General features: G+C 37.6%; 1 protein-coding gene across 1 annotated transcript, besides 7 other annotated features; it reads right to left on the bottom strand.

Annotated features, from left to right (window-relative positions):
• Nucleotides 1–11,954: 11,954 nt before the first annotated feature.
• Nucleotides 11,955–20,914, bottom strand: TRIM48 (tripartite motif containing 48). Its single transcript, NM_024114.5, has 6 exons — nucleotides 20,758–20,914; nucleotides 17,755–18,169; nucleotides 17,374–17,469; nucleotides 14,697–14,719; nucleotides 13,730–13,827; nucleotides 11,955–12,632 (listed from the first exon to the last, which is right to left on the bottom strand). Exons 1-5 carry the CDS (start codon nucleotides 20,799–20,801, stop codon nucleotides 13,731–13,733), a joined length of 675 nt encoding a protein of 224 aa, NP_077019.2. The 5' UTR covers nucleotides 20,802–20,914; the 3' UTR covers nucleotides 11,955–12,632; nucleotide 13,730.
• Nucleotides 23,296–23,837: an enhancer, noted in NCBI's record as "OCT4-NANOG hESC enhancer chr11:55026708-55027249 (GRCh37/hg19 assembly coordinates)". NCBI's record gives its function as "activates a minimal SCP1, AML or CMV promoter by ChIP-STARR-seq in primed H9 embryonic stem cells {active_cell/tissue: H9 hESC(primed)}" and the evidence as "EXISTENCE:reporter gene assay evidence [ECO:0000049][PMID:30033119]".
• Nucleotides 23,898–24,473: an enhancer, noted in NCBI's record as "OCT4-NANOG hESC enhancer chr11:55026072-55026647 (GRCh37/hg19 assembly coordinates)". NCBI's record gives its function as "activates a minimal SCP1, AML or CMV promoter by ChIP-STARR-seq in primed H9 embryonic stem cells {active_cell/tissue: H9 hESC(primed)}" and the evidence as "EXISTENCE:reporter gene assay evidence [ECO:0000049][PMID:30033119]".
• Nucleotides 24,492–25,108: an enhancer, noted in NCBI's record as "OCT4-NANOG hESC enhancer chr11:55025437-55026053 (GRCh37/hg19 assembly coordinates)". NCBI's record gives its function as "activates a minimal SCP1, AML or CMV promoter by ChIP-STARR-seq in primed H9 embryonic stem cells {active_cell/tissue: H9 hESC(primed)}" and the evidence as "EXISTENCE:reporter gene assay evidence [ECO:0000049][PMID:30033119]".
• Nucleotides 30,764–31,265: an enhancer, noted in NCBI's record as "NANOG hESC enhancer chr11:55019280-55019781 (GRCh37/hg19 assembly coordinates)". NCBI's record gives its function as "activates a minimal SCP1, AML or CMV promoter by ChIP-STARR-seq in naive H9 embryonic stem cells {active_cell/tissue: H9 hESC(naive)}" and the evidence as "EXISTENCE:reporter gene assay evidence [ECO:0000049][PMID:30033119]".
• Nucleotides 41,516–42,055: an enhancer, noted in NCBI's record as "OCT4-NANOG hESC enhancer chr11:55008490-55009029 (GRCh37/hg19 assembly coordinates)". NCBI's record gives its function as "activates a minimal SCP1, AML or CMV promoter by ChIP-STARR-seq in primed H9 embryonic stem cells {active_cell/tissue: H9 hESC(primed)}" and the evidence as "EXISTENCE:reporter gene assay evidence [ECO:0000049][PMID:30033119]".
• Nucleotides 42,936–43,437: an enhancer, noted in NCBI's record as "NANOG hESC enhancer chr11:55007108-55007609 (GRCh37/hg19 assembly coordinates)". NCBI's record gives its function as "activates a minimal SCP1, AML or CMV promoter by ChIP-STARR-seq in primed H9 embryonic stem cells {active_cell/tissue: H9 hESC(primed)}" and the evidence as "EXISTENCE:reporter gene assay evidence [ECO:0000049][PMID:30033119]".
• Nucleotides 59,933–60,445: an enhancer, noted in NCBI's record as "OCT4-NANOG hESC enhancer chr11:54990100-54990612 (GRCh37/hg19 assembly coordinates)". NCBI's record gives its function as "activates a minimal SCP1, AML or CMV promoter by ChIP-STARR-seq in naive H9 embryonic stem cells {active_cell/tissue: H9 hESC(naive)}" and the evidence as "EXISTENCE:reporter gene assay evidence [ECO:0000049][PMID:30033119]".

The raw sequence follows: 71,927 nt of genomic DNA, 5'->3' as shown, positions 1-71,927 counted from the left end.
ATTACCCACCATGAGAGCCAGAGGGACCTGCGCCAATCCCTGGGGAGTGTGTTAGGATTTCCCCAAATACTGTAAAAGAGAAAAGTTCTCAAACTTTATCACGTGAAAGATTAATGATGTCTAGGAGCTGACACAGAACAGGAGGACTCTGACCACCGCAGGACCAGCGAGATGTGTCAGGACAGAAATGAGCAAGCTTGAGTCTCTGGGCACACCTGGGGAAAGAGTAATGCAAGGCACACATCAGGGCTGTGACTCACTCCTCAAAGCAGGCTTGGTTCCCCAGGGTAAGAGTGAAGAGACAGACTCCCCACATCATGTAGTGTGGATGGCAGGGCTGCAGGGGATGTAGTCCTCTTGCAGGTGGGCTGCCAGAGACCTGGCAGCCAGACCCACTTCTTAGTGAGGGCACATTTATTTCCTCTCTGGGATGCATTTCATCATATTCACTTTGTACCCACGATTCTTCCTGACAGCCTGAAACAGCAGGCTTTGCACCTTTTCAGGCCTGGGGTCTGGCCTTACACCAGGGGCTTCTGTTTCACCCACAATAGACTCGCCTCCACACCAGAGACCTGGTCACTGCTGACAGCAGGGAGAGAAGAAGGCAGAGGGGTCCAGCACGGCCCTCCTGCATTCATAAATCCTCTTTTCCAATGAACATCATGAACTCCCTGTCTCCTGCTCCCAGGAGAAGCCTCGGGTCTCAGGAGTGGTCAATGCAGAGATGACAAATGTATTGAAATTCTGATCTCCATAGTCTTGAGGTGTCTAGTGTTGCCAGGAGACTGTCAGGAGGAGCTCCAGAAGAAAGAGGCACAGAATGTTTCACACTGCTTTCCCCAAGTGCAGCCAATGGACAGCCTCTGCACACTGAGGTAATTCTAGATGATTGGCTCCACACTTTTCCCTCCTCCTTTCTAGTGAGATTAGTGCTGGCTGACTGTAGAACACTTTATTCACAGAAGCAAGTAGAAAATATTGTCACTCTTAATTCACATGCCCCAACGTCAGACCAGGAGTGCCCGGTTCTGGAGGGAAGTGCCAGGACTGGCTCCTTTGTGTTCTCATCAGCCACCTCCACGCACATGGAGGTGAATTTCACTGGTGTTGATACATGCTTTCATATCCACGAGAGGCTCTCCGAGGGACAGACTTCACACACACCGCAAAGCCATTTCTGCTGCCAGAGTCCCCAATCTCCAATCACCAAAAAAATTCTCCACCAAGGGACGAGCTCCACTCATCTCACTTGTAACCAGTAGCATCGACATTGTCTGAGAAATATTTATTCTGTCCAGTTTAAGCTTAATTTTCACAAACACGAAAAAGTAGTAAAATAGACTTTAGCTTTTCCTTTAACTCTATTTGTATATAAATCCCCGAGAAGGTAGCTGTCAACTTGAAATTCACTATCTACAGTTAATTAACATCAGGATGCAGGGAGGGACCCTGAGCCCCATCCCTGTGCACAGCAGGGGCTGGGCTGTCATTGCAAGAGAGCAAACCTGGTCTCCCTTCTGAGCAAAGAGGAGGGGGTGGGAGGGGCACGGTGGTGTATGAATTCTTAGCCATCAGCACAGATGCTGGCAGGCCTGCTGTTCACTCACTCTGGGGGCCTGGAGGTCCCACCATGATAACACCACATTGCCTCACAGAGGCCCCTGCTTTTCTGTCCTTGGTAGACCTCAGGGTAGGTGGTGCCAGGGATGATAAAGAACTTCACCAACTGGGAGAAGAAAACAGGCAAAGGAAGGAAGGGTGAATGAGGAAGAAGAGATGAGGCAACAGGGGTGGGAGAATGTGGTGATAAAGCCAGTGGGGATAGTGTGGTGGCAACTGACAGGAGAGGAGAAGGGTGCCCATGCTCATCAGTCCCTTCCTTCCTGAACAACATGAGGGGTGTAGGGAGGGCGAGCCCTCAGTGAGTGAATGCAGCAGTTCAAAGAAACAAAAGTAGACAAAAATAATCAATGTTCTCCTAGGACACCAGGTTTTTAGAGAGGCCACTGTGAGACCTCTGAATGCCCGATGCCCAATAGTGCCGAGTGGGTAAGTGACAAGAATCCTGCATCCCCCCCAGCCCTGTGCACCTCCTGAGACCGAGGAGCCTGTGTCACCAGTACCTGCGGCTAGAAGAAAGGGCTTCCAAATGGCTCAGAAAGATGAGTGGGCATTTCACTCCACCTCTGGGACCAGATGACCACACCTCCCCTGAGGAATCCCTTACCCAAAATAATTGAACATAATAATGTTGCTTAAGTATAAAGTGTCTCATCTGATTACCCCGACACTGACCCCAGGACACCCCCCTCAAGGTGGCTCCAGTTCCCCATCATCTAGACTTTTCTCCCTGCCCTGCCACACTCCCTGAGCCTGGCTGCAGGCCTGCTTGTCCCCTCTGCTGCCCACTCCAAAGAGAATAAGAAACCAAGAGCATGGGCTTGCCACAGGTCAAGGAAAGAGGCTTGGTGACACTTCCTTTGACTTAGAAATTTCCTCTACCAGCAAATCTGCTTCCACATGGCAAAAATGAGAAGTGCTGGGCCAGTAGCCAGGCACATAGCTGCAGAAGCCACCTGGACCTGCCTCATGGGCCAAAGGGAACGGCTGCCCACAGGCAAGCCACGTCTAGAGTGAGTCCAGAGAGACCAAGGAGAGTCTGGGATCCAATCAGGGATGACCTTTCTTTCAGTTGGGTCTGGTGGGTTTTCAAAATCCAGTCTTTCCACTGGGGCCATACCAAAGCTCCGGGGGAGGTCAGGCTTCCCAGTCCCACCAGAACCCCCCTGTGAAGTTGTCATTTTCTCTCAAGTTGCATACACTGGCCAGGTAAAGGCAGCTTCTACTCACCAGGCAAGTGGCCAGCTCACCTTCAGATTTGCCAAAGCAATCTGGGTCCTGCCCCATACTTGCTGGCTAGGCAGGCTTTTCAAAATGCAGGTATCTCTGGAGCTGTTTTGTGGACACCAGGAGCATTACTTGACAAGCCCTGTGCTGGTCCCAGGGTACTCTGTGCACCTGGGTAAGGCTGGAACACATTGGGGACAGGGACCCAACATGCCCACTCTGGAACAGCTTGGGACCTGGGGAAATCGCCAGTTGTTTTCTGTCCTGCCATTGCTGTTCAACACATCCCTGGAGACTATGAGCATCGGTTACAGTGTGATAGTGGCTGGTCAGGACCAGAAATTTCCTTTTTTGACCTGGAAGCAGCAGACACCCAAGGCTTAGGGTAGAAGTGGGGGCTCCATACCGTTACCAGTGCCAACTTCCCATGGCGGAAACAGGAAGGAATGTCTGGCAACCCACCAAGGGTCAGATGCCACATCAGCCCGACCGAAGCTGCCAGACACTGGCTGTTCCGATGACAATTAGACATTCTTGGGAAGGTGGAGCCATTTGTGAGAGCTCAGGATGGGTGTCCTGGAAGTGCCACTTCAAGGCGACTGAGGCCTCTCAAAATCCCTGTGTTAGAGTTGCAGCTCTCCATGTGGGCTGCAGTGCAGTCACCTGTGGAGCTTTAGGACAGGCCCAGGGCTCAGCTCCCTGGACCAGTGCCTTCAGAACTTTCACAGCAGGGATAGCCGGCTTGGAAAGGCATGCCTGGGAGACCATGTGACATTGCCTGGCTGGGTCCTGGGCTGACAGAGGTGAGCATGGAGCTCGTGGTGGCTTGGTAATGCTGTGAATTATGTACGTGTGGCAGGAAGGTGCCACAATGCCAAGGCCCCACGTCTTGGAAATTCCATGAGGTCCGCATGAGGTTGAACTAAACACCAAGTGCAGTTCTCAAAGGAAAAATAAAAGAAATACCCACATGAGGGATACTTTGGAACTGAGAGTGGAAGAGAGGGCTGTCTGGTCCACTCCAGGAGAATTTGCCTAAAATAATTTTGCTTCCCATTGCATTCTCTTTGCTTGTTATAAACATCACCTCCCCCAATTCCTTTAATTTGCATCATTCTGGGCTCCTTACTCTTGTTGCATCCTTTTTTTACATTTGAAGGACGTCTGGATTTGATTTACTTAAGAGCATATACGGCTTAATTTTGTATTTCTGGTAATCATCTATTACATTTCCCCCATTTTATCAAATGACACTTTTCCCTCATATCTATTTTTACTATGTAAACGATTTTCTATCCAGTTTATCTAAAACTCCTTGATTAAACAGAGTTTAATTCTAGCAATACATACATGCTTATCTCTGCATTGTTTTATAATTTGATGAGAAATGTTTTTCCCCAATATATGACTGTATGGATAATACTTTTTAAAAAGATACAATAAAATATGATATCTCTTTCTCACTTGATCATGTGGCTGAATGAGTCAATCCCTCCATCAAACAGAAATATCCGGCATCACTTAATCTAATTAATAAAAACATCCAGTGTGCATGTGCACCCACAATGAGAAGAAAAGACCAAAACAAACAGCCAAAAAGGAGAGAATCCCATGATTTCTGTGTATACTATCACAGGGTGTACACACACGATGTACACCCACTGTGATTTTTAAAGTAATATCTCCTTAGGATATTACAAATAGTATCAATAGGTGTACACACCCTATGACATTAAGATAACATCCCTTTAGGATATTCCAAATAATATCCCAGGGTGTAGACCCCATGTGACATTAGGAGTAACATCTTCCTTGGATATTACGAATGAGATCACAGGGTTGACACTCCATGTGATTTTAAAATTAAAATCCCTCAGGAATATTACTAATAATATCACAGGGTGTACACCCTTGTGACTTTAGGAGTAACATCCTCCCAGGATATTATGAATAATATCAGAAGGTGTACACACATTGTGACATTAGTAGTAATATCGCACGAGTAAAGTGTGAATAATATCACAGGGTATACACACCTGTGACATTAGGAGTAACATCCCCCTGGAATATTCTGAATAATATCACAGGGTTTACACCTCCTGTGACTTTAGGAGTATCATCCCGCCAAAATATTACGTGAATAATTGTAAAATTACGAGCATCTCCCTAAGATATTATGAATAATATCACAGAATGTGTACACTCATGGCGTATACCCCATGTGATATGAGGAGTTACATCCTTCTAGTATGTTAGGAATAATACCACAAAGGTGTTCACACATAGTTAACAGCATATGTAATATTAGGATTAACATCCCTCGAGAATTTCACAAAGAACATCACAGGGGCTGTGCACACATGATGTACATGCCCTTTGACATTACGAGTACATTTCCCTGACACATTTCCAGTAATATCACAGCATTTACACCTTCTGTGACATTTGGAGTAACGTCCCCTAGGATAGTACGAATAATATCACTGGGTGTACATCCCCTGTGACCTGAGGAGTAATATCTTTCTAGATTACATGAATAGTATCACAATGTGTACACCCCGTGTGTCATTAAAAGTAAAATTCCCCTAGGATATTATGAAAAATAACACAGGGAGTACACCCCGTGTGACGTTAGAAGTAACATCCCCCAAGGATATAACGAATAATATCAGAGAATGTACATGCATTGGGACATCAGTAGTAATATCTCTTTCCGATAATACGAATAATATCAAAGGGCGTACATGCATTGTGAAATTAGTAGTGAACTCCCGCTAGGATATTACGAATTTCATGACAGGGTGTATATGCCCTGTGACATTCAGAGTAACGTTTTCCTAGAAAATTATGAGGAATATTAAAGTGTGTACAGGACCTGTGATTTACGAGTAACATTTCCGTAGAATATTACACTGTGTGTACACCCCGTGTGACATTAGGAGTAACATCCCACAAAACTATAACGAATAATTTCACAAGGTGTACACCCTCTGCAACATTAAAAGTAACATTTCCCTAGAATATTACGATAATATCACAGAGTGTACACCCCCTGTGATATAGGGAGTAACATCTTGTAAGGATTATACAAGTAATTTGATAAGGTGGACAAACCCTGTGACACAAGGAGAAACATCCCTCTGGGACATTACAAATAATATCAAAGGGAACACACCCCGTGTGACAATAAAGGTAACCTCCCCTTAGGATATTACGAATAATACCACAAGGTGTACACACACTGTGACATTATTATTAATGTCCCACTAGGGTATTGTGAATAATATCACAGTGTGTACAGTCCTGTGACATCAGGATGAACATTCCCCTACAATATTACGAATAATATAGCAGGGTATACACCCCCTGTGATTTTGGTATTGCCATCCTCCTAGAATATGGAAAATAATGTCCCAGGGTGTTAACGAAGAGTGGCAGTAGAGGTAAAATCCTAGTAGTGGAGTAAATCACCCCGCCTCTCCCCCAAGGATATTACGATCCACGGTGGACACACAGCGTGTTTATGTTATTGTGAGTAATATCTTCTCCGCCTCTGGAGATTACCAGCTATGTCATAGACGGGTGTACATCCTCTGCACTATTTGCAGTAACGGCATCCTCTTGCCCCTGGATATTAACAACAATGTCACAGGAGTATTTCTACCCCCAGTGGCATTGGGTGTAGTATCATCCTCTCCCACTCTGAAATTAGGAACGATATCACTGTGGGCGTGTACACACCCTGTGATATTGAAAGTAATATCATCCTCTTTTCTCCTGGATCATGGGACCAATATCAATGGGAAGCGTACACTTTCTGCAATATTGGGAGTAATGTCATCCTCTCCGCCTTTGAATATTAAGGGCAATGTCACAGGGCGGGTGTACATTCTCTGCGATATTGGCAATATTATCCTCTCCCCAACCTGCATATTAGGAAAAATATCACAGAGTGGGTGTACACCTTCTGTGATATGAGTAGTAATATCATCTTCTCCCCTTCTGGATATTAGGAACAATATCACTCTGGAGTGTACACTTTCTTCGAGATTGAGAGTAATATCATCCTCTCCGCCTTTGAATATTAAGAGAAATATCACAGGGGGGATGTACAGCCCCTGAGATTTTGGGAGTAATATCGGGCTCTTTCCCTCCATGGATATTAGGAACAATATCTCAGGGTGGGTTTACACCTCCTGCTATATGGGGAGTCGTATCATTTCTTTTCCTGGATATTAGGGACAATATCATAGGGTGGGTGTACACAGCCTGCGATATTGCTGTAATATCATCCTCTCGCCCTCCAGATGTTAGGAACAATATCACAGAAGGGGCGTACACTCCCTGTGATATTGGGAGTAATATCATTTTCTCCTTCCATGAATATTAGGAGCAATATCCCTGGGTGGATGTACACCCACTGTTACACTGGGAGTAATGTCATACTCTACCCCCTGGATATTAGGAGCAATATCACAGGGTGGGTGTACACCCATAGCGATATTGGGAGTTATTAATATCATGCTCTCCCTCCCTGGATATTAGAAAAAATATCACAAGGGGGGTGTACACCTCGGCACTATTGTGAGTAATATCATTCTCTCTTATTCTGGATAGTAGGAATAATATCACAAGCGGGGTGTACACCTTCTGTGATATTTGGAGTAATATCATCCTCTCCCAACGTGGATATTAGGAACAATATCACAAGGGGGCTGTACACGTCTTTGATATTGGTAGTAATATCATCCTCTCCCCACTGCATATAAGAAACAGTGTGACAGGCGGGGTGGACACCCCCTGCGATATGGGGAGTAATATCACCCTCCTCTCCATCCCTGGATATCATGACCCACGGTGGACACACAGCGTGTTTACGATATTGTGAGTAATATCATCCCCCCTCTAGAAATTATGAACAATATCACAGATTGGTGTACACCCTCTGCAATATAGGGACTGATAACATCCTCTCCACCCCTGAATATTAGGAACAATATCAAAGAAGTGTTTATACCCCCTGTGATATTGGGAGTAATACCATCCTCTCCCAAGTTGAAATTCAAAACAGTGTCACTGGGGGCGTGTCCACCCCATGTGATTCTGAAAGTAATATCATCCTCTTCTCTACTGGATCATGGGAACAATATCACTGGGGTGGTGTACACTTTCTGTGATATTGGCAGTAATATCCTCTTCGCCTTGGAATATTAAGGACAATATCACCGGGGGCTGTACACATCCTGCGCTATTAACAATAATATTATCCTCTCGCGCCCTGCATATTAGGAAAAATATCACAGAATGGGTGTACACCTCTTGCGATATGGGGAGTAATATCATCTTCTCTTCTTCTGGAAGTAGGAATAATATCACACAGGTTTGTACACTTTCTGTGATATTGGGAGTAATATCAACTTCTCCTCCTTTGAATATTAAAAACAGTATCACAGAATGGATGTACACCCCCTGTGATTTTGGGAGTAATATCAGCCTCTACCTTCCATGGATATTAGGAATACTATCCCAGAGTGGGTGTTCAGCTGCTGCTGTATGGGGAATCATATCATCCTCTCCCTTCCTGGATATTATTAGCAACAATATCACAGGGTGGGTGTGCATAGCCTGCGACATTGGGAGTAATATCACCCTCTCCCCCTCCGGATATTAGGAACAATATCACAGAACGGGTGTACACTCCCTGCGATACTGGGAGTAATATCATTCTCTTCTTCCGCGAACATTAGGAGCAATATCACCGGGTGGATGTACACCCACTGCTATATTGGGAGTAACGTCATACTCCACCCTCTGGATATTCGGATCAATATCACCGGGTGGGTGTACACCTACGGCAATATTGAAAGTAATACCATGCTCTCTCCCTCCATGGACATTGGGAACAATATCATAGGTGGGTGTACACGCACTGTGGTATTAGGAGTAATATTATTATTAATTATTACTTATTTATTATTAACATTAATATTAATTACCAATATCAATATTGAGAAATAATTGCTAATAAAAAGTTTTCATGTTATTAACATTAATATTAATTGTTGGTACCTAATATTATTGTTTTCTAATTAATAAGATCAGTATCAATTGTTAATATCAGTTATTATTAATAATTAATATTAATAATTTTATTGTTATCATTAATATAACTATTTAATAATAATTATCATTATTATCAGTATTGATTTTAAATCACTCATTTAACAAAACCTCAGGCCACATACAACTATGCAAAGGGGCTAACATTGTAAGCCCTTAAGGACGGCTTCAACCATTCACTGACACAATAACACTTTTCAGCAAAGAACCCCTATGGCCCTCAACATCTACTATTAACTTTTATATTATTGCTCCAACCCTGGCGCTTTCTTTCGCTCTCCTATTGTGAACCCCCATCCCTATACCAGATCCTCTAATTAATTTTGATATAGGCCTCCTATTTTTACTAACCGTATCAAGCCTAGCCGTCTGCTCTATTCTATGATCAGGGAGAGCAATTAAATTCAAATTATGCACTAATTGGCGCATTACAAACTGTAGCCCAAACAATTTCATATGAAGTAACCCTAGCCGTTATCCTGCTATCAATTCTACTGATAAGTGCCTCGTTTAACTTATATGCACTCATCACAATGCAAGAAATCCTCTGACTGCTCCTATCATCATGGCCCCTAGACATGATATGACTTGTCTTCACACTAGCAGAAACTAATAGAGTCCCAATATTATACATATATATAATTTTTATATATATATAATATATATATAATTTTTATATATATATAATATATATATAATTTTTATATATATATTATATATATATAATTTTTATATATATAATATATATATAATTTTTATATATATATAATATATAATTTTTATATATATAATATATATATAATTTTTATATATATAATATATATATAATTTTTATATATATAATATATATATAATTTATATATATATAATATATATATAATTTTTATATATATATTATATATATAATTTATATATATAATATATATTATGTAAAATATAAATATATAAATGTTTGTATATTATATATTTTATATATTTTATATATAATATATATAAATATGTACCTATAATACAAAATACATAATATATATAATATATATGATGATATATAATTTTTATACCCTCTGTAGAGGGAATTCTTTTTGTTTCTATATCCATCCATAATAAAATACTGTGTCTGTCCATAATAAAAATACTAGTGAAAAATAGGAATTATAGTCACATAAGAGATAAAAGAAAATCTGTTAGTATCAATATATTAACACATATAGATGGTGTTGGTTTTTACAGGGTTTAGTAAAATGCATTCTAATTTTCTAAACAATTTCCACATTACAGTATATTTATTTTTCTCTCTTTCATGATTGGAAAGAGTGCAACAATATACATCCTTATACAATCATCCTTGATTACATCTAAGGGAGCTTCGGCAGTAGTAAAATTACAGGGTTAATATATTCAGATAGGTATTACAGGGTAACCAAACAACATTCCGAATTCTTTCATCAGCAAAGCCCAGTGTAATCCTAATCCAGGTAGCCACGCTAATTAATGCAATTAACTCAGATACATAAATATATACATATACATGTATATGTCTGCATGTGTGTGGATGCACTTAAATGGTTGCAAACACCATCGACTTTTCCTCTCAAACAGCATTTTTGTTGAGAATGAGGTATATTCACTAGTTCATCAAAAATCTTTTTTAAATTCTTAGATGATCACATTTGTTACAGTGACCAGCTGGATTAGAATCAGATTAGGTTTAAAATGATGAAGGAATCTGGGAAAGGGGACAGAGTGTTGGTTGTTAATTAGCACATGGATCAAAGAAGAGCACTGATGTGTTTAGAAACCACAACATTGACAGGATAAAAGCCAGAACTAACAATCCAGTTGTAAATCTCTTTACTGTGGTATTTTTTTTGCCATTTGTGCTCCATAAGACACACTTTAACCACTTTGTCGTGGTATCTGCTGTATTCTATCTTAGTCTAAATAGCATTTTCTCTCAAATGCATTCTGTTTCTCTCTCCTTCATCTTCCCTCCCTTCTTCCTTCCAGCTGTATTTTCTCACTAGAGAACACTACTAGAATGTTCTCCTAAATTTCAGATTTCAGATATGCATCTGTAAAATGATCTTATGGAGACACATTTTAGTTGCTACTGAATACTTGGTTGTTTTCATAAGTTCGCAGCATTACTACTGTCCTCCAAAAAACGGTTTCCCATTTCCACAGCTAATCTCATCATTGACTCTGCCATCCAAGTTTATTCTATGCCACTCTGGAAGAATCTGGAAAAATACTTAAAATACATTTTAAGTATTCATCATGCACATGTATTGTATTTTCTTTTATATATGTTCGGGTGGATATCTTTCTCCACTAATGGTTTGCATTTCAATTCTTGTATCATGTTTTTTGAAACACAGAAGTCATCATTAATATAAACCAACTAATTTTATTAATTGTTAATTTTTGTCCTGGTTAAGAAATCCTTATGAGAATATTGTGTCATGTTCCCCTTACCTTCAGGACTTGAATCTATTTGGAAATGACTGTGTGTGTTTTGAGGTAGGAGTCAATATTTAGTTACTTTTTAAAAAAAAAATTCAATTAATCCAGCATTGTTCTGATCACCTTGTGTATTTCAATGTAGAAGAGCACACTAATAATGCGGGGTTATTTATCTATGTGGTGAGAATTCCAAAATGAAGCCCACCATGGAAGGTCAAATTATATTAACTCAAAGGATAGATTAGTACAATGAAACATGATGGATAAGAGCAATATAGTTAGATAAAGAGAAAGAAAAACAACATTTCCCAGTTATCATTAAGACTTCACTCCAAGTTTTTGCATGAAGCAAAAGATCCCAACTCTCTTCCACTGATTTTAACTCCATTCAGACATGTCTGTCATCTATTATTTCACTCAGTGGCAGTCAAAAATAAAAAAAAACCAGATAATATATTTCATGCCATGATCATGAATAATGATTTTTCAAAAATTAATTAATAAAGAACCAATATATATACTTTTAGTGTTTTTACTACATTTAATAGTAACACAATAAATGAGTTTTAATAACATTAGAATGCAATTCAAGACATAAAACCGAACCTATTTGTCCTGTTTGATAAGGCACAAGGAAGAGGGCTTTCTGGGATAAAGGGGTTCCCACAGCAGATGAACACATTTCTGATTTGTCTCTGGTCAGAGGAGAATACAGAAAAAGATAGGTCTGAGAGGAAGTGAGAAGGAGCAATTAGGGATGGTGTATATAGGGGAGCTTTGACTAACATCAACGAAGCTCACAGTTCTAGCTTCACAATCCAGGAATAATTCTACATGGTTGGTAGGTCTTGGGACATACTGCAGTGTAATTGGGGAGGTGGTAAAGAGACTGCACTGAATGTCGTTCTTAACACACCCAAGACTAAAGAGTCCCTCCTCTCCATATATATTGCCATTCTGATTCTTCCCTTTCCAATACTTATTACAGACACCAAAAGCCCAATTCCAAGAGTCCCCCACATGGACCTCCCAGTAATATTTGCCAGAGGTGAAAGTCTGAGCACCCCATGCAAGAAAACTTGTAGGTGTTGCAGTGATATGGGGCGGATTTTGACGGTCACATCCAATACAAATGCTTCTCAAATCTCCACATCGGAAGATATGACTGTTGGCTTCATTGTGATGCAGAGTAATATCCACTGCAAAATAAATAAATAAATAAATAGAAAGAAAGAAAGAAAGAAAACATGCATAGGCATGTGTAAATAAGCAAAAATCGTTCTATCAAAAAGTTAATTTACCAGGAAACGTAAAGTCACAAGGACACTTTTGCTTGTAACTTCTAATAAAGTATAGAGATGATTAATATTATCTACAAGACAAACAAAATGCTAACCACAGATATTAAAAATGTTTTGAAAACTTACATACTGACAGCCAAATGTAAGACCAACTTCTTTCAATCCAATTTTCAAAGCAAAATTTGCACATTATACGCCCTAAATGCTATGCTGTTATCAAGATCTTTATTTAGAAATGTTTCTTATTCTTAAAAACTAGTGCCATCATTTTGGAAAGCATGTGAAGATTTTCAGTTACTCAAGAACTGCTCTAGATAACTGGATAAAAATCCATAAGTACATGTCATAAGTGATCATTTGAAGCAGATTTCTGCAAAATCTTTTACCAGTCTCTCTGTGGCCCTCCATGTTAGCTTGGGGCTGAAGCTGGATTTTAGACTTAACATGTAGCTTTTCATATTGCAATTAAACTGAACTTCTTTTTGTTTGATGTTTTACTTGTATTCACAAAATGATTTCTTTTTATTTTTACCCATTAACTAATTTTCTTGGAAATACATAATATATATCCATTTAAAAAATTAAAAAACCCCAAGAATCTCCAGCGAACTATATTCCCCAAAAGAACAGTTCTTAACTGTTCAAATGAATACACCAAAGAAATGTAAAATTTTGTATTTAACATTAAATAACTCACCTTCATTCTGAGCATTGTTCCATTTGCTCCTTTTTTAGATTTGCTACACTACTCCTTTTTTCCCATTACATTACTCAGTACATATGAGGCCATAATGTATTTGTTTTTCACTATCTTTCAATCTTAATGCTATAAATCTGACTATACAGACACAGATACAAAAGGGTTGCATGATTATATTGTTCTCTTATGCTTATAAAGTAGTAAAATATTTGATAAAGGATGAAATATTACCTATGTGATCCTAACAATAATAATATTTAGATAGTGGGGGTGCTGCCTGTGGGTGGAGACTTACCTCAGAATTGGTTGAGCCTGTCCCTCAGTCCAGTGATGGGCCCTGCCCTGAGCGCTAGATTCAGAGGCTGGGGCATGTGCAGCAGCACGGACTCACTCCTGCAAGGAAAAACCTGCAGTTACAACATCTACAGCCATAAAATAAATAAAAATCACTACTTGTGTTTAAAAGACATTTCATGAGAATCCTTTGAACCCACAAATTTGATAATTCAAAAATTATTCCTTCCTTTTTGGAATTAATTTCTATTTACAGTTTCCAAATTTTAAAGCATAGTGGGAGAGTCTGAGTCAGAATTCAGTCTGATGTTTCTTATTTTTTGCCCCAAATGTGTAAAGTTCCTTAGCCTTATGGCCTTGAGAATATTTAGAAACGAAATTCTGAGTTCCACTTCTTGGCAGACTCCCCTGACATCTTTGTCTGAAATAGAGGGGTTCTGGGGAGACTGCTGCATCTGCTGCTTCCTTTTCAAGATAAAGAATGTGAAACTTGTCCTAGGCAGCTAGACCTGCCTTTTAGAAACAAGCTTCCCTAGAGACTTATACAGTTCTAACACTCCATAGTTTTTTCAATCTATTTTTCGGAACTGTTAACTGATATGTGTATAGGTATGAACAACAAATCATCAACTTTTTCACTGCTAAAATACTTCCCCCACTTCTCTCCTGCTTCCTCTGGTGACTTTCTCACCATCCACAAAACAAAACTTCATCTTTCACCTATGCAGGCTTTTAAGCAATAAAACAAAGTCAGGAATAAACATGTTTTTTAAAATTTTACTTCACTATTTATTTATTTATGTATTTATTTACTTAGTGGTCTTGTCTTTTCTGGTGTGGGAATGAAAGAAGATGCAAAAAAAAATAGTATCAATATCTTAATCGTTTATGCCATGACTTTGGTAGAGCCTGCTTTGATATTCGTGGAAAGTGAAAGAACATATGCTAAAATCCAGGTACATACTCACCTGTATAATATGTCTCCAAAAGCCTGTAAAAAAAAAAAATAGAAAGATTTAGTGCAGTTCACAAGATGCATCTTTCATTAAGTTCAGTGTGAAATTTGGAGTCAGTTCCTCAAGATATTATTTCCCTACCTTCTTCTCTTCTGCAAAGCATTTTCTATTTCTTCTGTAATGAAAAACCCAGTCAATCATATTGTCACTAATTAATGTCCCGGGAAAGTCTGAGTCTTGAAGACATTCTCCAAAAAGTGAAGGGAGAAGAAGCCCAGAGAGTCTATGCTCCATGGTAACCTCGAATAACCTACTCGGTCATCTTTCCCAGAACCTATTATCCAAATGAGTGGATCCCAAAATAATATTAATGTGAGCCTAGATTCCCAAAACTTCTGATCTTGCCATGTCCTCAAATTAACCTAAATGTAAATGAATCACTCACTATTTTATACATGTTTGACAACCCTAAATGTATTATTGACTTAGTTGGGGAATAGTTATTGGGGCTGTTACCTTGACCATTCCACAAAGTTTTGTGGCTGGTGGATAAAGTAGGAGGGACCTTTGGCCTGGTAGGATCCCTTGGCGGGGCTATACTCTCCCAATAAAGTAGCATTAGTTATGCGAATGTGTTTTTGGAAACACATCATGGAAATAAAGGTAGGGAGATGGATTTCAGCCATGAGGAAAATACTTATACATGTGAATAGTCAAAAACCTGAAACCACATTGCGAGTTTGTACCTGAAGTAGCTCCACATGTGGTTTATGGCACATTTTCATCAGCTCCGCTTACATTCCTCTTAAAAATCTCCCTCCTATGAGCCATTTTGGCTTTACTTAAATGAAGTTGATGAAAAATATCTTTTCCCTTCTTTTTCAGCATCTCCAAATTATGTTTTTCTTCTTCATGATGAAATGCAGGCATCTTCTGATACTCAGCTTTAATAGCTTCTAGCCTTACATTCACATAATACGGCAGTAATAATGGGTTAGTCAAAAGAGAAATGTATATATCCATCTCCTATTAAATCTCACTGATTCCTTTTGTCTCTCGAACATCCAATAGTTTAAACCTCAGTCTTGCCAGTTCTTAGAATCCACAAATTTTTTCCTTTCCTTTCTTTCTGCATAAAGATCAACATAGATGTATCTGACCAATTACATTAAATTTATTCAAGATAAGGAGTGTTCTAAGATAGTTGGAAATAAAAAAAAACACAATTTGAATTTCTCTATTCCAACCCACATTTATGGAAAAGTAAGAATAGTTCATGCTTAAGAGTTGGAGTATAGAGCTATAGTTACTAGAAAGGAAATAATTATTTCTATTTCTGAGATATGTAACAAGTTGCTTAAACTCATTATATATGAAATGACCTTAGACTAACATGTCCAGCTAAATGCATTTCGCCCAGCAAAACCTATCCTAATAAAGCTGCATTTATGATTTGGCCATTTTTGTCTCCCTGAATTCATTTCCTTCCATTCTTTTTCTAAGTCATCCCAATCTGAAACATAGACTTCTTTGGTTCCCCAGGCCTCCAAATATACACAAACTCAAAATTACTGCATATGCTGTTCTCTCCAACTGGAATTTTACACACAGACACACACACACACATATACACACTCATGGTCCACATATATATCCATACACACTTTTGTGCTCCCCTTCCTCTTTGAAACTTTGTTCAATTTGAATTTTTCAGTGAGTCTTTTTTCTGACCACCCTATTTTAAACTCACACACTAATCTCCAGTTTCTGGCCTCTATTGTCCTTTTCTACTTCCCTGCTTGATTATTCTCCAACAAAGAACTTACCACACTCGAACACATCATGTATTGCACATATTTGCATGTTGACCATTTTTGCCTCTCTCATTTGGATTGTACGATTTGTGAGGACAAAGATGCTTTCTTTCTTCTATACTGGCAAATTTTCTAATTTAATATTCAACATAGACTAGGTTCTTATGAAATACTTTTCAACACACTAATATTAGCTATCATACCCTCAGAGTATACATCCACAAAGAGGAAATCATTTTTAATATTTTTCTGAAGTCCTCAGAGTTCTCCTTATATTTAGATACTAGTTCCCATATTTTGGGCATGTTTGCATGTCTCCCTCAAGACACAAATCCATATTTCTCACCACTTTTCTCATCATATGTTATGTATTATTCAATATTAATTAGTTTGGATTCTTAATTTCATGGTTGCCCTAGATTTCCCCTGTCACTCTTTCTGCCTCAAATTTTCCATGCAATTCCAAATACTACTTGTCCACCAGCATTCAGATTAATGCTGACCCAGGCTCAGAAGGTTCACTTGAGCTTTCCATGACTGCCAAATAACTCTTATGCCCAGCATTTATCCAACCAGCACATATAGAATGCTGTGAGATGGCCCAGTTTCTTGTATCTGTTGGTGTATAGCTACAGGTTTGTATGAAAACAAATCAGCATGCTTTGGGTAACATCAACGGTTTTGTTAGAAATCCCATCTAATAGTCACACTATTCTACATAAGAAATGAGACCATTTTTTCTCAATGTTTTCTTCTCTTTTTTTTTTTTTTTTGACTCCCAGAAACATTACGGTTTGATATCAAGTTCCTATTTTAAGAGTCACCCATTTGCCCACCATAAGTTCCTGGAGAAGGTAGGGTATTACAGGACTAACCTTCCAGTGGCTGATTCTGGTGGTTTCCACATTCAGGTTTCTCTGATTTTCACAAGCTTTTTCCCATAAAGACTGCATTTTCTTTAAAAGCTTCTCCTGCAAAAGAGCCATAAATTGAAGCACCAGTGAAGACAATAAAGTAACATACAGACCGTTTCATTGGGAGGGGGCCCAGAATGAGAGACAAATAAGTCCCTAGTAAATGGCATTTCTTCTGTTTCACTTCTTCCTCGTCAAATCTCAGAGGTTTGAAGCTAAGAAAGCCCAAAAGAGAGTTGCTTAAAGGGACTCAGAGTTGGCTTTACCCAATCTCCAAGAAAATAGGGCCACAGGAATTTCATGTGTCCTTTATAGAAATAGATCTTCAGAGGCATCACTTACCCAGTGTTCCTCAGCAGCCCACTCAGCGGGACAGTGTCTGTGATACCGGTGCTCCTGAGAGCTGGAGCACAGCAAACAGAGCAGGCTCCTGTCCACTTCACAGAACATCTTCTTTGTCTCCCTGTGAATGCCACACATTTGCTCCTCAGAGCTCAGGAATAGCCAGAGACTGGCTTTTCTGGCAAGGGAAGCCATCTTCTTCAATCGAATGTTAGTTTTGAGGTTTCTCTGCTGTATTGTCTTTATGCATTCAAAGCACTGAGTAAGAATTGGGATGTCTTGCCAGTTGAGGTAGAAACAGGGCCTGCAAAAGCTGTGCCCACAGTCTATGGTGACCGGGTCTATGAAGTAGTTCATGCAGATGGGGCAGGTGAGTTCCCTCTGGAAGACTTGCGAGATTCCAGAATTCATGTTTCTGAGGAAGAAAGAGCAGCATGTCATTTTGGGGTCTGGGTTGATGAAAAGCTTCTGAACATGTGGAGATAAGTGATAGCTATAGTTTCTTCTCTTGACAGTGTTCATTAAAGCACAACAAACTATTTCTTCTGTAACAAAAATAAAAATCTCACACAGAGAGTCTCCCGGCTTTATAATAGATATTACTGACTAGATGCCTCACAACCCCTTCTACTCCTAGTGCCTGTCTGTAACATAATACTAATCTATTCAATTTCCCATTTTTTTCTGAATGTGGATCTGGAAATTGGGTTTGATTCTAAGTAGCCTAGAATAAATTGTAGTTGTTCCTATTCTTCTTTCATATGACTGCCGAATGAGTGTGAAAGAGTGGGAAAAACTGTCTTGGCCAAAGAAATACGAGAAGATGGCTAGAGGGTCCTATGATATATTTTGAGAGAGAGACACAACAGTGGGGCAGCAAACCACCATGGCACATGTTTACCTGTGTAACAAGCCTGCATGTCCTGCACGTTTATCTCAGGACTGAAAATAATATAAAATTAAAGTAAAATAAAAAACCAAATCCAAAGCGAAATAGAAAAACCAATCAACCAACCAAATAAACAAATAAAAAACAGCAATTAAACCAATTTAGGTTGAATAGAAGAGAAAAAATCATTAAAGATATCGGACCTTTTTATTTTCTCTTGGATTGAATTAACTTCTCCTAGGGATACCCAAACTCTGAACTAACATATAGTAGGATTTTTGTTAAACTTAAAGAGGTGTAATTATATTTCCATGGTGTGATGGTGAATTTTAGGTATCAGTCTGACTGGATTAACCAACACCCAGGGAAATGGTGCAGCATTGTTTCTGGGTGGGTCTGTGAAGGTGTTTCCGGAGGAGAGAGACATGTGAGTTGGTGAGCTGAGTGGGACCATCATCCCTCAGTTTGAGTGGGTACCATTCAATCAGCTTGTAGCTCAGATAAAAGGAAAAGGCCAGAGGAAAGGCAATTTCCTCTTTCTTTCTCCTGAAGCTGGTTCTGAGGCTTTCAGCCTTGAGATCAGTCAAGATACCAGTATCCTCACTACATCAGCTTAAAGACAGCCTATATTTGGAACTGCTCAGACTCCATAATCAAGCAAACGAATTTTCCTGATGAATTCCCCTCGTGTAGAATCATGTGTAGCTTGAGGACAGATATATGTTCTAAGAAATGTGTAAGGAGGCTTTATTTATTTACTTTCTGAGGTGGGGACTCACTGTGTCACCCAGGCTGGAGTGCAGTGGTGCAATCTCGGCTCACTGCAACCTCCACCTCCTGGGTCAAAGCGAGTCTCCTGCCTTAGCCTCCTGAGTTCCTGGGATTATAGGAACATGCCACTACACCCGGCAAATTTTTTCATTTTTTTTTTTTCCAGTAGAGATGAGGTTTCGCCATGTTGGCCAGGCTGGACTTGAACTCCCGGCCTCAAGTGATCTGCCTGCCACGGCCTCCAAAAGTGCTGGGATTACAGGCATGAGTCACTGCGCCTAGGTTTTATTGTTTTATTGTTTTGACATGATAGAATCTACCTTTACAAACCTAGATGGTATAGCCTGCTACAAACCTATGGTATACAGTACAGCCTATTGCTCCTAGACTACAAAACTGTACAGCGTGTTCTATACTGTATACTCTAGGCAATTGTAACACAGTGGTAATTATTTAGTATGTAAACATTTAAATACAGAAAAGGTGCAGTAAACATACTGGTATTATAATCTTATGTGACCACCATGTGTGGTTTGTTGTTGACTGAAATGGCTCATGAATGTATCTCTACATGTATACATATACACCCTATGATTCTGTCTGTCTGGAGAGCCCTGACTAATATATAAACTATGGTCTTTGGCAATTTTAAGTCCTTTTCGTTACTCTCCTTTATTTGATAACGCTGCTGAATTTTAGTGAAAGCAATGAAAAATCTTAGAATTGTAAATATTCTCCAGAGGTCATCTAAGTCATTGTAAGGAATTTTTCATAGTTTAATAAGATTAAAACTCAAGTGAGATGGCAACCACCATCACATATCAAATTATATCATATATTTATTTGGTCAAAAAATTGTGTTTTGATTTCCAAACTGGGATGTTTTGGGGAGCTTTCTCATTTTTTTCAGTTTCACTATTTTTCATCTCTCATCATTACCTTACTAATTTAAAGTTATGTGTAAATGCTGAATGAATGAATGAACATTCATTAATGTCTTCTCAATTCAATTGTATAATATTAATACACTCATTACACATATATTTACACACACCTATGTGTACATACATGTATAAATATCAACTCCATATATTCATTATGCATACATATCTGTTGCAGCAAACACTAGATATTTTCATTTTTTCAAAACTATATTGAAGAATGATAGAAAATGCAAAATAACAACAATTAATATCCTCATAATTCATAAAATCTATAGTAAGAATATGAATTACAGATGGTATCATTGTGTAGATTTAAGATAATGAGATATTTTTAACACTCTAATTTATTATTTTGTAAAGGAAAGAAGATATAATTTTATCAATATAAGTTTCACTCACCGCTGGGTTCTTTGAAGGGTTCCCACAATGATTCTTCGAGACATAATTCTGTTAAGTACTCCTCAAGGTCAGGAGCTCATTCGCTGCAGTACTGAGTTTCAGAGGTCACCAAAACACAGCTCCCTCTAAGTGCACTCCTTCTCCTTTGGAGAAAACTGAGCTTGTCTCTTCTATGTCCTTTATAAGAATCTGTGAAGACCACACCCACCTCTTTAAGTGGGTGGAGTATTGAGAAAGGTTGAGAATAAGATGATTAGGTTTATGCAGTATTTAGATCACACCTTTGCACGGCTGATTAAATTATCATCACTCCTTAAAAAACCATGACTGAAATGAATCATATGTAACATAAATCCTATCAGATTTGACATACACTGCAAATTAAATAAGATGCATTTTATACTGTTTATTGAGCTTCATCCAAGATACAGGCATTCCTTTAAGGGCACATTTATTTATTCTAGAGAAACTGTCTCCTTGTGGAGTGCAGTGGTATAATCATAGCTCACTGCAGCCTTGAATTCCAAGGCTCAAGGGATCCTCCTTCTTCAGCCTCCCAAGTAGCTAGGACTACAGGCTCAAATCATCCCACCTGGCTAATTTTTTTAAAAACTTTTCATAGAGTCAGGGTATGGCTCTGTAGCCCAGGCTGTTCTCCAACTCCTGTCTTCAAGTGATCCTCTGGTCTTGGACTTCCAAAGTGCTTGGGAGTACAGGCATAAACCACCTCGTCCAGCCTTAAATGCTGCTTTAGTACATTTATAGGATATTGGAAGAGAAGTCCAACAGGAAGGTAAAACTTTTTTTTTTGTTTTCTACCACTCTAAGAGAAATCACTGACTAACCAAATAACTCTACTAATTTGAGGTCTCTTATTGAATTTACAAAACTTTGCCAATCTCGTGGGTGAAATACGAGTTATTATTTTAATGCTTTTCTCCACATGGTGCATGATGTTCTGCCATGACTAGAAATGCAATATAGTAATTAATTTGGGGATTATAAACAAGTTTTAGGACGTAGGCTAATTCACAAATACAGAATCCAAACGATAGGGATGGATTATATTTTTCTTTCTATAACAAATATTTTTGTTGTCATGTGACAATTTAAAAAAGAAAAGAGATTTCAGAAGCGGCTACTCAAATATATTCTGACAGAGGAATTCTTTGCCAATAGCCCCCACAAGACTTATATTCAAGAGTTTCAGAACAGTGAAGACAAATCTGTCAGCCCTATGTCTGTCGAGGTTCAAAAAGTCTGTCAAGGTTCAAAAATCGAAGCAGAACCCATAATATATATGTATACTTAGGGAGATTCACATATGAATTAAGTGCAAGGAACTGGTTTCCACAGTTGATGGGATGCCTGAGCAAGTATGAGATCCCTGTTAAAGTCAGTTAGGAAGAAAAATCCTCAGCTGGCTGGATCCCAGTGATCATGATTCAAAGCTTTGGTCCCAAGTCAGTAGGGGGCAATTGGAAGATTACAGTCCCATTCGCTATTTTAAATGTTGTTCAAGGAATGCCTATGTCTTTCTTTAAGGGACTTTCACTGATGAAGTCAGGCTTACCTGAATACACTTGCTAGTTACAAGAGCAGGACCTTTCATTACCTCTGCAAAATACCTTCCCAGTAGGTCCTACGTGAGTGTTTCATTGAATAATAATAAGAAAGTTTGTCTATGCCACACAGTCCAGTTTCATTCTCCTACATGTGGCTTGCCAATGATCCCAGCACCATTTGTTGAATAGGGTGTCCTCTCCCTACTTTATGTTTTTGTTTGCTTTGTCAAAGATCAGTTGGTTGTAAGTATTTGGGTTCATTTCTGGGTTCTCTATTCTGTTCCACTGGTCTATGTGCCTATTTTTATACCAGTACCATGCTGTTTTGGTGATGAATAAAGGCCTGGAGTACGGGGATGTAATGCTCAGGGGCCAGACAGTTGGCTGCAGCAGCACAGCCTCATCCAGCAATTAGAGAGGGGATAGGAACAGAGAAAGGTGGGGAAGACTAGAGGCAGGTTTATGAAAGGAACCAGAGCCCTTGGTTGGGTCGAAATAGGGGTGGAGGGAGATTCCAGCTTGTCTTCTGCAGCATGAATACCTTGACCCCCTGCCACAGACATCTATACACAGCAGCTCTCCTGTGACTGAGATTCTCAATCTTTGTGATATGCGCATTCAACTCGCAGAGGTGAAACTTTCTTTTGATAGAGCAGTTTTGAAAAACTCTTTTTGTAGATTCTGCAATTGGACATTTGCAGCGCTTTGAGGCCTATGGTGAAAAAAGAAATATATACACATAAAAACACGACAGAAGCATTCTCAGAAACTTCTTTGTGATGTGTGCATTCAACTCAGAGTTGAACCTTTCTTTTGAAAGAGCAGTTTTGAAACATTCTCTTTGTAGAATATGCAAGTGGACATTAGGAGCCCTTTGATGAGTATGGTGAAAAGGGAAATATCTTCACATAAAAACAAGACAGAAGCATTCTCAGAAACTTCTTTGTGATGTCTGCTTTGAACTCACACAGTTGAAAATTCCTTTTCTTAGAGTAGTTTTGAAACACTCTTTTTGTAGAATTTGCAAGTGGATATTTGGAACGCATTGAGACCTTCATTGGAAACGGGGTATCTTCACTTAAAAACTAGATAGAAGCATTCTCAGAAACTTCTTTGTGATGTGTGCATTCAACTGACAGAGTTGAACATTCCTTTTCATAGAGCAGTTTTGAAACACTCTTTTTGTAGAATCTGGAAGTGGATATTTGGACAGGGTTGAGGCCTTTGTTGGAAAAGGGAATATCTTCACATAAAAACCAGACAGAAGCATTCTCAGAAACTTCTTTGAGATGTGTGCATTCAACTCACAGAGTTGAAACTTTATTTTGATAGAGCAGTTTTGAAACACTGTCTTTGTAGAATCTGTAAGAGGACATTTGGAGCACTTTAAGGCCTGTGGTGAAAAAGTAAATATCTTCACTTAAAAACTAGACAGAAGCATTCTCAGAAACTTCTTTGTGATGTTTGCTTTCAACTCACAGAGTACAACATTCATTTTCTTAGATCAGTTTTCAAAGACTCTTTTTGTAGAATTTGCAAGTGGGTATTAGGAGTGCTTTGAGGCCTTCGTTTGAAACGGGATATTTCACTTAAAAACTAGACAGAAGCATTATCAGAAACTTCTTTGTCAAGTGTGAATTCAACTCACATAGTTGAACCTTTCTTTTGGAAGAGCAGTTTGGAATCACTGTTTTTGTAGAATCTGCAAGTGGATATTTGGACGACTTTGAGGCCTTTGTTGGAAACGGCAATATCTTGACATAAAAACTAGACAGAAGCATTCTCAGAAATTTCTTTCTGATGTGTGCATTCAACTCACAGAGTTGAATGTTCCTTTTGAAAGAGCAGTTTCAAAACACTCTTTTTGTAGAATCTGCAATTGTATATTTCACCGCTTTGAGGCCTTCGGTGGAAACGTGAATGTCTTCACATAAAAAGTAGGCAGAAGCATTCTCAGAAAGTTCTTTGTGATGTGTGCATTCAACTCGCAGAGTTGAACCTTTCTATTGATAGAGCAGTTTTGAATCACTCTTTTTGTAGAATCTGCAAGTGGAAATTTAGACCGCATTGGGGCATTGGCTGAAAAGGGAAATATCGTCACATAAAAACTACACAGGAGCATTCTCAGAAACTTCTTTGTGATGTGTGCATTCAACTCAAAGAGTTGAATCTTTCTTTTGATAGAGCTGTTTTCAAACACTCTCTTTGTAGAATCTGTAAGCGGACATTTGGAACCCTTTTATGCCTGTGGTGAAAAAGGAAATATCTTCACATGAAAACAAGTCAGAAGCATTCTCAGAAACTACTTTGTGGTGTGTGCATTCAACTCACAGAGTTTAAACTTTCTTTTGACAAAGCAGTTTTGAAACACTCTCTTTGTAGAATCTGCAAGAGGACATTTGGAGCCCTTTGATGCCTCTGGTGCAAAAGGAAGTATCTTCGCATAAAAACAAGACAGAAGCATTCTCAGAAACTTCTTTGTTTGTGTGCATTCAACTCACAGAGTTGAACCTTCCTTTTCATAGAGAAGTTTTGAAACACTCTTTTTGTAGAATCTGCAAGTGGATATTTGGACCGGGTTGAGGCCTTTGTTGGAAAAGGGAATATCTTCACATAAAAACTAGACAGAAGCATTCTCAGAAACTTCTTTGAGATGTGTGCATTCAACTCACAGAGTTGAAACTTTATTTTGATAGAGCAGTTTTGAAACACTGTTTTTGTAGAATCTGTAAGAGGACATTTGGAGCACTTTAAGGCCTGTGGTGAAAAAGTAAATATCTTCACATAAAAAGTAGACAGAAGCTTTCTCAGAAACCACTTGGTGATGTGTGCATTCAACTCACAGAGATGTACCTTTCTTTTATTAGAGCAGTTTTGAAGCACTTTTTTTGTAGAATCTTCAAGTGGACGTTTTGAGCACGTTGAGGCCTATGGTGAAAAAGGAAATTTCTTCACATAAAAACTAGAGAGAAGCATTCTCAGAAATCTCTTTGGGAGGTGTGCATTCAACTCACAGACTTGAACGTTTCTTTTGACAGAGAAGTTTTGAAACACTCTTTTTGTAGAATCTGCAAGTGGACATTTGGACCGTTTTGAGGCCTGTGGTAGAAAATGAAATATCTTCATAAGAAAACTAGACAGAAGCATTCTCAGAAACTTCTTTGAGATGGGTGCTTTCAACTCACAGAGTTGAACCTTCCTTTTGACAGAGCAGTTTTGAAACACTCTTTTTGTAGAATTGGCAAGTGAATATTTGGAGTGCTTTGAGACATATGGTATAAAAGGAAATATCTTCATATAAAAACTAGACACAAGCATTCTCAGAAATTATTTTGTGATGTTTGCATTCAACTTACAGAGGTGAACATTCCTTTTGATACAGCAGTCATGAAAAACTCTTTATATAGAATCTGCAAGTGTTTATTTGGAGAGCTTTGAGGCCTTCGGTGGAAACGGGAATATCTTCACATAAAAAGTAAACAGAAGCATTCTCCAAAACTTTTTTGTGATGTGTGCATTCAACTCACAGAGTTGAACCTTCCCTTTGATGGAGCAGTTTTGAAACACTCTTTTTGTAAAATCTGCAAGAGGATATTTGGAGTGCTTTGAGGCCTTTGCTGGAAACGGGAATATCTTCACATAAAAACGGGAATATCTTCACATAAAAACTGGACAGAAGCATTCTCAGAAACATGTTTGTGATGTGTCCATTCAACTCACAGAGTTGAACTTTCCTTTTCATTGAGCAGTTTTGAAGCACTCTTTTTGTAGAATCTGCTAGTGGATATTTGGAGCACTTGGACGCCTTCGTTGGAAACGGGAATATCTTCACATAAAAATTAGACAGAAGCATTCTCAGAAACTGCTTTGTGATGCTTGCTTTCAACTCACATAGTTGAACATTCCCTTTGATAGAGCGGTTTTGAAACACTCTTTTTGTAGAATCTGCAAGTGGATATTTGGAGCGCATTGAGGCCTTCGGTGCAAACGGGAATATCTTTACATAAAAAGTAGACAGAAGCATTCTGAGAAACTACTTTGTGATGTGTGCATTCAACTCACAGATTTGAACAGGCCTTTTGATAGAGCAGTTTTGAAACACTCTGTTTGGAGAATCTGCAAGTGGAAACTTGGAGCACTTTGAGGCCTTCATTGGAAAAGGGAATATCTTCACATAAGAAATAGACAGAAGCATTCTCAGAAACTTCTTTTTGATGTGTGCATTCAACTGAGAGAGTTGAACTTTCCTTTTGATAGAGCAGTTTTGAAACCCTCTTTTTGTAGAATCTGCAAGTGGATATTTGGAGCGCTTTGAGGTCTATGGTGGAAACGGGAATATCTTCCCATATAAACTAGACAGAACCATTCTCAGAAACTTCTTTGTGATGTGTGCATTCCACTCTGGGAGTTGAACAGTTTTGAAACACTCTTTTTGTAGAATCTGCAAGTGGATATTTGGAGCGTTTTGAGGCCTATGGTAGAAAAGGAAATATATTCATATAAAAACCAGACAGAAACATTCTCAGAAATTACTTTGTGTTGCTTGCATTCAACTCACAGAGTTGAACATTCCTTTTGATAGAGCTGTTTTGAAACACTGTTTTTCTAGAATCTGCAAGTGGATATTTGGAGCGCTTGGAGGACTTTGTTGGAAGCAGGAATATCTTCACATAAAAATTAGACAGAAGCATTCTCTGAAACTCCTTTGTGATGTGTGCATTCAACTCAGACAGTTGAACCTTCCTTTTGATAGAGCAGTTTTGAAACACTCTTTTTGTAGAATCTGCAAGTGAATATTTGGAGCGCTTTGAGGTCTGTGGTATAAAAGGAAATATCTTCATATAAAAAATAGACAGAAGCATTCTCAGAAACTACTTTGTGATACTTGCATTCAACTCAGAGAGTTTTAACTTCCTCTTTATAGAGCAGTTTTGAAACACTCTTTTTGCAGAATCTGCAAGTGGATATTTAGAACGCTTTGAGGCCTTTGGTAGAAAAGGTAATATCTTCATATAAAAACTAGACAGAAACATTCTCAGAAACAACTTTGTGATGCTTGCATTCAACTCACAGAGTTGAACCTTCCTTTTGATAGAACAGTTTTGAAACACTCTTTTTGTAGAATCTGCAAGTGGATATTTGGAGAGCTTTGAGGCATACGTTGGAAACGGGAATATCTTCCCATTAAAAACTAGACAGAAGCATTCTCAGAAATTTATTTGTGATGTGTGTATTCAACTCAGAGTTGAACCTTCCTTTTCATAGAGCAGTTTTGTAGGAGCTGCAAGTGGATATTTGGAGCACTTTGAGGACTTTGTCGGAAAAGGGAATATCTTCACATAAAAACTAGACAGAAGCACTATCAGAAACTTCTTTGTAATGTGTGCATTCAACTCACAGACTTTAACCTTCCTTTTGATAGAGCAGTTCTGAAACACTCTTTTTGCAGGATCTGCAAGTGGATATTTGGAGCGCTTTGAGGTCTATGGTTCAAAAGTTAATATCTTCATATAAAAACTAGAGAAAAGCATTCTCAGAAACATCTTTGTGATGTGTGCATTCAACTCACAAAATTGAGCTTTCCTTCCCATAGTGCAGTTTCGAAACACTCTTTTTGTAGAATCTGCAAGTGGATATATGGAGCGCTTTGAGGCCTGCCGTGGAAATGGAAATACCTTCACACAAAAACTAGAGAGAAGCATTCTCAGAAACTTCTTTGTGATGTGTGTGCATTCAACTCACAGAGTTCAACCTTCCTTTTAATAGAGCAGTTTTCAAACAGTCTTTATGTAGAATCTGCAAGTGGATATTTGGAGCACTTTGATCCTAAGGTAGAAAAGGAAATATATTCATATAAAAACTACACAGAAGCATTCTCAGAAACCACTTTGTGATGCTTACTTTCAACTCACAGAGTTGAACATTCCTTTTGATAGAGCAGTTTTGAAACACTCTTTTTGTAGAATCTGCAAGTGGATATATGGAACGCTTTGAAGCCTAAGGTAGAAAAGAAAATATCTTCATATAAAAACTAGACAGAAGCATTTTCAGAAACTACTTTGTGATGCTTCCATTCAACTCACAGTGTTGAACATTCCTTTTGAGAGAGCAGTGTTGAAACACTCTTTTTGTAGAATCTGCAAGTGGATATTTGCAGCACTTTGAGGCCTTCGGTGGAAACAGGTATATCTTCAAAAAAAAGATAGACAGAAGCATTCTCACAAACTTCTTTGTGATGTATGCATTCAGCTCACCGAGTTGGACCTTCCTTTTGATAAACCAGTTTTGAAACACTCTTTTTGTAGAATCTGAAAGTGGATGTTTGGAGCAATTTTTGGCCTTCAGTGGAAAAGGGAGTATATTCACATAAAAACTAGACAGAAACATTCTCAGAAACTACTTTGTGATGTGTGCATTCACCTCACAGAGTTGAACCTTCCTTTTGAAAGAGCAGTTTTGAAACACTCTTTTTGTAGAAACTGCAAGTGGATATTTCAAATGCTTTGAGGTCTACAGTGGAAACGGGAATATCTTCCCATATAAACTAGACAGAAGCGTATTCAGAAACTTCTTTGTGATGTGTGCAATCAACTCACAGAGTTGAATTTTCCTTTTGATAGAGCTGTTTTGAAACACTCTTTTTGTAGCATCTGCAAGTGGATATTTGGAGCACTTTGAGGCCTATGGTAGAAAAGGAAATATCTTCATATAAAAACTACACAGAAGCATTCTCAGAAACTACTTTGTGACGCTTGCTTTCAACTGACAAAGTTGAACATCTCTTTTGATAGAGCAGTTTTGAAACACTCTTTTTGTAGAATCTGTAAGTGGATATATGGAAGGCTTTGAGGCCTAAGGTAGAAAAGGAAATATCTTCATATAAAAACTAGATGGAAGCATTTTCAGAAACTACTTTGTGATGCTTGCATTCAACTCACAGTGTTGTACATCCTTTTTGAGAGAGCAGTTTTGAAACACTCTTTTTGTAGAATCTGCAAGGGGATATTTGGAGCACTTTGTGGCGTTTGGTGGAAATGGGTATATCTTAAAAAAAAAATGGAAGCATTCTCAGAAACTTCTTTGCGATGTGTGCTTTCAACTCAGTGAGTTGAACATTCCTTGTGATAGAGCAGTTCTGAAACACACTTTTTCTAGAATCTGCAAGTGGATATTTGGAGTGCTTGGAGGCCTTCATTGGAAACGGGAATATCTTCACATAAGAACTAGACGGAAACATTATCAGAAACTTCTTTGTTATGTGTGCATTCAACTCAGAGAGTTGAACCTTCCTTTTGATAGAGAAGTTTTGAAAAACTCTTTTTGTAGGATCTGCAATTGGATATTTGGAGTGCTTTGAGGCCTATGCTGGAAAAGGAAATATCTTCATATAAAAACTAGACAGAATCATTTTCAGTAACTCAGTAACTAAATTGTGATGCTTGCATTCAACTCACAGAGTTGAACATTCCTTTTGAGAGAGCAGTTTTGAAACACTCTTTTTGTAGAATCTGCAAGTGGATATTTGGAGCACTTTATGGCATTTGGTGGAAACGGGATTATCTTCACATAAATACTAGTCAGAAGCATTCTCAGAAACTTCTTTGTGATGTGTGCATTCAACTCACAGATTTGAACCTTCGTAGTGATAGAGGAGTTCTGAAACACTCTTTTTGTAAATCAGCAAGTGGATATTTGGAGCGCTTTGAGGCCTTCATTGGAAACTGAATATATTCAAATAAAAACTAGATAGAAGCATTCTCAGAAACTATTTTGTGATGCTTGCATTCAACTCACAGAGTGGAACCTTGCTTTTCATAGAGCAGTTTTGAAACACTCCTTTTGTAGAATCTGCAAGCGGATATTTGGAGGGCTTTGAGGACTTCGTTGGAAACGGGAATATCTTCACATAAAAACTAGACAGGATCATTCTCAGAAACTTCTTTGTTATGTGTTCATTCAACTCCAGAGTTGAAACTTCCTTTAGATAGAGCAGTTTTCAAACGCTCTGTTTGTAGAATCTGCAAGTGGATATTTGGTGCGCTTTGAGACCTACGGTGGAAACCGGAATATCTTCACATAAAAACAAGAGAGAGTCATCCTCAGAAACTACTTTGTGATGTGGGCATTCAACTCAGAGAGTTGAACCTTCCTTTTGATAGAGCAGTTTTGAAAAACTCTTTTTGTAGGATCTGCAAGTGGATATTTGAAGTGCTGTGAGGCCTATGGTAGAAAAGGAAATATCTTCATATAAAAAATAGACAGAAGCATTCTCCGAAACTACTTTGTGATGCTTGCATTCAACTCACAGAGTGGAACATTCCTTTTGATAGAGCAGTTTTGAGACACTCTTTTTGTAGAATCTGAAAGTAGATATTTGGAGCGCTTTGAGGCCTTCGGTGGAAATGGGAATATCTTCAGATAAAAGCTAGTCAGAAGCATTCTCAGAAACTCCTTTGTGATGTGTGCATTCAAATCAGAGAGGTGAAACTTCCTTTTGATAGAGCAGTTTTGAAACACTCTTTTTGTAGAATCTGCAAGTGGATATTTACAGAGCTTTGTGGCCTTCAATGGAAACGGGAACATCTTCACATAAAAACTAGACAGAAGCATTCTAAGAAACCTCTTTGTGATGTGTGCATTCAACTCACACAGTGGAATCTTCCTTTTGATAGAGCAGTTTTGAAATACTCTTTTTGTAGAATCTGCAAGTGGATATTTGGAACACTTTGAGGCCTACAGTGGAAACGGGAATATCTTCCCATATAAACTAGACAGAAGCATATTCAGAAACTTCTTTGTGATGTGTGTATTCAACTCACAGAGTTGAACCTTCTTTTTGATAGAGCTGGTTTGAAACACTCTTTTTGTAGAATCTGCAAGTGGATATTTTGATGGCTTTGAGGCCTTCGGTGGAAACAGCAGTATCTTCACATGAAAACGAAACAGAAGCATTCTCAGAAACTTCTTTGTGATGTGTGCATTCAACTCACAGAGTTGAACCTTCCTTTCAATAGAGCTGTTTTGAAACACACTTTTTGTGGAATCTGCAAGTGGATATTTGGAGCGCTTTTTGGCCTAAGGTGGAAAAGGAATTATCTTCATATAAAAAATACACAGAAGCATTCTCAGAAACTACTTTGTGATGCTTGCATTCAACTCAGAGAGTTGAAACTTCTTTTTCATAGAGCAGTTTTGAAACACTCTTTTTGTAGAATCTGCAAGTGGTTATTTGGAGTGCTTTGAGGCCTTCGGTGGAAACGGGAAAATCTTCACATAAAAAGCAGACAGAAGTATTCCCAGAAACTTCTTTGTGATGTGTGTATTCAACTCACTGAGATGAACCTTCCTTTTGATAGAGCACTTTTGAAACACTCTTTTTGTAGAATCTGCAAGTGGATATTTGGAGCGCTTTGAGGCCTTTGGGGGAAATGGGAATATATTCACATAAAAACTGGACAGAAGCATTCTCAGAAAATTCTTTGTGATGTGTGCATTCAACTCACAGGGTTGAACCTTCCTTTTGATAAAGCTGTTTTGAAACATTCCTTTGTAGAATCTGCAAGTGGATATTTGGAGCGCTTTGAGGCCTATGGTAGAAAAGGAAAGATCTTCATATAAAAACTACACAGAAGCATTCTCAGAAACTTCTTTGGGACGCTTGCTTTCAACTGACAAAGTTGAACCCTCCTTTAGATGGAGCAGTTTTGAAACACTGTTTTTGTAGAATCTGCAAGTGGATATTTGGAGGGCTTTGTGGTCTTCTTTGGAAACTTGAATATCTTCACATAAAAACTAGACAGAAGCATTCTCAGAAAATTCTTTGTGATGTGTGCATTCATCTCACAGAGTTGAACCTTCCCTTTGATGGAGCAGTTTGAAACACTCTTTTTGTAGAATTTACAAATGCATATTTGGAGCACTTTGAGACCTATGGTGGAAACGGGAATATCTTCATATAAAAACTAGACAGAAGCATTCTGAGAAACTTCTTTGTGATGTGTGCATTCAACTCAGAGAGTTGAATCTTCCTTTTGATAGTGAAGTTTTGAAACACTCTTTTTATAGAATCTGCAAGTGGATATTTGGATGGCTTTGATGCCTTCATTGGAAACGGGAATAACTTCACATAAAAGCATTCTCAGAAACTTCTTTGTGATGTGTGCATTTAACTCACAGAGTTGAAAATTCCTTTTGATAGAGAAGTTTTGAAACACTCTTTTTGTAGAATCTGCAAGTGGATATTTTGAGTGATTTGAGGCCTTTAGTAGAAAAGGAAATATCTTCATATAAAAAGTAGACAGAAGCATTCTCAGGAACTACTTTTTGATGCTTGCATTTAACTGACAGAGTTGAAAAATTCTTTTGATAGAGCTGTTTTGAAACACTCTTTTTGTACAATCTGCAAATGGATATTTGGATCACTTTGAGGCCTTCGGTGGAAATGGGAATAACTTCACATAAAAACTAGAAAGCAGCATTCTCTGAAACTACTTTGTGATTTGTGCATTCAACTCACAGAGTTGAACCTTTCTTATGATAGAGCAGTTTTGAAAATCACTTCTCATAGAATCTGCAAGTGGACATTTGGAGCGCTCAATGCCTAAGGTGAAAAAGGAAATATCTTCACATAAAATGTAAACAGAAGCATTCTAAGAAACTTCTTTGTGATCTTTGCATTCAACTGAAAGTGTTGAACATTCCATTTCATAGAGCAGTTTTGAAACACTCTTTTTGTAGAATCTACAAGTGGATATTTGCATTGCTTTGAGGCCTTCTGTGGAAAAGGGAATGTCTTCACATAAAAAGTAGACAGAAGCATTCTTAGAAACTTCTTTGTGATCAGTGCATTCAACTCACAGAGTTGAACATTTCTTTTGATAGAGCAGTTTTGAAACACTCTTTTTGTAGAATCTGCAATTGGATATTTGGAGAGCTTTGAGGTCTACAGTGGAAATGGGAATATCTTCACATAAAAACTAGACAGACGCATTCTCAGAAACTTCTTTGTGATGTGTGCATTCAACTCACAGAGTGGAACCTTCCTTTTGATAGAGCAGTTATGAAACTCTCTTTTTGTAGAATCTGCAACTGCATATTTAGAGCACATTGAAGCCTTCGGTGGAAATGGGAATATCTTCACATAAAAACTATACAGAAGCATTCTTCAAAACCTCTTTGTGATGTGTGCATTCAACTCACAGAGTTGAACCTTTCTTTTGGTAGAGAAGTTTTGAAACTCTCTGTTTGTAGAATCTGCAAGTGGACACTTTGATCGCTTTGAGGCCTATGGTGAAAAGGAAATATCTTCACATAAAAACTAGACAGAAGCATTCTCAGAAACATCTTTGTGACGTGTGCATTCAACTAAAAGAATTGAACATTTCTTTTGATAGGGGAGTTTTGAAACACTTTTTTTGAAGTATCTGCTAGTGGAAATTTGGAGCACTTTGATGCCTACGGTGAAAAAGGAAATATCTTCACATAAAAACTAGAGGGAATCTTTCTCAGAAACTTCTCTTTGATGAGTGCATTCAACTCACAGAGTTGAATATTTCTTTTGATAGAGCAGTTTTGAAACACTCTTTTTGTAGAATCTGCAAGTGGATATTTGGAGAGCTTTGAGGCCTATGGTGAAAAAGAAAATATCTTCATGGAAAAACTAGATAGAAGGATTCTCACAAACTACTTTCTGATGTGTGCATTCAACCCACAGAGTGGAACCTTTCTTTTGATAGAGCAGTATTGAAAGAATCTCTTTGTAGAATCTGCAAACGGACACTTGGAGCACTTTGAGGACTAGGGTGTAAAAGGAAATGTCTTCACAGAAAAACTAGACAGAAGCATTTTCAGAAACTACTTTCTGATGTGTGCATTCAACTCACAGAGTTGAACCTTTCTTTTGATAGAGCAGTATTGAAATAATCTCTTTGTAGAATCTGCAACTGGACATTTGGAGTGCTTTGAGGCCTAGGGTGTAAAAGGAAATATCTTCACATAAAAACTAGGCAGAACCATTCCCAGTAACTTCTTTGCGATGTTTGCTTTCAACTCACAGAGTTGAACATTCCCTTTGATAGAGCGGTTTCAAAACACTGTTTTTGCGGAATTTGCAAGTGGATTTTCCGACTGCTTTGAGGCCTTCTTTGGAAACGGGAGTATCTTCACATAAAAACTAGACAGAAGCATTCTCAGAAACTTCTTTGTGATGCGTGCATTCCACTCACAGAGTTGAACCTTCCTTTTGAAAGAGCAGTTTCAAAACTCTCTTTTTGTAGAATCTGCAAGTGGACATTTAGAGCGCTTTGAGGCCTTTGTTGAGAAAGGAAATGTCTTCACTTAAAAACTAGACATAAGCATTCTCAGAAACTAATTTCTGATGTGTGCTTTCAACTCACAGAGTTGAACCTGTATTTTGATAGAGCAGTATTGAAACAATCTCTTTGTATAATCAGCAAATGGACACTTGGAGCACTTTGAGGCCTATGGTGAAAACGAAATATCTTCACATGAAAACTAGACAGAAGCATTCTCAGAAACTTCTTTCTCATATATGCATTCAACTCACAGAGTTGAATATTCTTTTTGAAAGAGTAGTTTCGAAACTCTCTTTTTGTAGAATTTGCCAGTGGATATTTGGACAGCTTTGAGACCTTTGTTGTAAACATGATGTCTTCACATAAAAACTAGACAGAAACATTCTCAGAAACTTCTTTGTGACGTGTGTATTCAAATAACAGAGTTGAACATTTCTTTTGATAGAGCAGTTTTGAAAGACTCCTTTTGTAGAGTCTGCTAGTGGACATTTGGAGCACATTGAGGTCTATGGTGAAAAAGTAAATATCTTCATATAAAAACTAGAGAGAATCATTCTCAGAAACTACTTTTTGATGAGTGAATTCAACTCACAGAGCTGAATCTTTCTCTTGATAGAGCCGTTTTGAAACACTCTTTTTGTAGAATCTGCAAGTGGACATTTGGAGCGCTTTGAGGCCTATGGTGAAAAAGGAAATATCTTCACATAAAAACTAGACAGAAGCATTCTCAGAAACTTCTTTGTGATGTTTGCATTCAACCCACAGAGTTGAACCTTTCTTTTGATAAGGCAGTTTTGAAACACTCTTTTTGTAGAATCTGCAAGTGGATATTTGTAGCACTTTGAGGCCTATGGTGAAAAAGGAAATATCTTCAAAGAAAAACTAGACAGAAGCAATCTCAGAAAATTCTTTGTGATGTGTGCATTCAATTCACAGAGTTGAACCTTTCTTTTGATAGAGCAGTTTTCAAACTCTCTCTTTGGAGAATCTGCAAATGGGCATTTGGAGAGCTTTGAGGCCTATGGTGAAAAAGGAAATATCTTCACATGAAAACTAGACAGAAGCATTCTCAGAAACTGCTTTGTGATGTGTGCATTCAACTCACAGAGTAGAACGTTTCTTTTGATAAAGCAGTTTTGAAACACTTTTTTTGTAGAATCTGCAAGTGGACATTTGGAGCACTTTGAGGCCTATCGTGAAAAAGGAAATGTCTTCACATAAAAACTATATGGAAGCATTCTCAGAAACTTCTTTGTGATGTGTGCATTCAACCCACAGAGTTGAACCTTTCTTTTGATAAAGCAGTTTTGAAACACTCTTTTGGTAGAATCTGCATGTGGATATTTGGAGTGCTTTGAGGCCTATACTGAAAAAGGAAATATCTTAACAGAAAAACTAGACAGAAGCATTCTCAGAAACTACTTTGTGATGTGTGCATTCAACACACAGAGTAGAACCTTTATTTTGATAGAGCAGTTTTGAAACCCTCTTTTGTAGAATCTGGAATTCAGTATTTGCAGCACTTTGAGGTCTATGGTGAAAAAAGGAAATATCTTCAAATAAAAACTAGACAGAAGCATTCTCAGAAACTTCTTTGTGATATGTGCATTCAACTGACAGAGTTGAAACTTTCTTTTGATATAGCAGTTTTGAAACACTCTTTTTGTAGAATCTGCAAGTAGACATTTGGAGCTTTTTGGTGCCTTCTGTGAAAAAGGAAATATCTCCACATAAAAACAAGACAGAAGCATTCTCAGAAACTTCTTTGTGATGTTTGCTTTCAACTCACAGTCTTGAACATTCCTTTCATTAGAGCAGTTTTGGAACACTCTTTTTGTAAAATTTGCAAGTGGATATTTTGACCGCTTTGAGGCTTTCATTGGAAACCGGATATCTTTACATAAAAACTAGACAGAAGCATTTTCAGAAACTTCTTTGTGATGTGTGCATTCAACTCACAGAGTTGAACCTTTGTTTTGAAAGAGCAGTTTTGAAACACTCTTTGGTAGAATCTGCAGGTGGATATTTGGACAGCCTTGAGGTCTTCAGTGGAAATGTGAATGTCTTCACATGAAAACTAGACCGAAGCATTCTCAGAAACTTCTTAGTGATGTGTGCATTCAACTCACACAGTTGAAACTTTTTTTTGATAGATAAGTTTTGAAACACTCTTTTTGTAGAATCTGCAAGTGGATATTTAGAGCACATTGAAGCCTTCGGTTTAAACGGGAATATCTTCACATAAAAACTAGACAGAAGCATTCTCAGAAACTTTTTAGTGATGTGTGCATTCAACTCACAGAGTTGAACATTCCTTTTCATAGAACAGTTTCGAAACACTCTTTTTGTTTGTTTTTATGTGAGGATATTTTCTTTTCCACCGTAGGCCTCAAAGCATTCCAAATATCCACTTGCATATTCTTCAAAAGGAGGTTTTCAAAACTACTCTATCAAAAGAAATGTTCAACTCTGTGAGTTGAATGCACACATCACAAAGAAGTTTCTGAGAATGCTTCTGTCTAGTTTTTACGTGAAGATATTTCCTTTTCCACCATACGCCTCAAAGTGCTCCAAATATTCACTTTCAGATTCTACAAAAAGAGTGTTTCAAAACTGCCCAATCAAATGAAAGCTTCAACTCTGTGAGTTGAGTGCACACAACACGAAGAAGTTTCTGAGAATGCTTCTGTCTAATTTTTAAGTGAGGATATTCCTTTTCCAAAATAGGCCTCAAAGCACTCCAAATATCCACTTGCAGATTCTACAAAAAGAGTGTTACAAAACTGTTCTATCAACAGAAACATTCAACTCTGTGAGTTGAACGCCCTCATCACAAAGAAGTTTCTGAGAATGTTTCTGTCTAGCTTTTATTTAAAGATATTTCCTTTTCCACCATAGGCCTCAAAACACTCCAAATATCCACTTGCAGATTCTACAAAAAGTGGGTTTCAAAACTGCTCTATCAAAGGAAAGATTCAACCTTGTGAGTTGAATGCACACAACACAAAGGAGTTTCTGAGAATGCGTCTGTCTAGATTTTAAGTGAGGATATTTCCTTTTCCACCATAGGCCACAAAAAGCACTCCAAATATCCACTTTGAGATTCTACAAAAAGAGTGTTTCAAAACTGCTCTATCAAAAGAATGGCTCAACTCTGTCTGTTGAAAGCACACATCACAAAAAACTTTCTGAGAATGCTTCAGTCTACTTTTATGTGAATATATTTCCTTTTCCACCATAGGCCTCAAAGCACTCCAAATATCCACTTGCATATTCTACAAAAAGAGTGTTTCAAAACTGCTCAATCAAAGGAAAGTTTCAACTCTGTGAGATGAATGCACACAACACAAAGAAGTTTCTGAGAATGCTTCTGTCTAGTTTTTATCTGAAGATATTTCCTTTTCCAAAATAGGCCCCAAAGTGCTCCGAGTATCCACTTCTAGATCCTAGAAGAAGAGGGTTTTAAAACTGCTCTATCAAAAGAAAGTTTCAACTCTGTGAGTTGAATGCACACATCAGAAAGAAGTTTCTGAGAATGCTTCTGTTTAGTTTTTATGCGAGGATATTTCCTTTTCCACCATAAGCCTCAAAGCGCTCCAAATATCTGCTTGTAGATTCTACAAAAATAGTGTTTCAAAACTGCTCTATCAAATGAAAGTTCAACTCTGTTAGTTGAATGCACTCATCATGAAGAAGTTTCTGAGAATGCTTCTGTCTACTTTTTATGTGAAGATATTTTGTTTTCCACCAGAAGCCTCAAATCACTCCAAATATCCACTTGAAGATTCTACAAAAAGATTGTTTCAAAATTTCTCAATCAAAGGAAAGTTTCAACTCTGTGAGTTGAATGCACACAACATAAGAAGTTTCTGAGAATATTTCTGTCTAGTTTTTATGTGAGGATATTTCCTTTTCCACCATAGGCCCCAAAGAGCTCCAAATATCCACTTGCAAGCTCTACAAATAGAGTGTTTCAAAACTGTTCTATCAAAAGAAAGGTTCAATTCTGTGATTTGAGTGCACACATCACAAAGAAGTTTCTGTGAGTGATTCTGTCTGGATTTATGTGGAGATATTTTCTTTTCCAACATAAGCCTCATAGCGCTGCAAATATCCACTTGCAGATCCTGCAAAAAACAGTGTTTCAAAACCGTGCAATCAAAGGACATGTTCAACACTGTGAGTTGAATGCACACAAAACAAAGAAGTTTCTGAGAATGCTTCTGTCTGGTTGTTATGTGAGGATATTTCCTTTTCCACCATAGGCGTCAAATATCCCAAATAGCCACTTGCAGATTCTACAAAAGGAGTGTTTCAAAACTGCTCTTTAAAAAGAAAGTTTCAACTCTGTGAGATAAATGCACACATCACACAGAAGTTTCTGAGAATGCTTCTCTCTAGATTTTATGTAAAGGTATTTCTTTTTCCAACATATGCCTCAAAACGCTCCAAATATCCACTTGCAGATTCTACAAAAAGATTGTTTCAAAACTGCTTCATCAAAAGTAAATTTCAACTCTGTGAGTTCAATGTACACAACAGAAAGAAGTTTCTGAGAATGCGTCTGTCTAGTTTTTATGTGAGGATATTTCCTTTTTCACCATAGGCCTCAAAGCTCTCCAAATATCCACTTGCAGAGTCTACAGAAAGAGTGTTTGAATACTGCTGTATCAATAGAAATGCTCAACTCTGTGAGTTGAATGCAGTCATCACAAACAAGTTTTTGAGAATGCTTCTGTCTAGTTTTTATGTGAAGATATTTCCTCTCCAGCATAGGCCTCAAAGGGCTCCAAATATCCATTTGCAGATTGTAGAAAAAGAGAGTTTCAAAAAGGCTCTATCAAAAGAAAGGTTCAACTCTGTGAGTTGAATGCACACTTCACAAATAAGTTTCTGAGAAAGCTTCTGTCTAGTTTTTATGTGAAGGTATCTCCTTTTCCACCATTGGCCTCACAGCACACCAAATATCCAATTGCAGATTCCGGAGAAAGAGTGTTTCAAAACTGCTCTATCAAAAGAAAGGTTGAACTCTGTAGGTTCAATGCACATGTCACAAAGAAGTTTCTGAGAATACTTCTGTCTAGTTTTTATGTGAGGATATTTCCTTTTCCACCATAGGCCTCAATCTGCTCTAAATATCGACTTACAGATCCTACAAAAACAGTTTTTCAAAAATGGCTCAATGAAAGGGAAGGTTCCACTCTGTGAGTTGAATGTACACATCTCAAAGAAGTTTCTGAGAAAGCTTCTATCTAGTTTTTATGTGAGTATATTTCCTTTTCCTCCAAGGCCTCAAAATGCTCCAAATATCCACTTGCAGATTGAAGAAAAAGAGTGTTTCAAAACTGCTCTATCAAAACAAAGGTTCAAATCTGTGAGTTGAATGCACACATCACAGTAATGTTTCTGAGAATGCTTCTGTCTAGATTTATGTGAAGATATTTCCTTTTCCACCACAGGCCACAAAGTGCTCCAAATATCCAATTGCAGATTCTACAAAAAGAGATTTTTAAAGCTGCTCAATAAAGGAAAGGTTCAACCCTGTGAGTTGAATGCACACAACACAAAGGAGTTTCCGAGAATGCTTCTGTCTAGTTTTTATGTGAGGATATGTCCTTTTCCACCATATGCCTCATAGCGCTCCAAATATCCATTTGCAGAGTGTAGAAAAAGAGAGTTTCAAAACTTTTCTATCAAAAGAAAGGTTCAACTCTGTGAGTTGAAGGCACACATCACAAAGAAGTTTCTTCGAATGCTTCTGTCTAGATTTATGTGAAGATATTTCCTTTTCCACCATAGGCATCAAAGCGCTCCAAATATACACTTGCAGAGCCTACAAAAAGAGTGTTTCAAACTGCTCAATCAAAGGAGAGGTTCAACCCTGTGAGTTGAATGCACACAACACAAAGAAGTTTCTGAGAATGCTTCTGTCTAGTTTTTATGTGAGGATATTTCCTTTTCCACCATTGGCCTCACAGCGCTCCAAATATCCACTTGCAGATAATACAAGAAGAGTGTTTCAAAACTGAACTATCAAAGGAAACGTTAAACTCTGGGAGTTGAATGCACTCATCACAAAGATGTTTCTGCAACTGCTTCTGTCTAGTTCCTATGTGAAGATATTTCCTTTTCCACAATAGACCTCGAAGCGCTCTGAATATACACATGCAGATACTTCAAAAAAAGTGTTTCAAAGCTGCTCTGTCAAAAGAAAGGTTCAACTCTGTGAGTTGAATGCACACATCACAAAGTAGTTTCTGAGAATGCTTCTGTCTAGTTATTATGTGAAGATATTTCCTTTCCCACCATAGGCCTAAAAGCGCTCCAAATGTGCACTTGCAGATTCTACAAAAAGAGTGTTTGAAAACTGCTCTATCAAAAGAAAGGTTCAACTCTGTGAGTTGAATGCACACATCAGAAAGAAGTTTCTAAGATTGCTGCAGTCTAGTTTTTATGTGAGGATATTAACTTTTCCACCATTGGCTTCAAAGCACTCCAAATATCCACTTGCAGATACTACAAAAAGTGTGTTTCAAAACTCCTCAAGGTTCAACTGTGGGAGTTGAATTCACTCATCACAAAGAAGTTTCTGTGAATGATTCTGTCTAGTTCTTATGTGAAGATATTTCCTTTTCCAGTACATGCCTCAAAGCACTCCGAATATACACTTGCAGTCACTTCAAAAGAGTGTTTCAAAACTGTTCTATCAAAAGAAAGGTTCAACTCTGTGAGTTGAATGCACACATCACAAAGTAGTTTCTGAGAATGCTTCTGTCTAGTTTTTATGTGAAGATATTTCCTTTTCCACCGTAGGCCTAAAAGAGCACCAAATATCCACTTGCAGATTCTAAAAAAAGAGATTTTCAAAAAGGCTCTATCAAAAGAAAGGTTCAACTCTGTGAGTTCAATGCACACATTAGAAAGAAGTTTCTGAGAATGCTTCTGTCTACTTTTTACCTGAAGATATTTCCTTTCCACCATAGGCCTCAAAGCACTCCAAATATCCACTTGCAGATTCTGGAAAAAGTGTTTCAAAACTGCTCTATCAAAAGAAAGGTTCAACACTGTGAGTTGAATGCACACATCAGAAAGAAGTTTCTGAGAATGCTTCTGACTAGTTTTTATGTGAAGATATTTCCTTTTCCACCATAGGGCTCAAAGCGCTCCAAATATCCACTTGCAGATTCTATAAAAAGAGTGTTTCAAAACTGCTCTATCAAAAGAAAGGTTCAACTCTGTGAGCGGAATGCACACATCACAAACAACTTCTCAAGAATGCTTTTGTCTAGTTTCTATGTGAAAATATTTCCTTTCCCATCGTAGGCCTCAAAGCTTTCCAAATATCCACTTTCAGATTCTACAAAAAGAGTGTTTCAAAACAGCTCAATCAAAAGAAAGGTTCATCTCTCTGAGTTGAAGGCACACATCACAAAGACGTTTCTGAGAATGCTTCAGTCTAGATTTACATGAAGATATTTACTTCTAATCCAAAGGCCTCAATGTGCTCCAAATACTCACTTGCAGATTCTACAAAAACAGTGTTTTAAAACTGCTCCATTAAAGGAAAGGTTCAAGTCTGTGACTTGAATGCACACATTACAAAGAACTTTCTGAGAATGCTTCTGTCTAGTTTTTATGTGAGGATATTTCCTTATCCACCATAGGCCTCAAAGCGCTCCAAATATCCACTTGCAGATACTACAAAAATAGTGTTTCAAAACAGCTCTATCAAAGGAAAGGTTAAACTCTGAGAGTTGAAAATACTCATCACAAAGAAGTTTCTGCGAATGCTTCTGTCTAGTTCCTATGTGAAGATATTTCCTCTTCCACCATAGGCCTCAAAGCGCTCTGAATATACACTTGCAGATACTTCAGAAAGAGTGTTTCAAAACTACTCTATCAAAAGAATGGTTCAACTCTGTGAGTTTTAATGCACACATCAGAAAGAATTTCTAAGAATACTTCTCTCTAGTTTTTATGTGAGGATATTTCCTTTTCCACCATTGGCCTCAATGTGCTCCAAATATCCACTTGCAGATACTACAAAAAGAATGTTTCAAAACTGCTCAAGGTTCACCTCTGGCAGTTGAAGGCACTCATCACAAAGAAGTTTCTGCGAATGATTCTGTCTAGTTCTTATGATGTGAAGATATTTCCTTTTCCAGTACATGCCTCAAAGCACTCCGAATATACACTTGCAGTCACTTCAAAAGAGTGTTTCAAAACTGCTCAATAAAAGAAAGGTTCAACTCTGTGAGTTGAATGCACACATCACAAAGTAGTTTCTGAGAATGCGTCTATCTAGTTTTTATGTGAAGATATTTCCTTTTCCACTATAGGTCTAAAAGAGCACCAAATATCCACTTGCAGATTCTAAAAAAAGAGATTTTCAAAACGGCTCTATCAAAAGAAAGGTTCAACTCTGTGAGTTCAATGCACACATTAGAAAGAAGTTTCTGAGAATGCTTCTGTCTACTTTTTGCCTGAAGATATTTCCTTTTCCACCATAGGCCTCAAAGCACTCCAAATATCCACTTGCAGATTCTGGAAAAAGAGTGTTTCAAAACTGCTCTATCAAAAGAAAGGTTCAACACTGTGAGTTGAATGCACACATCAGAAAGAAGTTTCTGAGAATGCTTCTGACTAGTTTTTATGTGAAGATATTTCCTTTTCCACCATAGGACTCAAAACGCTCCAAATATCTATTTGCAGATCCTACAAAAAGAGTGTTTCAAAACTGCTCTATCAAAAGAAAGGTTCAACTCTGTGAGCGGAATGCACACATTACAAACAACTTCCTGAGAATGCTTTTGTCTAGTTTTTATGTGAAAATATTTCCTTTTCCACCATAGGCCTCAAAGCGTTCCAAATATCCACTTTCAGATTCTACAAAAAGAGTGTTTCAAAACAGCTCAAACAAAAGAAAGGTTCAACTCTGTGAAATGAAGGCACACATCACAAAGAAGTTTCTCAGAATGCTTCTGTCTAGTATTTATGTTTAGACATTTCCTTTTCCAGCTGTAGGCATCAAAGTGCTCCCAATTGCCTACCGATACTACAAAAATATTGTTTCCAAACTAGTCAATCAAAAGAAAGTTTCAACTCTGTGAGTATAACACACACATCACAAAGTAGTTTCTGAGAATGCTTCTGTCTAGTTTTTATGTGAAGATGTTTCGTTTTCCACCATAGGCCTCAAAGCTTTCCAATTATCCACTTGCAGATTCTACAAAAAGAACGTTTCAAAACTGTTCAATCAAAAGAAAGGTTCAACTCTGTGAGATGAATACACACATCAAAAAGAGGTCTCTCAGAATGCTTCTGTCTAGTTTTTATGTGAAGATATTTCCTTTTCAACTATAGTCCTTGAAGTGTTCCAAATATCCATTTGCAGATACTACAAAGAGTGTTTCAAAGCTGCTCAATCAAAAGAAAATTTCAGGAAATCAGGACCTGGCAGCCAAGATGGCTGAATAGGTACAGCTCCGTTCTACAGCTCCCAGTGTGAGCGATGTACAAGACGGCTGATTTCTGCCTTTCCTTCTGAGTTACTGGGTTCATCCAACTAGGGAACGCCAGACAGTGTGCGCAGGACAGTGGGTGCAGTGCACCTTGTGGGAGCCAAAGCAAGGTGAAACATTGCCTCACTCGGGAAGCACATGGTGTCAGGCAGTTCCCTTTCCTAGTCAAAGAAACGGGTGACAGACGGCACCTGGAAAATTGGGTCACTCCCACACTAATCCTGCACATTTCCGATGGGGTTACAAAATGGCACACCAGGAGATTATATCCCACACATGGCTCAGAGGGTCCTATGCCCATGGAGTCTCGCTGATTGCTAACACAGCAGTCTGAGATCAAACTACACCGTGGCATTGAGGCTGGGGGATGGGTACCCGCCATTGACCAGGCTTGCTTAAGCAAACAAAGCAGCCAGGAAGCTCGAACTTGGTGGAGCCTGCCACAGCTCAAGGAGGCCTGCCTGCCTCTGTAGGCTCCATCTCTGGGGGCAGGGTACAGACAAACAAAAAGACAACAGTAACCTCTGCAGGCTTAAATGTCCCTTTCTGACAGCTTTTAAGGGAGCAGTGGTTCTCCCAGCAAACAGCTGGAGATCTGAGAACGAGCAGACTGCCTCCTCAAGTGGGTCCCTGACCCCTGACCTCCGAGCAGCCTAACTGGGAGGCACCTCTCAGTAGGGGCAAGACTGACACCTCACATGGCCGGGTAATCCTCTGAGACAAAACTTCCAGAGGAGTGATCACACAACAGAATTTGTGGTTCATGAAAATCTGTTGTTCTGCAGCCACTGCTGCTGATACCCAGGCAAACAGGGTCTGGAGTGGACCTCTAGCAAACTCCAACAGACCTGCAGCTGAGGGTCCTGACTGTTAGAAGGAAAACTAACAAACAGAAAGGACATCCACACCAAAAACCCATCTGTACATCACCATCATCAAAGACCAAAAGTAGATAAAACCACAAAGATGGGGTAAAAACAGAGCAGAAAAACTGGAAACTCTATAAAGCAGAGTGCCTCTCCTCCTCCAAAGGAATGCAGTTCCTCACCAGCAATGGAACAAAGCTGAATGGAGAATGACTTTGACGAGTTGAGAGAAGAAGCCTTCAGACGATCAAATTACTCCGAGCTACAAGAGAACATTCAAACCAAAGGCAAAGAAGTTAAAAACTTTGAAAACAATTCAGATGAATGTATATCTAGAATAACCAATACAGAGAAGTGCTTAAAGAAGCCGATGGAGCTGAAAGCCAAGGCTCGAGAACTACATGAAAAATGCAGAAGCCACAGGAGATGATGCGATCAACTGGAAGAAAGGGTATCAGTGATGGAAGAAGAAATGAATGAAATGAAGTGAGAAGGGAAGTTTAGAGAACAAAGAATAAAAACATATGAACAAAGCCTCCAAGAAATATGGGACTATGTGAAAAGACCAAATCTGCATCTGATTGGTGTACCTGAAAGTGACGGGGAGAATGGAACCAAGTTGGAAAACACTCTGCAGGATATTATCCAGGAGAACTTCCCCAATCTAGAAAGGCAGGCCAACATTCACATTCAGGAAATACAGAGAACACCACAAAGATACTACTCAAGAAGGGCAACTCCAAGACACATAATTGTCACATTCACCAAAGTTGAAATGAAGGAAAAAATGTTAAGTGTAGCCAGAGAGAAAGGTCGGGTTACCCACAAAGGGAAGCCCATCAGACTAACAGCGGATCTTGGCAGAAACTCTAATAGCCAGAAGAGAGTGGGGGCCAATATTCAACATTCTTAAAGGAAAGAATTTTCAACCCAGAATTTCATATCCAGCCAAACTAAGCTTCATAAGTGAAGGAGAAATAAAATCCTTTACAGACAAGCAAAGGCTGAGATATTTTGTCACCACCAGGCCTGCCCTAAAAGAGCTCCTGAAGGAAGCACTAAACATGGAAAGGAACAACTGGTAGCAGCCACTGCAAAATCCTGCCAAATTGTAAAGACCATCTAGGCTAGGAAGAAAGTTCATCAATTAACGAGCAAAATGACCAGCTAAAATAATAATGACAGGATTAAATTTACACATAACAATATTAACTTTAAATGTAAATGCACTAAATGCTCCAATTAGAAGACAAAGACTGGCAAATTGGATAAAGAGTCAAGACCCATCAGTGTGCTGTATTCAGGAAACCCATCTCATGGGCAGAGACACACATAGACTCAAAATAAAAGGATGGAGGAAGATCTACCAAGAAAATGGAAAACAAAAAAAGGCAGAGGTTGCAATCCTAGTCTCTGAATAATCAGACTTTAAACCAACAAAGATCAAAAGAGACAAAGAAGGCCATGACATAATGGTAAAGGAATCAATTCAACAAGAAGAGCTAACTATCCTAAATTTATATGCACCCAATACAGGAGCACCCAGATTCATAAAGCAAGTCCTGAGTGACCTATAAAGAGACTTAGACTCCCACAAAATAATAATGGGAGACTTTAACACCCCACTGTCAACATTAGACAGATCAATGAGACAGAAAGTTAACAAAGATACCCAGGAATTGAACTCAGCTCTGCACCAAGCGGACCTAATAGACATCTACAGAACTCTCCACCTCAAATCAACAGAATATACATTTTTTTCAGCACCACACCACACCTATTCCAAAATCTACCACATAGTTGGAAGTAAAGCATACCTCAGCAAATGCAAAATAACAGAAATTATAACAAACTGTCTCTCAGACCACAGTGCAATCAAACTAGAACTCAGGATTAAGAAACTCACTCAAAACCGCTCAAATACATGAAAACTGAACAACCTGCTCCTGAATGACTACTGGGTACATAACGAAATGAAGGCAGAAACAAAGATGTTCTTTGAAACCAATGAAAACGAAGACACAACATACCAGAATCTCTGGGACACATTCAAAGCAGTGTGTAGCGTAAAATTTGTAACACTAAATGCTCACAAGAGAAAGCAGGAAACATCCAAAATTGACACCCTAACATCACAATTAATAGAACTAGAAAAGCAAGAGCAAACACGTTCAAAAGCTAGCAGAAGGCAAGAAATAACTAACATCAGAGCAGAACTGAAGGAAATAGAGACACAAAAAACTCTTCAAAAACTTAATGAATCCAGGAGCTGGTTTCGTGAAAAGATCAACAAAATTGACAGACCACTAGCAAGACTAATAAAGAAAAAAAGGAAGAAAAATCAAATAGACGCAATAAAAAATAATAAAGGGGATATCACCACTGGTCCCACAAAAATACAAACTACCATCAGAGAATACTACAAACACCTCTTCACAAATAAACTGGAAAATCTAGAAGAAATGGATAAATTCCTACACATACACCCTCCCAAGACTAAACCAGAAAGAAGTTAAATCTCTGAATAGACCAGTAACAGGCTCTAAAATTGTGGCAATAATCAATAGATTACCTACCAAAAAGAGTCCAGGACCAGATGGATTCACAGCCGAATTCTCCCAGAGGTACAAGGAGGAACTGGTACCATTCCTTCTGAAACTATTCCAATCAATAAAAAAAGAAAGAATCCTCTCTAACACATTTTATGAGACCAGCATCATCCTGATACCAAAGACGGGCAGAGACATAACCAAAAAAGAGAATTTTAGACCAATATCCTTGATGAACATTGATGCAAAAATCCTCAATAAAATACTAGCAAACAGAATCCAGCAGCACGTCAAAAAGCTTATCCATCATGATCAAGTGGACTTCATCCCTGGGGAGCAAGCCTGGTTTAATATATGCAAATCAATAAATGTAATCCAGCATATAAACAGAACCAAAGACAAAAACCACATGATTATCTCAATAGATACAGAAAAGACCTTAGACAAAATTCAACCATCCTTCATGCAAAAAACTCTCAATAAATTAGGTATCAATGGGACGTATCTCAAAATAATAAGAGCTATCTATGACAAACCCACAGCCAATATCAAACTGAATGGACAAAAACTGGAAGCGTTTCCTGTGAAAATTGGCACAAGACAGGGATGCCCTCTCTCACCACTTCTATTCGACATAGTGTTGGAAGTTCTGGCAAGGGAAATTAGGCAGCAGAAGGAAATAAAGTTTATTCAACTAGGAAAAGAGGAAGTCAAATTGTCCCTGTTTGCAGACGACATGATTGTATATCTAGAAAACCCCATTGTCTCAGCCCCAAATCTCCTTAAGCTGATAAGCAGCTTCAGCAAAGTCTCAGGATACAAAATCAATGTACAAAAATCAGAAGCATTCTAACACACCAATAACAGACAAACAGAGAGCCAAATAATTAGTGTACTCCCATTCACAATAGCTTTAAAGAGAATAAAATACCTAGTAATTCAACTTACAAGCGATGTGAAGGACCTCTTCAAGGAGAACTACAAACCACTGCTCAATGAAATAAAAGAGGATACAAACAAATGGAAGAACATTCCATGCTCATGGGTAGGAAGAATCAATATCATGAAAATGGCCATACTGCCCAAGGTAATTTACACATTCAATGTCGTCCCCATCAAGCTACCAATGACTTTCTTCACAGAATTGGAAAAACCACTTTAAAGTTCAAATGGAAATACTCTTTTTATAGTACCTGCAAATGGATATTTGGAGTGTTATGAGGCCTATGGTGGAAAGGGATGTATCTTCACATAAAAACTAGACAGAAGCATTCTGAGAAACTTCTTTGTGATGTGTGCATTCATCTCACAGAGTTGTACCTTTCTTTTGATTGGGCACTTTGGGACCACTCTTTTTGTAGAATCTGCAAATGGATATTTGGAGCACTTTCTGGCTTATGGTAGAAAAGGAAATATCTTCACATCAAAACCGGACAGAAGCATTATCAGAAACTTCTTTGTGATGTGTGCATTCAACTCACAGTGGTGAACCTTTCTTTTGATTGATCAGTTTGGAAACACTCTTTTTGTGGTAACTGCAAATGGATATTTGAAGTGCTTTGAGGCCTACAACTGAAAAGGAAATATCTTCACATAAAAACTAGACAGAAGCATTCTGAGAATGTTCTTTGTGATGTTTGCATTCATCTCACAGAGTTGAAACTTTCTTTTGACTGAGCAGTTTTGAAACACTCTTTTTGTAGAATCTGCAAGTGGATATTTGGAGCGCTTTGAGGGCTATGGTGGAAAAGAAAATATCTTCACATAAAAACTAGACAGAAGCATTCTCAGAAGTTTCTTGGGATTCGTGCATTCAAGTAACAGAGTTGAACCTTTTTTTTGATTGAGCAGTTTGGAAACACTCTTTTTGTAGTATCTACAAATGGTTATTTGGAGTGCTTTTTGGCTTGTAGCAGAAAAGGAAATATCTTCACATAAAAACTAGATGGAAGCATTCTCAGAACCTTCCTGGTAATGTGTGCATTCATCCCACGGAGTTGAAGATTTCTTTTGACTGAGCAGTTTTGAAACACTCTTTTTGTAGTGTCTGCAAATGGATATTTGGAGTGCTTTGAGGCCTATAGCTGAAAAGGAAATATCTTCACATAAAAACTAGACAGAAGCATTCTCAGAAACTTCTTTGTGAGGTGTGCATTTAACTAACGGAGTTGAACCATTCTTTTGATGGAGCTGTAGGGAAATACTCTTTATAGTATGTATCTTCAAATGTATATTTTGAACCCTTAGAGGCCTATAGCTGAAAAGGAAAAAATCTTCATATAAAAACTAGACAGAAGTGTTTGAGAAACTACTTTGTGATGTGTGCATTCATCTCACATAGTTGAACTTTTATTTTCATTGAGCTGTTTTGAAACAAACTTTCTGTAGAATCCGCAAGTGGATATTTGGAGTGCTTTGAGGCCTAAGGTGGAAAAGGAAATATCTTCATACAAAAACTAGACAGAAGCATTCTCAGAAACTTCTTTGTGATGTGTGCATTCAACTCACAGAGTTGCACCTTTCTTTTGATTGAGCAGTTTGGAAACACACTTTTTGTAGTATCTGCAAGTGGATATTTGGGAGTGCTTTGAGGCCTATAGTTGAAAAGGAAATATCTTTGCATAAAAACTAGATGGAAGCATTCTCAGAACCTTTGTGGTAATGTGTGCATTCATCACACAGAGTTGAAGATTTCTTTTGATTGAGCAGCTTCAAACACTCTTTTTGTAGTATCTGCAAATGGATATTTGGAGTGCTTTGAGGCCTATAGCTGAAAAGGAAATATCTTCACACAAAAACTAGACAGAAGCATTCTCAGAAACTACTTTCTGATGTGTGCATTCAACACAGAGAGCTGAAGCTTTGATTGAGTAGTTTGGAAACACTCTTTTTGTAGTTTCTGTAAAAGAATATTTGGAGTGCTTTGAGTCCTATAGCTGAAAAGGAAGTATCTTCACATAAAAACTAGACAGAAGCATTCTCAGAAACTTCTTTGTGATGTGTACATTCAACTCACAGAATGGAATCTTTGCTTTGATTGAGGAGTTTGGAAACACTCTTTTTGTAGAATCTGCAAGTGGATATTTAGAGCGCTTGCATCCTCTTTTGGAAAAGGAAGTATCTTCAGATGAAAACTAGGCAGAAGCATTCTGAGAAACCTCTTTGTGATGTGTGCATTCAACTAACAGAGTTGAACCTTTCTTTTATTGAGCAGTTTTGAATCTCTGTTTTTGTAGAATCTGAAAGTAGATATTTCGAGCCCTTTGCACCCTATGGTGGAAAAGGAAATTTCATCAAATAAAAACTGCACAGAGGCAATCAGAGAAACTCCTTTGTGATGAGTGCATTCATCACACAGATTTGAATCTCTCTTTTCATTGAGCAGTTTTGAAACTCTTTTTATAAAATCTGGAAGTGGATATTTGGAGGGGTTTGAGGCCAATTTTGGAAAAGGAAATATCTTCACATAAAAATTACTCAAAAGTATTCTGAGAAACTTCTTTGCTATGTGAGCATTCAACTTACAGAGTTGAAGCTACATTTTGATTGATCAGTTTTCAATCTCTCTTTTCACAGAGTCTGCAAGTGGAGATTGGGAGTGCTTTGAGGCCTAATGTGGAAAAGAAAATATCTTCACATAAAAACTACACATAAGCATTCTGAGAAACTTCTTTGTGATGTGTGCATTCAATGCACACCATCGAACCTATCTTTTGATTGAGCAGTTTTGCATCTCTCTTTTGCAGAATCTGCAAGTGGATACTTGAAGAGCTTTGATGTATATTGTGGATCAGGAAATATCTTCACATAAAAACAACACAGAAGAAATTCTGAGAAACTTCTCTGTGATGTGTAAATTCAACTCACAGAATTGAACCTATCTTTTGATTGAGCAGTTTGGAAACACTCTTATTTTAGAATCTACAAGAAGATATTTGTACCGCTTTGTAGCCTATTGTGGAAAAAGAAATATCTTCCCATAAAAACTACACAGTAGAATTCTGAGTAACTTCTTTGTGATGTGTGCATTCATCTCACAGAGTTGATCATGTCCTTTCATTGAGCAGCTTCGAAACACTGTTTCTGTAGAATCTGCAAGTGGATATTTGGAGTGCTTTGGGGCCCATGGTGGAAAAGGAAATATCTTCACATAAAAACTACACAGAAGCGTTCTGAGAAACCTCTTTGTGTGGTGTGCTTTCAACACACAGAGTTGAACATATCTTTTGACTGAACAGTTTTGAATCTCTCTTTTTGTAGAATCTGCAAGTGGATCTTTGGAGTCCTTTGCAGCCCATGGTGGAAAAGGAAATATCTTGAAATAAAAACTACACAGAAGCATTCTGAGAAGCTTCTTAGTGATGTGTGCATTCTTCTCACAGGGCTGAAATTATCTTATGATTGAGTAGTTTTGAAACACTCTTATTGAAGAATCTGCAAGTGGGTATTTGGAGTGCTTTGAGGCCTACTGTGGAAAAGGAAATATCTTCACATAAAAACTAGACAGAAGCATTCTCAGAAACTTCTTTGTGATGCCTGCATTCATCTCACAGAGTTGATCTTTTGATAGAGCAGTTTGGAAACAGTCTTTTTGTAGTATCTGCAAATGGATATTTGGAGTGCTTTGAGGCCTATTTTGAAAAGGACATATCTTGAAACGAAAACTAGACAGAAGCATTCTGAGAAACTGTTTTGTGATGTGTGCATTCAACTAACAGAGTTTAACCTTTCTTTTGATTGGGAAGTTTTGAAACAGTCTTTTTGTAGAATCTGCAAGAGGATACTTAGAGTGTTTTGAGGCCTATGGTGGAAAAGGGAATATCTTCGCATAAAAACTAGACAGAAGCATTCTGAGATACTTCTTTGTGATGTGTGCATTCATCTCATAGAGTTGAATCTTTCTTTTGATTGAGCAGTTTTGAAACACTCTTTTTGTAGAATCTGCAAGTGGGTATTTGGGGCGTTTAGTGGGCTATGGCAGAAAAAATATATCTTCACATAAACACTAGACAGAAGCATTATGAGAAACTTTTCTGTGATGTGTGCTTTCAACTAACAGAGTTGAACCTTTCTATTGATTGAGTAGTTTTGAAACACTCTTTTTGGAGAATCTGCAAGTGGATATTTGTAGTGGTTGGTGGCCTATGGTGGAAAATGAAATATCTTCACATAAAAACTAGACAGAAGCCTTCTGAGAAACCTGTTTGTGATGTCTGCATTCATCTCATAGAGTTGAATCTTTCTCTGGATTGAGCAGTTTTGAAGCACTCTTTTTGTAGAATCTGCACGTGGGTATTTGGGGTGCTTAGTGGGCTATGGCAGAAAAGAAAATATCTTCACATAAACACTAGATAGAAGCATTATATGAGAAAATTCTCTGTGATGTGTGCATTCAACTCACAGAGTTGAACCTTCCTATTGATTGAGCAGTTTTGAAACACTCTTTTTGCAGAAAATGCAAGTGGATATTTGTAGTTCTTGGTTGCCTATGGTGGAAAATGAAATATCTTCTCATAAAAACTAGACTGAATCATTCTCAGAAACTTCTTTGTGATATCTGCATTCATCTCACAGAGTTGAACTTTTGATAGAGCAGTTTGGAAACAGTCTTTTTGTAGTATCTGCAAATGGATATTTGGAGTGTTTTGAGGCCTATTTTGAAAAGGTCATATCTTCAAATGAAAACTAGACGGAAGCATTCTGAGAAATTGCTTTGTGATGTCTGCATTCAAATAAAAGAGTTTAAACTTTGTTTTGATTGAGAAGTTTTGAAACACTCTTTTTGTAGATTCTGCAAGAGGATATTTGGAGTGCTTTGAGGCCTATGGTGGAAAAGGGAATATCTTCACATAAAAACTAGACAGAAGCATTCTGAGATACTTCTTTGTGATGCATGCATTCTCATAGAGTTGAATTTTTCTTTGGATTGAGCAGTTTTGAAACACTCTTTTTGTAGTATCTGCAAGTGGGTATTTGGGGCGTTTAGTGGGCTATGGTGGAAAAAAATATCTTCACATAAATACTATACAGAAGCATTATGAATAACTTCTCTGTGATGTTTGCATTCAACTCACAGAGTTGAACTTTTCTGTTGATTGAGCAGTTTTGAAATACTCTTCATGTAGAATCTGCAAGTAGATATTTGTAGTGTTTGGTGGCCTATGGTGGAAAATGAAATATCTTCACATAAAACTAGACAGAAGCCTTCTGAGAAACTTCTTTGTGATGTCTGCATTCATCTCACAGAGTTCAATCTTTCTGTGTATTGAGCAGTTTTGAAACACTCTTTTTGTAGAATCGGCAAGTGGGTATTTTGGGCGCTTAGTGGGCTATGGCAGAAAAAAAAATATCTTCACATAAACACTAGACAGAAGCATTATGAGAAACTTCTCTGTGATGTGTGCATTCATCTCACAGAGATGAAACTTTCTATTGATTGAGCAGTTTTGAAACCCTCTTTTTGTAGAATCTGCAAGTGGATATTTGTAGTGCTTGATTGCCTATTTTGGAAAATAAAATATCTTCACATAAAAACTAGACAGAAACCTTCTGAGAAACTTATTTGAGATGTCTGCATTAATCTCATAAAGTTGAATCTTTCTTTTGGATTGAGCAGTTTTGGAACACTGTTTTTGTAGAATCTGCAAGTGGGTATTGTGGGCGCTTAGTGGGCTATGGAGGAAAAAAATATCTTCACGTAAACACTAGACAGAAGCATTATGAGAAACTTCTCTGTGATGTGTGCATTCAACTCACAGAGATGAAACTTTCTATTGATTGAGCAGTTTTGAAACCCTCTTTTTGTAGAATCTGCAAGTGGATATTTGTAGTGCTTGAATGCCTATTTTGGAAAATAAAATATCTTCACATAAAAACTAGACAGAAACCTTCTGAGAAACTTCTTTGAGATGTCTGCATTAATCTCATAATGTTGAATCTTTCTTTGGATTAAGCAGTTTTGGAACACTGTTTTTGTAGAATCTGCAAGTGGGTATTGTGGGCGCTTAGTGGACTATGGAGGAAAAAAATATCTTCACGTAAACACTAGACTGAAGCATTATGAGAAACTTCTCTGTGATGTGTGCATTCAACTCACAGAGATGAACCTTTCTATTGATTGAGCAGTTTTGAAACACTCTTTTTGTAGAATCTGCAAGTGGATATTTGTAGTGCTTGGTGTCCTATGGTGGAAAATGAAATATCTTCACATAAAAACTAGACAGAAGCATTCTCAGAATCTTCTTTGTGATGTCAGCATTCATCTCACAGAGTTGAACTTTTGATAGACCAGTTTGGAAACAGTATTTTTGTAGTATCTGCAAATGGATATTTGGAGTGCTTTGAGGCCTATTTTGAAAAGGACATATCTTGAAATGAAAACTAGACAGAAGCATTAGGAGAAACTGCTTTGTGATGTGTCCATTCAACTAACAGAGTTTCACCTTTCTTTTGACTGAGAAGTTTTGAAACAGTCTTTTTGTAGAATCTGCAAGAGGATATTTGGAGCGCTTTGAGGCCTATGGTGGAAAAGGGAATATCTTCACACAAAAACTAGACAGAAGCATTCTGAGAAACTTCTTTGTGATGCGTGCATTTGTCTCATAGAGTTGAATGTTTCTTTGGATTGAGCAGTTTTGAAACACTCCTTTTGTAGAATCTCCAAGTGGGTATTAGTGGTGCTTGGTGGACTATGATGGAAAATGAATTATCTTCACATGAAAACTAGACAGAAGCCTTCTGAGAAACTTATTTTTGATGTCTGCATTCATCTCTTAGAGTTCAATCTTTCTTTAGATTGAGCAGTTTTGAAACACTCTTTTTGTAGAATCTGCACGTGGGTATTTAATGCGCTTAGTGGGCTGTGGCAGAAAAACATTATCCTCATGTAAACACTAGACAGAAGCATTATGAGAAACTTCTCTGTGATGTGTGCATTCAACTCACAGAGTTGAACCTTTTTATTGATTGAGCAGTTTTAAAACACTCTTTTTGTAGAAGCTGCTAGTTGATATTTGTAGTGCTTGGTGGCCTATGATGGAAAATGAAATATCTTCACATAACAACTAGACAGAAGCCTTCTGAGAAACTTCTTTGTGATTTCTGCATTCGTCTCACAGAGTTGAACTTTTGATAGAGCAGTTTGGAAACAGTCTTTTGTAGTATCTGCAAATGGATATTTGGAGTGCTTTGTGGCCTATTTTGAAAAGTAAATATCTTCACATGAAAACTAGACAGAAGCATTCTGAGAAACTGCTTTGTGATGTGTGCATTCATCTCACAGAGTTGAACATTTCTTTTGATTGAGAAGTTTTGAACCACTCTTTTTGTAGAATCTGCAAGAGGATATTTGGAGCACTTTGAGGCCTATTGTGGAAAAGGGAATATCTTCTCATAAAAACTAGACAGAAGCCTTCTGAGAAACTTCTTTTTGATGCCTGCATTCATTTCATAGAGTTGAATCTTTCTTTGGATTGGGCAGTTTTGAAACACACTTTTTGTAGAATCTGCAAGTGGGTATTTGAGGCACTTAGTGGGCTGTGGTGGAAAAATACATATCTTCACATAAACACTAGAGAGATGCATTATGAGAAACTTCTCTGTGATGTGTGCATTCAACTCGCAGAGTTGAACATTTCTATTGATTGAGCAGTTTTGAAACACTCTTTTTGTAGAATCTGCAAGTGGATATTTGTAGTGCTTGGTGGGCTATGGTGGAAAATGAAATATCTTCACATAAAAACTAGAGAGAAGCATTCTCGGAAACTTCTTTGTGATGTCTGCACTCATCTCATAGAGTACAATCTTTCTTTGGATTGAGCAGTTTTGAAACACTCTTTTTGTAGTGTCTGCATGTGGTTATTTGGGGCACTTATTGGGCTATGGCATAAAAGAAAATATCTTCCCATAAACACTAGACAGAAGCTTAATGAGAAACTTCTCTGTGATGCTTGCTTTCAACTCACAGAGTTGAACATTTCTATTGATTGACCAGTTTTGAAACACTCTTTTTGTAGAATCTGCAAGTGGATGTTTGTAGTGCTTGGTTGCCTGTGGTGGTTAAGGAAATATCTTCACATAAAAACTAGACAGAAGCATTCTCAGCAACTTCTTTGTTATGTCTGCATTCATCTCACAGAGTTGAACTTTCAATAGAGCAGTTTGGAAACAGTCTTTTTATAGTATCTGCAAATGGATATTTAGAACGCTTTGCAGGCTATTTTCAAAAGGAAATATCTTCACATGAAAACTAGACAGAAGCCTTCTGAGAAACTTCTTTGTGATTTATGCTTTCATCTCACAGAGTTGAAACTTTCTTTTGATTGAGAAGTTTTGAAACACTCTTTTTGTAGAATCTGCAAGAGGATATTTGGAGCGCTTTGAAGCCTATGGTGGAAAAGGAAATATATTCACCTAAAAACTAGATGGAAGCATTCTGAGAAACTTCTTTGTGATGTGTGCATTCACCTCACAGATTTGAACCTTTCTTTTGATTGAGCAGTTTTGAAACACTCTTTTTGTAGAATCTGCAACTGGATATTTTCCGTGCTTTGAGGCCTATGGTGGAAAAGGAAACGTCTTCACATAAAAACTAGATGGAAGCATTCTGAGAAACTTCTTTATGATGTGTGCTTTCATCTCACCTTCCTTTCTACATTTCTTTTGAGGGAGCAGTTTGGAAACAGTCTTTTTGTAGTATCTGCAGAAGGATATTTGTGAGCTGTTTAAAGCCTATGGTGAAAAAGGAATTATCTTGACATAAAACTAGACAGAAGAATTCTGAGAAACTTCTTTGTGATGTGTAAATTCATTTCACATGGTTGAATCTTTCTTTTGTTTGAGCAGTTTGGAAACCCTCTTTTTGTAGAATATGCAAATGGATATTTGGAGCGCTTTCAGGCTTGTGGTGAAAAAGGATGTATCTTCACATAAAAACTAGAGAGAGGCATCCTGAGAAACTTCTTTGTGATGTGTGCCTTCACCACACAAAGCTGAACTTTTCTTTGCATGGAGCACATTGGAAACAGTCTTTTTGTGGTATCCACAGAGGAATATTTGTGACCAGTTTAAGGCTTATGTTGAAAAAGGAAATATCTTCACATAAAAACCAGACAGGAACATTCTGAGAAACTTCTCTGTGATGTGTGCATTCATCTCCCAGACTTGAAACTTTCTTTTGATTGAGCCGTTTTGAAACACTCTTTTTGTAATATCTGCAAATGGCTATTTGGAGTGCTTTCAGGTCTATGGTGAAAAAGGAAGTACCTTCACATAAAAACTACACAGAAGCATTCTGAGAAACTTCTTTGTGATGTGTGCACTCATCTCACAGAGTTGAATCTTTCTTTTGGTAGAGCAGTTTGGAAACAGTCTTTTTGTGCAATCTGCAAAGGGAGACTTCCGAGTCCTTTGAAGCCTATGGTGAAAAATAAGTATCTTCATATAAAAACTAGATAGACGAACTCTAAGAAACTTCCTTCTGTTGCTTCCATTCATCTCACAGAGTTGAAACTCACTTTTGCTTGAGCAGGTTGGAAACAGTCTTTTGGAAGAATCTGCAAAATGACATTTGGAGTGATTGAGGCCTATGTTGCAAAAGGAAATATCTTCACATAAAAAGAAGACAGAAGCATTCTGAGAAACGTCTTTGTGATGTGTGCATTCTTCTTACAGTGTTGAACCTTTCTTTTGATAGAATAGTTTGGAAACAGTTTTTTTGTAGTATCTGCAGAGGGATATTTCTGAGTGGTTTAATGTCTATGGTGAAAAAAGAAATATCTTAACTGAAAAACTAGACAGAAACATTCTGAGAAACTTCTTCATGAGGTGTGCGTTCACCTCACAGACTTGAAACTTTCTTTTGATTGAGCAGTTTGGAAACATTCTTTTTGTAGAATATGCAAATGGATTTTTGGAGTGATTTTAGGCCTATGGTTGAAAAGGAAATACCTTCACATTAAAACTAAGCAGAATCTTTCTGAGAAACTTCTTTGTGATGTGTTCATTCATCTCACAGAGTTGAAAATTTCTTTTGATTGAGAAGTTTGGAAACAGCATTTTGTACAATCTTCAAAGGGATAGTTCCAAGCCTCTTGAGACATACAGTGGAAAAGATGTATCTTCACATAAAAACAAGACAGAAGCATTCTGAGGAACTTCTTTGTGTTGTGTCCATTCATCTCACAGAACTGAACATTTCTTTTTATTGAGCAGTTTGGAAACAGTCTTTTTGTAGAATCTGCAAATGGATATTTGCTGTGCTTTGCAGCCTATGGTGAAAAAAGGAAATATCTTCACAAAAGAACTAGAAAGAAGCTTTCTGAGAAACTACTTTGTGATGTGTGCATTAGTCTCACAGGGTTGAACGTTTCTTTTGAATGAGCAGTTTGGAAATGGGCTTTTTGAAGAATCTGCAAATGAATATTTGGAGTGCTTTGAGGTCTATGGTGAAAAAGGAAATATATTCACATAAAAACTAGACAGAAGCATTCTGAGAAACTCCTTTGTGATGTGTGCATTCATCTCACAGAGTTGAGCCTTACTTTTGATAGAGCAGTTTGGAAACAGTCTTTTTACACAGTCTGCAAGGGGATATTTTCGAGTCATTTGAGGCCTATGGTGAAAAAGAAGTACCTTCACATAGAAAATAGACAGAAGAATTCTTTTAAACTTCTTTGTGATGTGTCAATTCATCTCACAGATTTGAACCTTTCTTTGATTGAGCAGTCTGGAAACAGTCTTTTTGTAGAATCTGCAAAGAAATATTTTTGAGCCCTTTGTGGCCTACTGTTAAATCAGAAATATCACATAAAAACGAGACAGAATCCTTCTGAGAAACTGCTCTATGATGTGTGCTTTCATCTCACAGAGTTGAACCTCCCTTTTGATTGAGCAGTTTGGAAACACTCTTTTGGAAGTATATGCAAATGGATATTTTGAGCGTTTTGAAGCCTATCGTGAAAAAGGAAATATCTTCACATAAAAAGTAGACAGAAGCATTCTGAGAAACTTCTTTGTGATGCATGCATTCATCTCACAGAGTTGAAACTTTCTTCTAGTGGAGCAATTTGGAAACAGTCTTTTTGTAGAATCTCCAAATGGATACTAGTGAGCTGTTTAAGGCCTATGGTGAAAAAGGGAATATGTTAACATAAAAACTAGACAGAAGCATTCTGAGAAACTTCTTTGTGATATGTGCATTCATCTCACAGAGTTCAAACTTTCTTTTGATTCAGTGCTTTGGAAACAGTCTTATTGCACAATCTGCAAAGTGATATTTGGAATGCTTTGGAGCCTATGGTGAAAAAGGAAATATCTTCACTTAAAAACTAGAAAGAAGCATTCTGAGAAACTTCTTTGCAATGTGTGCATTCATCTCACAGAGTTGAAACTTTCTTTTGATTGAACAGTTTAGAAACAGTCCTTCTGTTGAATCTGCAAATGGATATTTGTGAGCCCTTTGAGGCCTGTGGTGAAATAGGAAATATCTTCACTTAAAAACTAGAAAGAAGCTTTCTAAGAAACTTCTTTGTGATGTGTGCTTTCATCTCACAGAGTTGAACCTTTATTTTGATTGAGCAGTTTGGAAACAGTCTTTTGTAGTGTCTGCAAGTGGATATTCAGAAGGTTTTGAGGTCTACGGTGAAAAAGGAAATATCTTCCCATAAAAATTAGACAGAAGCATTCTGAGAAACTTGTTTGTGATGTGTGCTTTCATCTCACAGAGTTGTATCTTTCTTTTGATGGAGCAGTTTGGAAACAGTCTTTTTGTGATATCTGCAGAGGGATATTTGTGAGCGTTTTTACACCTATGGTGAAAAAGGAATTATCTTCACATAAAAGCTAGACAGAAGAATTCTGAGAAACGTCTTTGTGATGTGTGTATTCATCTCACACAGTTGAACCTTTCTTTTGATTGAGCAGTTTGAAAACCCTTTTTGTATAATCTGCAAATGGATATTTGGAGCACTTTGAGGCTTATGGTGTAAAAGGAAGTATCTTCACATAAAAACTAGACAGAAGCATTCTGAGAAACTTCTTTGTGATGTGTGCACTCATCTCACAGAGTTGAACCTTTATTTTGACGGAGCACCTTGGAAACAGTCATTTTGTAGTATCTGCAGAGGAATATTTGTGACCAGTTTAAGGCCTATGTTGAAAAAGGAAATATCTTCACATAAAAACTAGACAGAAGCATTCTCAGAAACTACTTTGTGATGTGTGCATTCAACTCACAGCATTGAACCTTTCTTTTGATTGAGCAATTTGGAAACACTCTTTTTGTAGTATCTGCAAATGGATATTTGTAGAGCTTAAAGGCCTATAGCTCAAAAGGGAATATCTTCACATAAAAACTAGACAGAAGCTTTCTGAGAAACTTCTTTGTGATGTGTGCATTCATCTCACAGAGTTGAACCTTTCATTTGATTGAGCAGTTTGGAAACAGTCTTTTTCTAGAATGTCTAAGGGAATATTTCTGACCAGTTTAAGGCCTATGGTGAAAAAGGACATATCTTCACATAAAAACTAGACAGAAACTTGCTGAGAAAATTCTTTGTAATGAAGGCATTCATCTCACAGAGCTGTCCTTTCTTTTGATTGAGCAGCTTGTAAACAGTCTTATTTAGGGTCTACAAAGGGATATTTCTGATTGGTTTCAGGCCTATGGTGAGAAAGGTAATATCTTTCAATAAAAACTAGACAGAAGCTTTCTGAGAAACTTGTTTGTCATATCTTTATTCATCTCTCAGAGTGGAAACTTTCTTTGGATTGAGCATCTTGGAAACAGTCCTTTTGTAGAATCTGCAAAGGGATATTTGGGAGCCTTCAAGGCCTATGGTGAAAAATATGATATCTTCACATAAAAAGTAGACTGAAGTTTTCTGAGGAACTTCTTTCTTATGTGGGGATTCTTCTCACTGAATTGAACCTTCCTTTTGATTGATCAGTGTGGAAACAGTCTTTTTATAACATCTGCAAAGTGATATTTGGGATCCCTTTGATTCCTAAGGTGAAAAAGGAAATATCTTCACATAAAAACTGCACAGAACTTTTCTGAGGAACTTCTTTGTGATGTGTGCATTCATCTCACAGAGTAGTAACTTACTTTTGATTGAACAGCTTGGAAAGAGTCTTTTTGTAGAATCTGCAAAGTGATATTTGAGAGACCTTTGAGGCCAATGGTGAAAAAGAAAATATCTTCAATTAAAAACTAGATAGGGGCTTTCTAAGAACCTTCTTTGTGATGCCTGCATTCATCTCACAGAGTTAAAACTTCCTTTTGATTGAGCAGTTTGGAAACAGCCTTTTTGTAGAATCTGCAAAGTGATATTTTGGAGTCTTTGAGGCCTATGGTGAAAAAGGAAATATCTTCACATAAACCCTAGACAGAAGCTTCCTGAGAAACTCCTTTGTAATGAGTGCATTCATCTCACAGGGTTCAACCTTTCTTTTCATTGAGCCATCTAGAGTCTGCAAAGGGATATTTCAGAGTGGTTTGAGGCTTATGGTGAAAAATGGAATATCTTCAAATAAAAACTATACAGAAGCTTTCTGAGAAACTTGTTTGTGATGTGTGCATTAATCTCACAGAATTGAAACTTTCTTTTGATTGAGCAGTTTGGAAACATTCTTTTTGTAGAATCTGCAAAGAGATAATTGGGAGCCCTTTGAGGCCTATTTTGAAAAAGAATTTTCTTCGTATAAAAACTAGACAGAAATTTCCTGAGAAACTCTTTTGTGAGGTGTGCATGCATCTCACAGAGTTGAAACTTTCTTTTCATTAATCAGTTTGGAAACAGTCTTTCTGTAGGATCTGCAAAGGGATATGTGGGAAAACTTTGAGGCCTATGGTGAAAACGGAAATATCTTCACATAAAAGCTAGAAAGAAGCTTTCTGAGAAACTTCCTTTTGATATGTACATTCAACACGCACAGTTGACCCTTTCTTTTGATTGAGCAGTTTGGAAACAGTCTTTTTGTGGAAACTGCAAAGGGATATTTCTGTGCGGTTTTTGACCTATGGTGAAAAAGTAAATGTCTTCTCATAAACACTAGACAGAAGCTTTCTGATAAACTTCTTTGTGATGTGTGCATTCATCTCACAGAATTGAACCTTCCTTTTGATTGAGCAGTTTGGAAACAGTCTCCTTGTCAAATCTGCAAAGGGATATTTGGGAGGCCTTTGAAGCCTATGGTGAAAAAGGAAATATTTTCACATAAAAACTAGACAGAAGCTTTCTGAGAAACTTCGTTGTGATGCTTGTATTCATCTGACAGAGTTGAAACTTTCTTTTGATTGAGCAGTTTGGAAACAGTCTCTTTGTAAAATCTGCAAAGAGATATTTGGGCATCCTTTGAGGCCAATAGTGAAAAAGAAAATATCTTCACATAAAAACTAGACAGAAGCTTTCTGAGAAATTTCATTGTGATGTGTGCATTCATATCACAGATTTGAAACTTTCTTTTGACTCAGCAGTTTGGAAACAGTCTTTTGTAGAATCTACAAAGGGATATTTCTGCATGGTTTTAGGTCTATGGTGAAAAAGGGAATATCATCACATAAAAACTAGGCAGAAGCTTTCTAAGAATCTTGTTTGTGATGTGCACATTCATCTCACAGATTTGATACATTCTTCTGATTGAGCAGCTTGGAAACTTTCATTTTGTAGAAACTGCAAAGGGATAATTGGGAGCACTTTGAGGCCTCTGGTGAAAGTCTTCCTTTTGATTGATCAGTGTGGAAACAGTCTTTTTATAACATCTGCAAAGTGATATTTGGGATCCCTTTGATTCCTAAGGTGAAAAAGGAAATATCTTCACATAAAAACTAGACAGAAATATTCTGAGAAACTTCTCTGTGGTGTGTGCATTCATCTCAGAGAGTTGAAACTTTCTTATAATTGAAGTTTGGAAACAGTCTTTTTGAAGAATCTTCAAAGGGATAATTCTGAGTGGTTTGAGGCCTATGGTGAAAAAGGAAATATCTTCATGTAAAAACTAGACAGAAGATTTCTGAGAAACTTCTTTGTAATGAATGCATTCATCTCACAGAGTTAAACCTTCCTTTTGATTGAGCAGTTTGGAAACCATCTTTTTTTAGATTCTGCAAAAGGATATTTCTGAGTGGTTTCAAGCCTATGATGAAAAAGGGAATATCTTCAAATAAAAACTAGACAGAATCTTTCTAAGAAAGTTGTTTGTCATGTGTTCATTGATCTCACAGAGTGGAAATTTTCTTTGGATTGAGCAGCTTGGAAACAGTCTTTTTGTAGAATCTGCAAAGGGATATTCGGGAGCCTTTTGAGGTCTATGGTGAAAAAGGGAATATCTTCACATAAAAACTAGAAAGAAGTTTTCTCAGGAACTTTTTCTGATGTGTGCATTCATCTCTCAGAATTGATCCTTTCTTTTGATTGATCAGTTTGGAAACAGTCTTTTTGTAAAATCTGCAAAGGGATATTTGGGATCCCTTTGATTCCTAAGGTGAAAAAGGAAATCTCTTCACATAAAAACTTGACAGCTTTCTGAGAAACTTTTTGTGATGTGTGCATTCATCTCACACAGTTGAACCTTTCTTCTGACTGAGCAGTTTGGAAACAGCCTTTTTTTGGAATATGCAAAGGGATATTTCTGAGTGTTTTGAGGCATATGATGAAAAAAGAAATATCTTCACATAAAAACTAGACAGAATATTTCTGAGAAACCTCTTTGTGATTGGTGTATTCATCTCACAGATTTGAAACTTTCTTTTGATTCAGCAGCTTGGAAACAGTCTTTTTGTAAAATATGCAATGTGATATTTGAGAGAGCTTGGAGGCCAAAGGTGAAATAGGAAATATCTTCACTTAAAAACTAGATAAGGGCTTTCTGAGAAACTTCTTTGTGATGCCTGCATTCATCTCACAGAGTTAAAGTATTCTTTTGATTAAGCAGTTTGGAAACAGACTTTTTGTAGAATCTGCCAAGGGGTACTTGGGAACCCTTTGAGGCCTATGGTAAAAAAGGAAATATCTTCACATAAAAGCTAGACAGAAGCTTCCTCAGAAACTTCTTTTAAATGAGTGCATTCATCTCACAGAGTTCAACCTTTCTTTTGATTGAGCAGTTTGGAAATCATCTTTTTCTGGAATCTGCAGAGGGATATTTCTGAATGGTTTGAGGCCTGCAGTGAAAAAGGAAATATCCTCATATAAAAACTAGACAGAAGCTTTCTGAGAAACTTCTTTGTGATGTGTGCATCCACCTCACAGATTTGAACTTTTATTTTGATTAAGGATTTTGGAAACAGTCTTTTTCTAGAATCTGCAAAGGGATATTTCTCAGCGGTTTGAGTCTTATGGTGAATAAGGAAATATGTTCACATAAAAACTAGACAGAAGCTTTCTTGTAAACATCTTATGATGTGTGCATTCCTCTCACAGACTTGAAACTTCCTTTTGATTGAGCAGTTTGGGAACAGTCTTTTGGTAGAAACTGCAAAGGGATATTTGAGTGCGCTTTGAGGCCTATGGTAGAAAATTAAATATCTTCACATAAAAACTAGAAAGAAGCTTTCTGAGAAACTTCTTTGTCATGAGTGCATTTATCTCCCAGGGTTGAAATTTCCTTTGATTGAGCATTTTGGAAACAGTCTTTTTGTGGAATCTGCAAGAGGATATTTGGGAGCCCTTCGAGGCCTATGGTGAAGAGGGAAATATCATCACATAAAAACTAGACAGAAGCTTTCTGAGAAACTTCGTTGTGATCCATGCACTCATCTCACAGAGTTGAACCTTTCTTTTGATTGAGCAGTTTGGAAACAGTTTTTTTGAGAAACTTCAAAGTGATATTTCTGAGCGGTTTGAGGCCTAAGGTGAAAAGAAGGAAATATCTTCATGTAAAAAATAAACATAAGCTTTCGGAGGAACTTCTTTTGATGTGTGCATTCATTTCAGAGAGTTGAACCTCTCTTTTGATTGAGCTGTTTGGAAACAGTCTTTTTCTAGAATCTGAAAGGGGATATTTGGGATCCTTTTGAAGCCCATGTTGAAAAAGGGAATATCTTCACATAAGAACTAGACAGAAGCATTCTGAGAAACTTCTTTGTGATGTGTGTATTCATTTCACAGAGTTGAACCTTTCCTTTGATTGAGCAGTTTCAAAACGGTCTTTTTCTAGAATCTGCAATGGGTATTTCTGAGCAGTTTGAGGCCTATGGTGAAAAAGGATATATCTACACATTAAAACTATACGGAAGCTTCCTGAGAAACTTCTTTGTGATATGTGCATTCATGTCACAGAGATGAACCTTTCTTTTGATTGAGCAGTTTGGAAACACTCTTTTTCTAGGATCTGCAATGGGTTATTTGGGAGCACATTGAGGCCTATTTTTAAAAAGGAATTATCTTCACATAAAAGCTACATAGAAATTTTCTGAGATGCTCTTTTGGGATGTGTGCATTCGTCTTGCAGAGTTGAACATTTCTTTTGATTGAGCAGTTTGGAAACAGTCTTTTGTAGAAACTGCAAAGTGAAATTTGAGGGCGCTTTGAGGCCTATGGTGAAAAAGGAAATATCTTCACATAAAAACTAGACAGAAGCTTTCTGAGAAATTTCTTTGTAATAAGTGTATTCATCTCACAGAGTTGAGATTTTCTTTTGATTGAGTAGTTTGGAAACAGTCTTTTTGTAATATTTTCAAAGGGATATTTCTGAGCAGTTTGAGGCCTATGGTGAAAATGGAAATATCTTCTCATAAAAACTGGGCAGAAGCTTTCTGAGAAACTTCTTTGTGATATACACATTCATTTCACAGAGTTGACCTTTCTTTTTGTTGAGCTGTTTGCAACAATCTTTTTCTAGAATCTGCAAAGGGATATTTGGGGGCACATTGAGACCTATGGTGAGAAAGGAAATATCTTCACATAAAAACAAGACAGAAACTTTTTGAGATACTCTTTTGTGATGTGTGCATTCATCTCACAGAGTAGAACCTTTCTTTTGACTGAGCAGTTTGGAAACAGTCTTTTGTAGAATCTGCAAAGTGATATTTTGAGGGTGTTTTGAGGCCTATGGTGAAAAAGGAAATATCTTCACATAAAAACTAGACAGAAGCTTTCTGGGAAACTTCTTTCTAGTGAGTGCATTCATCTCACAGAATTGAACCTTTCTTTTGATTGAGTAGTTTGGAATCATTCTTTTTCTAGAATCTGCAATGGGATTTTTGAGGGCGCTTTGAGGCCTATCGTGAAAAAGGAAATGTCTTCACATAAAAACAAGACAAAAGCTTTCTAAGAAATTTGTGATGTCTGTATTCAACTCTTAGAGTTGAACTTTTCCTTTGATTGAGCAGTTTGGAAACTTTCTACAGAATATGCAAAGGGATATTTGGGATCCCTTTGAGGTCTATGGTGAAAAAGGGAATATCTTTCCATAAAAACTAGACCGAAGCTTTCTGAGAAACTTGTTTGTGATGTGTGCATTCATCTCATGGAATTGAAACTTTCTTTTGATTGAGCAGTTTGGAAACAGACTTTTTGTAAAATCTGCCAAGGGATATTTCTGAGCATTTTGAGGCCTATGGTGACAAAGGAAATACCTTCATATATAAACTCGACAGAAGCTTTCTGAGGAACTCCTTTGTGATGCGTGCATTCATCTCACTGAGTTCAAACTTTCTCTTGATTGAGCATTTTGGAAACACTCTTTTTTGTAGAATCTCCAAAGGGATATATGGAAGCCCATTGAGGCCTATGGTGAAAAAGGAAATATCTTCATATAAAAACTAGACAGAAGTTTTCTCAGAACTTCTTTGGGATGTGTGCATTCATCTCACAGAGTTGAACCTTTCTTTTGATTGAGCAGTTTGGAAACAGTCTTTTTGTAGAATCTGCAAAGTGATACTTCTGAGCGATTTGAGGCTTATGGTAAAAAAGGAAATATCTTCAAATGAAAACTAGAAAGAAGCATTCTCCATAACTTCCTTGTGATGGGTGCATTCATTGGACAGAGTTGAACCTTTCTTTTGATTAAGCATTTTGGAAACAGTCTTTTTGTAGAATATGCAAAGGGATACTTTGGATCCCTTTGAGGCCTCTGGTGAAAAATGGAATATCTTCACATAAAAACTAGACAGAAGCTTTCTGAGAAACTTGTTTGTGATGTGTGCATTCATCTCACAGAATTGAAACTTTCTTTTGATTGAGTGGCTTGGAAACAGTCTTTTTGTAGATTCTTCCAAGGGACATTTCTGAGTGGTTTGAGGTCTATGTTGAAAAAGGAAATATCTTCACATAAAAACTAGACAGAAGCTTTCTGAGAAAGTACTCTATGATGTGTGCATTCATCTCACAGAGTTGAACCTTTCTTTTGATTGAGCAGCTTTGAAACTGTCTTTTTCTAGAATCTGCACTTTGAGGCCTATGGTGAAAAAGTGAATATCTTCACATAAATCTAGACAGAAGCTTTCTGAGAAAATTGTTTGTGATGCATGCATTCATCTCCAAAGGGAAATTTGGGAGCACTTTGAGGCCTATGGTGAAAAAGTAAATATCTTCACATAAAAACTAGGCAGAAGCATTTTGAGAAGCTTCTTTGGGATGTGTGCATTCATCTCACAGAGTTGAACATTTCTTTTGATTGAGCAGTTTGGAAACAGTCTTTTTCTAGAATCTGCAAAGGGATATTTCAGAGCAGTTTGAGGCCTATGGTGAATAAGGAAATAGCTTCACATAATAACTAGACAGAAGGTTTCCGTGAAACTTCTGTATGATGTATGCATTCAAACAGCAGAGTTGAACTTTCCTTTTGATTGAGCAGTTTGAAAAAGTCACTCTCTAGAATCTGCAAAGGGATATTTGGGAGCACTTTGAGGTCTAAGGTGAAAAAGGAAATATGTTCACATAAGAACTAGACAGAACCTTTCTGAGAAACTTCTTTGTGATGCGTGCATTCACCTCACAGGGTTGAACCTTTCTTTAGACTGAGCAGTTTGGAAACAGTCTTTGCAGAATCTGCAAAGCGATATTTGGATCCCCTTGTGGCACATGTTGAAAAAGGGAATATCTTCACATAAGAATTTGGCAGAAGCTTTCTGAGAAACTTCTTTGTGTTGTGTGCATTCATTTCACAGACTTGAAACTTTCTTTTGATTGAGGAGTTTGGAAAGAGTCTTTTTGTAGAATCTGCAGAAGGATGTTTCTGAGCATTTTGAGGCCTATGGTGAAAACCAAAATATCTTCATATAAAAACTGGACAGAAGCTTTCTGAGTAACTTTTTTATGATGTGTGCATTCGTCTCACAGAGTCGAACCCTTCTTTTGATTGAGCATTTTGGAAACAGTCTTTTTGTAGAATCTGCAAAGGGACTTTTTTGGGGCGTTTTTCAGCCTACGGTGAAAAAGGAAATAACTTCACATAAAAATTAGAAAGAAGCTTTCTGAGAAACTTCTTTGGGATGTGTGCATTCATCTCACACAGTTGAATCTTTCTTTTGATTTAGCATTTTGGAATCAGCCTTCTTGTAGAATCTGCAAAGGGATATTTCTGAGCGATTTGAGGCCAATGGTGAAAAAGGAAATACCTTCAAATGAAAACTAGAAAGAAGCATTCTGGGAAACTTCTTTGTGATGGGTGCATTCATCTTACAGTGTTGAACCTTTCTTTTGATTGGGCAGTTTGGAAACAGTTTTTGTAGAATCTGCAAAGGGATATTCTGGATCCCATTGAGGCCTATGGTGAAAAGGAGACTATCTTCCCATAAAAACTAGACAGAAGCTTTCTGAGAAACGTCTTTGTGATGTGTGCATTCATCTCACAGAGTTGAACCTTTCTTCTTTTAAGTAGTTTTTAAACAGTCTTTTTGTAGAATCTGCAAAGGGATATTTCTGAGTGGTTTGATGCCTGCAGTGAGAAAGCAAATATCTTCAAATAAAAACTAGACAGAAGCTTTCAGAGAAACTTCTTTGTGATGCGTGCATTCATTTCACAGAGTTGAACCTTTCCTTTGATTGAGCAGTTTTGAAACAGTCTTTTTCTAGAATGTGCAAAGGGATATTTCTGAGAGGTTTGACCCCTATGGTGAAAATGGATATATCTTCACATTAAAACTATACAGAAGCTTTCTGAGAAACTTCTTTGGGATGTGTGCATTCATCTCACAGAGTTGAAATTTCTTTTGATTTAGCAGTTTGTAAACAGTCTTTTTGTTGAATCTGTAAAGGAATATTTTTGATTGGTTTGAGGATTATGGTGAAAAAGGAAACACCATCACATAAAAACTAGACAGAAGCTTTCTGAGAAATTTCTTTTTGATGTGTGCATCCATCTCACAAAATTAATCCTTTCTTTTCATTGAACAGTTTGGAAACAGTCTTATTGTAGGATCTGAAAAGGGATATTTGGGATCCCATTGAGGCCCATAATGAAAAAGTGAATATCTTCACATAAGAACTAGACAGAAGTTTTCTGAGAAATTTCTTTGTTATGTGTGCATTCATTTCACAGAGTTGAACCTTTGTTTTGATTGAGCAGTTTGGAAACACTCTTTTCGTAGAGTCTGCAAAGGGATATTTGAGGGTGCTTTGAATCCTGTGGTGAAAAAGTAAATGTCTTCACGTAAAAACTAAACAGAAGCTTTGTGAGAAACTTCTTTGTGATGCGTGCATTTATCTCACAGAGTTGAAATTTTCTTTTGATTGAGGAATTTGGAAACAAATTTTTTGTAGAATCTTCAAACGGATACATGGGAACCCTTTGAGGAGTATGGTGAAAAAGGAAATATCTTCACATAAAAACTAGACAGAAGCTTTTGGAGAAACTTCTTTGTAATGAGTGCATTCATCTCACAGAGTTGAACCTTTCTTTTATTTGAGTAATTTGGAAATAGTCTTTTTCTATAATCTGCAAACAGATATTTCAGAGCGGTTTGAGACCTTTGGTGAAAAAGGGAATATCTTCACAAAAAACTAGGCAGAAGCATTCTGAGAAACTCCTTGGTGATGTGTGCATTCAACTCACAGAGTTGAACCTTACTTTTAATTGAGCATTATGGAAACAGTCTTTTTATAAAATCTACAAAGGGATATTTCTGATCGGTTTGAGGCCTATGGTAAAAAAGGGAATATCTTCACATAAAAACTAGACAGAATCTTTCTGAGAAACTTCTTAGTGATGTGTGCATTCATCTCATAGAGTTGAAACTTTCTTTTGATTAAGCAGTTTGTAAACATTCTTTTTCTAGAATCTACGATGGGTTATTTGGTAGCACTTTGTGGCCTATTTTAAAAAGGAATTATCTTCACATAAAAACTAGACAGAAATTTTCTGTAATACTCCTTTCTGATGTGTGCATTCATCTCGCAGATTCGAACCTTTCTTTTGATTTAGCAGTTTGGAAAAAGTCTTTTGTAGAATCTGCAATGTGATATTTGAGGGTGCTTTGAGGCCTATGGTGAAAAAGGAAATATCTTCCCATAAAAACTAGACAGAAGGTTTCTAAGAAACTTCTTTGTGATGCGTGCATTCATCTCACAGTGTTGAAATTTCTTTTGACTGAGCAGTTTGGAATCAGTCTTTTTGTAGAATCTGAAATGGGATATTTCTGAGCAGTTTGGGGCCTTTGGTGAAAATGGAAATATCCTCTCAAAAAACTAGACAGAATCTTTCTGAGTAACTTCTTTTTGATGTGTGCATTGAACTAACAGAGTTCATCCTTTCTTTTGAGCAGTGAGGACAGAGTCTTTTTGTAGAATCTTCAAAGGGATATTTGGGAGCCCTTTGAGGACTATGGTGAAAAATTAAATATCCTCATATGAAAACTAGACAGAAAGATTCTGAGAAACTTCTTTGTGATGTGTGCATTCATCTCACACAGTTTAACTTTTCTTTTGATTGAGCAGTTTGGAACCCATCTTTTTGTAGTATCTGCAAAGGGATATTTCTCAGTGATTTAATGCCTATGGTGAAAAAGGAAATATCTTCACATAAAAACTATAAAGAAGCTGTCTCAGAAAGTTCTTCTGATGAGTGCATTCATCTCACAGATTTGAGCCTTTCTTTTGATTGAGCAATTTGGAAAGAGTCTTTTTGTAGAATCTACAAAGAGTTATTTGGGAGCCATTTGAGGGCTATAGTGAAAAAGGAAATATGTTCACATAAAAACTAGACAGAATCTTTCTGAGAAACTTCTTTGTGTTGTGTGCTTTCATCTCAGAAAGTTGAACATTTCTTTAGATAGAGCAGTTTGGAAACACTCTTTTTTTAGAATCTGCACATGGATATTTGAAGTGCTCTGAGACCTATGATGAAAAAGGAAATATCTTCACATAAAAACTAAACAGAAGCAAACTAAACAGAAGCTTTCTGAGAAACTTCTTTG

The sequence above is a fragment of the Homo sapiens genome, chromosome 11, assembly GCF_000001405.40.
Source record: "Homo sapiens chromosome 11, GRCh38.p14 Primary Assembly".
Lineage (NCBI taxonomy): Eukaryota > Metazoa > Chordata > Mammalia > Primates > Hominidae > Homo > Homo sapiens.
This window is presented reverse-complemented; position numbering and strand designations above follow the sequence as displayed.

What these genes read in the sequence shown, in the direction of transcription:
- TRIM48 (NM_024114.5), bottom strand. Translation starts at nt 20,801, where the DNA reads ATGTCTCGAAGAATCATTGTGGGAACCCTTCAAAGAACCCAGCG. An exon ending in ACCCTTCAAAGAACCCAGCG is followed by an intron (nt 18,170 to 20,757) that starts GTGAGTGAAACT and finishes TTTCTTCCTCAG; the next exon opens with AAACATGAATTCTGGAATCT. An exon ending in GGGCTGCTGAGGAACACTGG is followed by an intron (nt 17,470 to 17,754) that starts GTAAGTGATGCC and finishes GCTCTTTTGCAG; the next exon opens with GAGAAGCTTTTAAAGAAAAT.